The 72,089-nt window shown below is 41.8% G+C and overlaps 2 protein-coding genes across 2 annotated transcripts in view; both read left to right on the top strand.

Moving 5' to 3' along the window:
• The window catches only part of LOC142656531 (NXPE family member 4-like), an 18,728-nt gene extending 8,294 nt beyond the window's left edge, over positions 1-10,434 (top strand). The window contains exons 4-5 of the mRNA XM_075831460.1: positions 8,667-8,885; positions 9,890-10,434. Of these exons, the coding sequence (XP_075687575.1) occupies positions 8,667-8,885; positions 9,890-10,434 (764 nt within the window). The remainder of the gene's footprint in view (positions 1-8,666; positions 8,886-9,889) is intronic.
• A 17,807-nt stretch (positions 10,435-28,241) lies between these two features.
• Positions 28,242-59,391, top strand: LOC142656668 (NXPE family member 4-like). Its single transcript, XM_075831594.1, has 6 exons — positions 28,242-28,283; positions 28,464-28,544; positions 37,621-38,339; positions 38,881-38,942; positions 39,489-39,704; positions 58,575-59,391. Exons 1-6 carry the CDS (start codon positions 28,242-28,244, stop codon positions 59,117-59,119), a joined length of 1,665 nt encoding a protein of 554 aa, XP_075687709.1. The 3' UTR covers positions 59,120-59,391.
• Positions 59,392-72,089: the final 12,698 nt, after the last annotated feature.

Here is a 72,089-nt window from a genome sequence, read left to right on the forward strand (position 1 = left end):
AGGTGGGGTGATGTGTAGGTTTCCTCAGGTGGGGTGATGTGTAGTTCTCCTCAGGTGGAGTGATGTGTAGTTCTCCTCAGGTGGCGTGATGTGTAGTTCTCCTCAGGTGGAGTGATGTGTAGTTCTCCTCAGGTGGAGTGATGTGTAGTTCTCCTCAGGTGGGGTGATGTGTAGGTCTCCTCAGGTGGAGTGATGTGTAGTTCTCCTCAGGTGGAGTGATGTGTAGTTCTCCTCAGGTGGAGTGATGTGTAGTTCTCCTCAGGTGGGGTGATGTGTAGTTCTCCTCAGGTGGAGTGATGTGTAGTTCTCCTCAGGTGGGGGTGATGTGTAGTTCTCCTCAGGTGAGGTGATGTGTAGTTCTCCTCAGGTGAGGGTGATGTGTAGTTCTCCTCAGGTGGAGTGATGTGTAGTTCTCCTCAGGTGGGGTGATGTGTAGTTCTCCTCAGGTGGGGTGATGTGTAGTTCTCCTCAGGTGGGGTGATGTGTAGTTCTCCTCAGGTGGGGGTGATGTGTAGGTCTCCTCAGGTGGAGTGATGTGTAGTTCTCTTCAGGTGGGGTGATGTGTAGTTCTCCTCAGGTGGAGGGATGTGTAGTTCTCTTCAGGTGGGGTGATGTGTAGTTCTCCTCAGGTGGAGTGATGTGTAGTTCTCCTCAGGTGGGTGATGTGTAGTTCTCTTCAGGTGGAGTGATGTGTAGTTCTCCTCAGGTGGGTGATGTGTAGTTCTCCTCAGGTGGGGTGATGTGTAGTTCTCCTCAGGTGGAGTGATGTGTAGTTCTCCTCAGGTGGGGTGATGTGTAGTTCTCCTCAGGTGGGGGTGATGTGTAGTTCTCCTCAGGTGGAGTGATGTGTAGTTCTCCTCAGGTGGAGTGATGTGTAGTTCTCCTCAGGTGGGGAGATGTGTAGTTCTCCTCAGGTGGAGTGATGTGTAGTTCTCCTCAGGTGGGGAGATGTGTAGTTCTCCTCAGGTGGAGTGATGTGTAGTTCTCCTCAGGTGGGGAGATGTGTAGTTCTCCTCAGGTGGAGTGATGTGTAGTTCTCCTCAGGTGGGGTGATGTGTAGTTCTCCTCAGGTGGAGTGATGTGTAGTTCTCCTCAGGTGGGGTGATGTGTAGTTCTCCTCAGGTGGAGTGATGTGTAGTTCTCCTCAGGTGGGGTGATGTGTAGTTCTCCTCAGGTGGAGTGATGTGTAGTTCTCCTCAGGTGGAGTGATGTGTAGTTCTCCTCAGGTGGAGTGATGTGTAGTTCTCCTCAGGTGGAGTGATGTGTAGTTCTCCTCAGGTGGGGTGATGTGTAGTTCTCCTCAGGTGGGGGTGATGTGTAGTTCTCCTCAGGTGGAGTGATGTGTAGTTCTCCTCAGGTGGAGTGATGTGTAGTTCTCCTCAGGTGGGGAGATGTGTAGTTCTCCTCAGGTGGAGTGATGTGTAGTTCTCCTCAGGTGGGGAGATGTGTAGTTCTCCTCAGGTGGAGTGATGTGTAGTTCTCCTCAGGTGGGGTGATGTGTAGTTCTCCTCAGGTGGAGTGATGTGTAGTTCTCCTCAGGTGGGGTGATGTGTAGTTCTCCTCAGGTGGAGTGATGTGTAGTTCTCCTCAGGTGGGGTGATGTGTAGTTCTCCTCAGGTGGAGTGATGTGTAGTTCTCCTCAGGTGGAGTGATGTGTAGTTCTCCTCAGGTGGAGTGATGTGTAGTTCTCCTCAGGTGGAGTGATGTGTAGGTCTCCTCAGGTGGGGGTGATTTATAGATCTCCTCCTTCCCTCCATCGTCTCTACCACGGCAGCTTAGCCCCGCTGAGTAGGAGATGATGTCTCGGTACCAGGAACCTTATTGTGGGGAGAAGCATCGCCTACTATTTCCCTGACATTCAATCCATCATTTTATGAACATATCAGTTCTGAGGTTAAGGCGGCAATTACCTACAAGGGAGTGTGTGCCTTACCTGTCACTCAGGACTCCTACACACTTCCCAATCACACATACAAAAATATCCCCCCCCAAGCCATAGGTATATGTACATATAGAGATTCACGCTTAAACGGCATCTCTCTATTCATCAATAGACACATGCGAGGTACACATGTAAATGGGGGGACTACAGGCTGTAAATATATACCGCCTACACGTCCTCACTCATGACCCGGGACTGTGGAGTCCGTTCAGTTTTAGGGAAAAAGATTATGTCATTATTAATGCTACCCTCTTAGTGGCCCAATCTCCCAGTTAACCCCCCATCCCTGTAAAAAACACTGACACCTTGGGTTGGATAAATCTTGGCCACAGCAGCCATTTCATTGACGAACTAACATAATAAACAACACATAATATATAAAATAACGATGTAAGGGGAGTCCTTGGAGCTACACGTCTGGCACCACCAGCCCCTCTACATAGTATTTTACCCCCAGCCGCCTCCCCACAGGCTCAGGGGCACCGTCATACCAGCAGTTGGCTGACCTAAAGTGCGACCACTCCCCGGGACACCACCCAGAAGGAGCCCAAATTGATCAAACCACTAATCAATAATAAATTCGGCAGGGACCCCCCGATAGATCCCCCCCACACCAATTTACCACAAACTCCCAAAAAAAACAATCCACCAAGATACTGCTGCGATTCTGCAACATCAGCTCTGCAAATGTCCCCGCACCTGTGAAAAAAGGAGAAAAACAACGAGCAAAACCGTGAAAAAACAACCAACGTCAAGAGAACGGAAAGAAAAGACAAAAGGAGGAGGGCGAGCGTTACAAGACAAATGCTGTCTGCTCCTGTAATGGTGCCAACTGACCTAACCCCCCCCCCCCTTATATAACCTATGGCCTTGCCCTATAATCCCCCACCCTCAGCCCCTAGCTCTTACACCTCCCCTTAGGATTCTTTAACCTCTTCCCTACCTACACCCCTGGTCAGGGACGTAGCTAGGGGGGGGGGGCAGGCGGGGCATGTGCCCCGGGCGCAACTTATACAGAAGATAGGGAGGGCGCCAGGCCGGGTGCACAGAGCCGCACCTACCATGAGGCAGGATGAGCTACTGGTCTCTCTACCCCTACTCCACCTCACTACTGAACTCCAGGCAACTATCACTGCTGACCTATCACTGCTGACCTATCACTGCTGACCTATCACAGCTGACCTATCACAGCTGACCTATCACTGCTGACCTATCACTGCTGACCTATCACAGCTGACCTATCACTGCTGACCTATCACAGCTGACCTATCACAGCTGACCTATCGCTGCTGACCTATCGCTGCTGACCTATCACTGCTGACCTATCACTGCTGACCTATCACAGCTGACCTATCACAGCTGACCTATCGCTGCTGACCTATCGCTGCTGACCTATCGCTGCTGACCTATCGCTGCTGACCTATCGCTTCTGACCTATCGCTGCTGACCTATCGCTGCTGACCTATCGCTGCTGACCTATCACTGCTGACCTATGAAGAGGCTCCAAGTTCTTGATGAGACTGTTGTGAAAAGTCCAGCTACCTACCAATGGAAGGTAAGGCCCCATGCACACTTCAATCTTTTCCTTCAGGGTGATAGCCGTTTTTCTGAAGGCTAGCACCCTGACCCATTCATTTCAATGGGGCCATGCACACTTCAGTTTTTTTGACGGTCCCGTTGCTCCGTTCCGACAAATGTAGAGCATGTCCTACTTCGGTCCGAGATTCCGTGACTGTGAGGCCCATGCAAGTCAATGGGGCCGTCAAAAAAACTGAAGGCACACGGAAGGCATCCGTGTGCCGTCCATGTGTGACGGAGCCGTTGCCTAGCAACAGCCGGGCGGGCAGAAGTACATTACAGAAATATTACACTAATCGGCAGCCACTTGTCTCTATCAATCACTGATAGAGAGAAGAGGCTGCTGATAAAAATAAAATAAAAGCAGTTCATACGTACCTGGGTCGTTGTCTTGGTGACGAGTCCCTCTTTTTCCTCCAGTCCGACCTTCCTGTATGACGCGGCAGCCTGTGATTGGCTGCAGAGGCCGCTGCAGCCTGTGATTGGCTGCAGAGGCGGTCACGTGGGATGAAGCGTCATCCCTGGAGGCCGGCCTTCTAACTTCATCCAGTCCAGCGTGACCACCACTACAGCCTGTGGTTGGCTGCAGCGGTGACATGGGATGAAACGTCATCCCAGGAGGTCGGACAGGAGGAAAATGCATGGAGTTCTGGGTAAGTATGAACTGATTTTTTTATTTCATTAAAATTTTATTTTGCGAGCGCCGAGCATGGTCATTCTTCAGCGCTAGTCACTGTCCAGGGTGCTGAAAGCGTTACTGCCGATCAGTGCAGCCCATTAACTCTTTCAGCACCCTGGACAGTACCATGCTCGGCGCTCGGAAACGGAAACACGGAGTGCAGACGGAAACCACATGGAAACCACACGGCCGCTAAACCGGGCACACGGATCCATCAAAAACGGACGCTAGCGGTGAAGGAAGTGTGCACGAGGCCTAAGTGTGTGTGTGTGTGTCTGTATCCTATCTATTTATCTATCTATCTATCTATCTATCTATCTCATATCTATCTATCTATCTATCTCATATCTATCTATCTATCTATCTATCTATCTATCTATCTATCTATCTATCTATTTATCTATCTATCTATCTATCTCATATCTATCTCATATCTATCTATCTATCTATCTATCTATCTATCTATCTATCTATCTATCTCATATCTATCTCATATCTATCTATCTATCTATCTATCTATCTATCTATCTATCTATCTATCTATCTATCTATCTATCTATCTATCTATCTCATATCTATCTCATATCTATCTATCTATCTATCTATCTCATATCTATCTATCTATCTATCTATCTATCTATCTATCTATCTATCTATCTATCTATCTATCTATCTATCTATCTATCTATCTATCTATCTATCTATCTCATATCTTTCTTTCTATCTATCTCATATCTATCTATCTATCTATCTATCTCATATCTATCTATCTATCTATCTATCTATCTATCTATCTATCTATCTATCTATCTATCTATCTATCTATCTCATATCTATCTATCTATCTATCTATCTATCTATCTATCTATCTATCTATCTATCTATCTCTCTCATATCTATCCATCTATCTATCTCTCTCATATCTATCCATCTATCTATCTATCTCATATCTATCTATCTATCTATCTATCTATCTATCTATCTATCTATCTATCTATCCATCTATCTATCTCATATCTATCTATCTATCTATCTATCTATCTATCTATCTATCTATCTATCTATCTATCTATCTATCTCATATCTATCTATCTATCTATCTATCTATCTATCTATCTATCTATCTATCTATCTATCTATCTCATATCTATCTCATATCTATCTATCTATCTATCTATCTATCTATCTATCTATCTATCTATCTATCTATCTATCTATCTATCTATCTCATATCTATCTATCTATCTATCTATCGATCTCATATCTATCTATCTATCTATCTATCTATCTATCTATCTATCTATCTATCTATCTATCTATCTATCGATCTCATATCTATCTATCTATCTATCTATCTATCTATCTATCTATCTATCTATCTATCTATCTATCTATCTATCTATCTATCTATCTATCTCATATCTATCTATCTATCTATCTATCTATCTATCTATCTATCTATCTATCTATCTATCTATCTATCTATCTATCTATCTATCTATCTATCTCATATCTATCTATCTATCTATCTATCTATCTATCTCATATCTATCTATCTATCTATCTATCTAATATCTATCTATCTATCTATCTATCTATCTATCTATCTATCTATCTATCTATCTATCTATCTATCTATCTATCTATCTATCTATCTATCTATCTCATATCTATCTATCTATCTATCTATCTATCTATCTATCTATCTATCTCATATCTATCTATCTATCTATCTCATATCTATCTATCTATCTATCTATCTATCTATCTATCTATCTATCTATCTATCTATCTATCTCATATCTATCTATCTATCTGTCTAAATCTGCAACAAATGTCAAGTCCACAAAAAATATCCCAGCAGCTATGGCGGCATTATACCATATGGAGGCAGCTATAGGGCATTATACTGTATGGGGGCAGCCTTGGGCGCATTAAGCTGTATGGGGCAGCTATGGGGTATTATACTGTATGGGGCAGCTATGCGGTATTATACCGTATGGGAGCAGCTATATGGGCATTATGCTGTATGGGATGGGGGAATTTGATTCGGCATTATACTTCATGGGAGAATTTGTGTGGCCATTATACTGTATAGGTGCATCTTTGGGGGCATTATGCTGTATGGTGACAGATATGGAGGCTTTGTACTTTATGGGGGCTTTATACTGTGTGGAGGCAGCTAGAGGGCATTATACTGTGTTGCTATGCGCGCCTCATCGGTTCTCCCTCTTTGTGATACTTGAAAGTTGGGAGGTATAGATGAATTCCCTGGCCAAAGTCTTGCCGACGCTCTTCCCGGGGATTCCACTCTTGGAGAAGCCCCTGAGGTCACTATCCATATATGGACAGTGACGTCTGGGGCACCTCTAGGAAGCCCCAATGGAGCTATGTACAGGGAGGGGGGGAGTAGTGCTATCTATAGGAGGGTGTGTGTGGCACTATCTACAGTGCTGTGCGTATGTGGCACTATCTACAAGGGGGGGAGGGTGGCAATATCTACAAGGGGGACTGCGTGGCACTATCTACAAGGGGGCTGGCAGTACCTACAAGGGGGCGTGTGTGCCACTACTTACAAGGGGGCGTGTGTGGCACTATCTACAGGGGGACTGTGTGGCGCTGTCTAGAAGCGGAGGTGTGTGGCACTGTCTACAGGGGGACTGTGTGGCACTATCTACAGGGGGACTGTGTGGCGCTGTCTAGAAGCGGAGGTGTGTGGCACTGTCTACAGGGGGACTGTGTGGCACTATCTACAGGGGGACTGTGTGGCACTATCTACAAGGGGAGGTGTGGCGCTGTCTACAAGCGGAGGTGTGTGGCACTGTCTACAGGGGGACTGTGTGGCACTGTCTACAGGGGGACTGTGTGGCACTATCTACATGGGGCTGTTCATTATGTCACCATATAGTCTCATTAGCCTCAGATATGCAATCTGTTTAGTCCGGCACTGACCGCTTTATTTCTTTTCTTTTTATTTATTGTTATGTTACCTACTTTATATAACTGTATCGCTTGTAAAATGTACAAATGGTTTTATGCTCGAGTTACATTAAAAAAAGTGGATTTTTTTTTACATCTCATTGATTGGTAGAGAAAGCAAACATGGCGAGGGAGAAGAAAATGTTGGGAATGTGGTTTGGAGGGGAGGGGGGGAAACTAAATCTTTGCCCCGGGTGCTGGAGAACCCAGCTACACCTCTGCCCCTGGTCATGCTGGAATACCCTTATAGCCTTTACCTTTGTCTGGCCTGCACTGTATGTCTATGTCGCGGAAACACACCCTCACCTAGAATGTCTGTATGTACGCCAGATTTTTGTAAGACACATCGATTAATAGTACACTGCACATATATACAGTATATACAGTACATATATATGTATGTAGGTAAATAAAACAGAGCAGCAGCACTCATAACAGGATAATAAATGTCAGGGTGCCCAGCGAGTAGTCCTGATCCTTGGACTATATAAAGTATTCAAAAGAAGATCTTGCAGCACCCCAATAAGTGATAAAAATCCCCATGAGAATGCGTGAGAAAGGTCCCACTGCGGGACTGAAACGCTGCACTGTCTGATGCTGCCTGAACAAACGACAATGTGTTATCACCTATTGGAGCGCTGATAGATTGAGAGATAGATAGATAGATAGATAGATAGATAGATAGATAGATAGATAGATAGATAGATAGATAGATAGATAGATAGATAGATAGATAGATAGATAGATAGATAGATAGATAGATAGATAGATAGATAGATAGATAGATAGATATGAGATAGATAGAGAGAGAGAGATAGATAGATAGATAGATAGATAGATAGATAGATAGATAGATAGATAGATAGATAGATAGATAGATAGATAGATAGATAGATAGATAGATAGATAGATAGATAGATATGAGATAGATAGATAGATAGAGAGAGAGAGAGAGAGAGAGAGAGATAGATAGATAGATAGATAGATAGATAGATAGATAGATAGATAGATAGATAGATAGATAGATATGAGATAGATAGATAGATAGATAGATAGATAGATAGATAGATAGATAGATAGATAGATAGATAGATAGATAGATAGATAGATAGATAGATAGATAGATAGATAGATAGATATTAGAGAGATAGATAGATAGATAGATAGATAGATAGATAGATAGATAGATAGATAGATAGATAGATAGATAGATAGATAGATAGATAGATAGATAGATAGATATTAGAGAGATAGATAGATAGATAGATAGATAGATAGATAGATAGATAGATAGATAGATAGATAGATAGATAGATAGATAGATAGATAGATAGATAGATAGATAGATAGATAGATATGAGATAGATAGATAGATAGATAGATAGATAGATAGATAGATAGATAGATAGATAGATAGATAGATAGATAGATAGATAGATAGATAGATAGATAGATAGATATAACAATTCTTTATATTTTTCTCTTAAGATCCTCCACAAACACCAAAACCAAAATGTCAGACCGGGATGAATTCTTCCTTCCCTAGTGGATACTTCTATAATTACACCTGGAACCCCGTGAATTGTGGTATGACAGTCTATAAAACGGGGGACGACTTTACGAAGTGTCTGCAGGGGAAGAACCTCTTCCTCATCGGAGATTCCACGTTACGTCAGTACATGATGCACTTCACCGAGACCATTCAGAGTAAGTGTCACCCATGTCCCACGCATGGAAGGGTTAATAGCGCCGGTTGTCAGTCTGCTGTATGTCACATAGAACTCATAGAACCTGCGCAATACACCAAGGGGCTGGTATTATTACCCCTTCACTGCCCTAGACCACCAGGGAAGTCATTATTGACCCCTTCACTGCCCTAAACCACCTGGGTTATTATTATTAACTCCTTCACTGCCCTAGACCACCAGGGAGGTTATTTTTAACCCCTTCACGGCACTAGACCACCAGAGAGTTTATTATTATTAACCCCTTCACTGCCCTAGACCACCAGGGAGGTCATTATTGACCCCTTCACTGCCCTATACCACCAGGGAGATCATTATTAACCCCTTCGCTGCCCTATACCACCAGGGAGATCATTATTAACCCCTTCGCTGCCCTATACCACCAGGGAGATCATTATTAACCCCTTCACTGCCCTAGACTAGAAGGTATGTTGTTATTATTAACCCCTTCACGGCACTTGACCACCAGGGAGGTTATTATTAACCCCTTCACTGCCCTATACCACCAGCGCTGTTATTATTATTAACTCCTTCACTGCCCTAGACCACCAGGAATGTTATTATTAACCCCTTCACAGCACTAGACCACCAGGGATGTTATTATTAACCCCTTCACGGCACTAGACCACCAGGGAGGTTATTATTAAACCCTTCACTGCCCTAGCCCACCAAGGATATTAGTATTAACCCCTTCACTGCCCTAGACCAGCAGGAATGTTATTATTAACCCCTTCACTGCCCTAGCCCACCAGAGATGTTGTTATTACCACTTTACTGCTGTTGACAGCCAGAGATGTCATAATTAACCCTTCTCTGGCCTACCTCACCAGGGATTTCTGCCCTAGCCCACCTGAACATCAGCTATGACTCATGGCTGATGTTTAAAAGCTCCATCAAAAGCAAAAAACTCTTTACTATCATGAAGTCTAATCCATTTCCATCACTCTTTTGTCTTTTTTGCATCAGTTGTGAAATATTTCCGTCATCATGAGAGCGGATGGAGTTCATGGGAGAAGACACTTGAGGCCATAAACATGGATAAGGACATTTACGTCTCCTACAAAAGGCACGGCTTCCCTCTAGAGAGCTTCATGTTCTATTACTTCAAGGAGGACATGTACACGAGTCGTCAGATTGACCAACGCGGCGGGGGGCAGGACACCATCTTTGTTATTACTATGGGACAACATTTCAGACAGTTTCCAATAAAGCTTTACATCAGACGAGCAATCAACATCCGCAGAGCCGTGGAACGACTGTTAATAAGGAGTCCAGAAACCAAGGTCATCATCAAGACGGAAAACACCAGAGAAGGCGTCGCTCCTCAAGAGAGAATCGGGGACTTCCATGGCTACAGCCAGTACCTGGTGCTTAGAGAAGTCTTCCAAGGGATCAACGTGGGCTTTGTGGATGCGTGGGACATGACGGTGGCTGCCTCCACAGAGTCCGTTCATCCCCCAGGATTCACATTTGACAGTATATTGAGCCTGACATTCACCTTCGCCTGTTAATAAACAACTTTTTTTACTGACTTGTAAAAGTTATGAGACGTCAATATAACACCTCATGCACTCGACCGAGTGCGCCATCCGAGACCAATCAGTGATCAGAGGAAAGATAGGACATGTTCTATCTTTCCTCGGATCAGAGACTCAGACCATTTCGTGGACCCGATTCAGAACAAAGGATCCCAATCATAGTAACAAACAACATTGACAACGTAACATCTGCAAGTAAATGTGTCAACATAAGCAAAGAAATAATCCAACAATATCAGTGCGAGTACAGAACATATCGGAGGCAGGGGAGACATTGAGAGACGTGCTGGAGTGAGATACCAACGCAAGATAAGCGACATCTCCCAGTGTACCAAACGCCATAGCTTTAACCCGTTAGTGACCGCCCCATAGTGTTTTTACAGCGGCCACTAACGGGCCTTATTCCGGTGCATTGGCCTTTTCACGCCGCTGCATCAGAATAAATAAACAGAGCAGGGAGCTGTTAAATCTCCCTGCTCTCAGCTGCCAGACGTAGCTGAGGGCTGGGGGCGTCCCTGCTCGACCGGGTGAGATCGATATTAGTATCAATCTCACCCGTTTAACTCCTCAGATGCGGCGCTCAATAGCGAGCGACGCATCTCAGTGGTTTTGGAGAGAGGGAGCTCCCCGTCACCCCACTGGCACCCGGGGATAATATGGCCAGGTGACGGTGTCTTCTATGGCAGCCGGGGGCCTAATACAGGCCCCCAGGTCTGCCTGTTGTGAATGCCTGCTAGGCTATGCCAGAGGCCATAGCAGAAGTATTGCAGTGTATTATAAATGCGATCGGAGGATCGCATACTGAAGTCCCCTAGTGGGACTAGTAAAAAAGTAAAAGAAAAGTTTAATAAAAAGTAAAAAAGAAATAAAAAATGAAAAACCCACTTTTTCCGCTTACAAAATGCTTTACTATTAAAAAACTAAATAAAGTAGAAAAGTTACACATATTTGGTATCGCCGCGTCCGTAACGACCCCGACTATAAACTTATTACATAATTTAACCCGCACGGTGAACGCCGTAAAATATATAATAAAAAACAATGGAAAAATTGCTGTTTTCTTTGAATCCTGCCTTAAACAAAATGTTATAAAAAGTGATCAAAAAGTCGCATCTACTCCAAAATGATACCAATAAAAACTAAAAGTCGTCCCGCAAAGAAAAAGCTCGCATAAAACCGCATCGGCGGGACAATATGGAGAAACAAAAACAAATAATTTTGAAAAATAAGTGTGTAAAAGTAGTAAAACCTACAAAATCTATATAAATGTGGTATCGTTGCAATCGCAACAACCCGCTGAATAAAGTTATTGCGTTATTTATACCGCACGGTAAACGGCGTAAATGTAGGGAAACCAGGTTCAACTCAAGTTCCCATTTAAGCAGATAAGAAGGTTTCACCTGCGGGAAGTGAGGAGTAAATATGTTATAAAACGAAGATAAACCAGCGCATTTCTTAGGCTTCGTTCAATGGTGACGGATCCGGCGCCAATGGTTTCCGTTTGTCTCAGTTGTGCGGGGGTTCCGTCGGGTTCCGTCCTTTTGACGGAATTAATATCGTAGTCGACTGCGCTATTGATTCCGTCAAAATGACGGAACCCGTGCCCAACTGAGACAAACGGAAACCATTGGCGCCAGATCCGTCACCATTGAAACCTCTGGTTTCCGTTTGTGTCAGTCGGGGCCCCGTTCCGATGGAAAGCTCTGACGGAACGTAGGAACGGCGCCCTAGCACAGATGTGAACGAAGCCTAAGAGCGGCCGCCATTGCAGATCTTTCCAGATCTTCCCATTATTTCTGGCAGGACAATCTCAGTGAAACGATGTTTTATGTTTATTATGTAACGTCGACATTTTACACAAATCGTAAGTTGATGACATGGAGATGTTTGGAGTGCTGCGCTCAATAAACAACCCCCATCGTGTGTCACATATCCCCCCCCTCCGCTGGCCGGACCCTCCAAGCTCACGCTGGACACTTCCCTGCACGGCTTCTGTTTCTAGGGTCGTTTTCTGCCCCCTCCTTTGGTTCTCCGAGGGGCCGTATAGTGGGTGCAACTGCGTCCAATAGTTCAGCTTAGATTGAGAAATTCAGATTCCCAGCTGCTTCCCTCTCTGCAGATTGCAGCCTGTATTCTGCGGATTGTAGGGAATCAAATTATTGGAACGCTGCTGCTAGTAAAGGAAAGAGTTATAGTATTATTTTTATGAGACAACTCCTGAAAGCACTGAGGTCTGTCCTGTTGTGGAGGCACTAAGACTTTCACTATTATTGAAGCCCTGAGCAAAAGTTCTGGAGACACTTGTTATGGAAACACTGATGATGATACTGTAATGGGGGCACTATTATTGTCACTGCTGTGGAAGGACTGAGGCTTTTACTGTTATGGGAGCACTGTGACTGTCATTGTTATGGAAGCACTGTGGCCAGTACAGTTATGGGGTACTGTGATAGTGCATCAATAACAGTGACAATAACAGTACCCCATAACAGTGCCAGCCTCAGTGCTTCCATAACAATGACAGTCACAGTCCCCCCATAACAGTACCAGCCGCAGTGCTTCCATAACAGTGACAGAGGATGGTGCTGTTATGGGGGCACTGTGCCTGACACTGTTATAAAAGCACTGAGATTGATATTGTTATGGGGACACTGTAAATGTCACTGTTATGGAAGCACTGAGATTTGTACTATTATGGGGGCACTGTGACTGTCACTGTTATTAAACCACGGAGGCTGGTACTGTTATGGGGTAGTGTGACTGTCACTCTTATGGAAGCACTGAGGATGGTACTATTATGGGGGCACTGTGACTGTCACTGTTATGGAAGGACTGAGCGTTCTATTCTTATGGGGGCACTTTTGTCACTTCATCATAGACAAACATATACACTTATATTTTGAGCACAAAAATCTTGCACACCTTTAAAAAAAATTGCAGCGTTTCAAGACTCATCTCACCCACGCTTAGTTTTCTAGACAGTTTTTAAAAGAAAGAATGTAGAATAGTCTGGTACATGTGGCCCCCTCAGTGCCCCCTCCGCTGCCGCTGTCCCCTCCACGCTTGAACGTGGTTCTTCTATCTTAAGCCGGCGATAGAAGCAGGCATTGGATTATATGAAGTACGAGAACTTGTTATGGGCGAAGCACAATCTGAAATCTTTCTGAGCTGCAAACAATATTATTTTGAAGTCAATGAATCAAGTAAATTTTTGGCCCCTATTGTAAGTAACCAACGGCCTTCTAAGTCTATCACCTCCATTAGGAACATAAAGGGGCAACTTGTACATGATGCGGGGAAATCGTAGAAGAATTCAGGGGATTTTATCAAGATCTTTATTGCTCCAGGTTAAGACTCTGAGGATCCGGATAGATAGTGATCCGGATGGAAGTGAATTCCCCCAAATAAACAAAGATGAAAGACTAAATAACAGCACAATGTCAATCAGCTGCTTCTAAAGCCAGCAGGATATTGTCGTGTATTATAAGAGGCATGGACTCGCGGGACAGGGAGGTAATACTACCACTTTACAAAGCATTAGTGAGGCCTCATCTAGAATATGCAGTTCAGTTCTGGGCTCCAGTTCATAGAAAGGATGCCCTGGAGTTGGAAAAAATACAAAGAAGAGCAACGAAGCTAATAAGGGGCGCGGAGAATCTAAGTTATGAGGAAAGATTAATAGAATTAAACCTATTTAGCCTTGAGAAAAGACGACTAAGGGGGGACATGATTAACTTATATAAATATATGAATGGCCCGTACAAAAAATATGGTGAAATCCTGTTCCATGTAAAACCCCCTCAAAAAAAAAGGGGGCACTCCCTCCGTCTGGAGAAAAAAAGGTTCAACCTGCAGAGGTGACGAGTCTTCTTTACTGTGAGAACTGTGAATCTATGGAATAGTCACCGCAGGAGCCGTCACAGCAGGGACAGGAGACACCGCAGGAGCCGTCACAGCAGGGACAGGAGACACCGCAGGAGCCGTCACAGCAGGGACAGGAGATTCTGCAAAAAAGGCAAAGATCATTTCCTAGAACAAACAAATATACGGGCGTCACCGTGAACAGAGAATAACACAGAAGAAATACAAAGAATCATAAGTGCTATACAGAAGCAGCAGAGCTGAGTTTGTCATAGAACAACGTGCACACAGGTAAAAAGACTCATTCAGCTCTGCTACATCTGTATGACCCGCTATGTGTTCGGAGATGTAATGAGGTCAGTTGTTAGAATTATGTGGCGTCATCTCTCAGAGGAATGTAAAACATGATAAAGATCATAAATGATACAGTAATTTTGGGTTATTAAAATATCCTGAGTAAGCCCTCTCCTATATATCTGTTACCCCGCCTCGTCATCTAAGAGCACTACCTAATTACTGGGAAGGACTATGACTCATAGGTGTCGTCCTCAAAAGAATACAACCGTGTCAAGTGGACGGGGCCGGATTCTGCAACATTTAAGGAATAGAAAATTCCAATAATCCAAAAACTGATGATCCAAAAATTCTAATTATGGGGCGAAAATAGTCCCAATTCCAGGTCACTGGGGAATAGATGGTCCAGAACTGATAAGGGGAAGGGAAGACCTTTAAGAATACCTGGTCGGCGGCCGTCTTACCCCCATCGCTAGCACTCAGGTCTGATTCCCTGGAGTTTTGGACAAGGAGGGCGAGTATTTTTTTGATTCTTCCCCTTTAAATATTTTACCCGTTTCTCTCTGGTTATTAAGAAATTGTGTTATTAGCAATTGTATCATACAGAAAGTAAGCGCAAGGGAAAATTCCGTATTCCAGATTACAGCCGGCCGCCATACATGGGTCAATCTGCCCCCAATCAGCCCAGTGATCCTTTACTTTTTGCTATCAGGATGCGGGTTGTTAAAGGCACATACCCCGCATAGACTATATCAGGCATGGGGCCATCACATGACGTCAGCTGCTGCCAGTTTATTCATTTCTCCGTCAGTCTCCTTGAAGTCAACCAGGAGCCTCATAGGTAAAAGTTTCCTCTCCCTCCCAAACCCTTTATTTCATTGATTTTCATTTCGCTTCAAGAGGTGGCAAAATGGGCAATTGCTCAGGGTCTACCGTTATCTTGGGGGCCTCCAAGAGAGTGGAGAATGTAAACATTCACTGCCCTGGACCACCAGGGACTTTACAATTAACCAATCCTCTACTACTAAAGATTTTATCATGTCTAGCCCTGAAGGGCATTTGGCCCCGGGGCCTTCCAATCGGGGAATCAGTTTATATTTCAGTTCTCAGACCCCCAGAGAAGGCTCCATCCAACATGTCACTCTGATACAGGTGGTGCCATGACAAAATACTGACGACCTGAAGGTAGGGAAAGAAAACCCCTATTGAGGCAGATATGTCAGCCTAGGAGAGCCCTTCACAGGTTAATACTTGAGCAGCGGAATATGGCAAAAAGGAGAGTGGCATTTTTGGGGGTGTGGTTTATATAAAGGGCGTGACTAAATATATTCACACTCCGTATACTAATATCAGACCACAAACTGGAGCCTTATATTAATATCAGACCCCAGAGCAGACCCCCTAACTATATTCACACCGCCTATAGTAATATCAGACCACGGACCAGACAATGCCCTATATGTATTCACACCCCCTATAGTAATATCAGACCATGGACCAGACCCCCTATATGTATTCACACCCCCTATAGTAATATCAGACCTCAAACTGGACCCCTAAAGTAATATCAGACCAGAAACCAGACCCCCTAAATATATTCACACCCCCTATAGTAATATCAGACCACAAACCAGACCCCCTAAATATATTCACACCCCCTATATTAATATCAGACCACAGACCAGACACCCTAAATATATTCACACACCCTATACAGATATCAGATCCCAAACTAGACCCGTATATTAATATTAGACCCCAGAGCAGACACCTAAATATATTCACACCCCCTACTAATATCGCAGCCCAAACGGGACCCCTATATTAATATCAGATCCCAGAGAAGACGCCCTAAGTATATTCACACTCCCTATACTAATATCAGACCATAAACTGGACCCCTAGATTAATATCAGACCCCAGAGCAGACCCCCTAAATATATTCACACCCCCTATAATAATATCAGACCAGACCCCCAAATATATTCAGACCCCCTATAATAATATCAGACCAGACCCCCAAATATATTCAGACCCCAGACCAGACTGGAGCATGGAGAGTAGGTATACATGATGTTATGTTTTTTGGGGTGTTTTCTGCTCCTACGCCCTGTATTTATCCTGCCTCCCAGGTAACCCCCCGGTAAAACCCAAAGAGTTGACGAGTCTATTGAGGTGAAATGCTCGACCTCATAGAAGGTGTGTTCAGTGCTTCCCCTTTAAAACTTTCCTCTGCTACTAAATAGCATCTTGTCAGTAATGATCGGCCAGTCCCGGTGATCGGGTCACATAATGATCCCTGCTGACTGAACAGGTTGGGCTTGACTAAGACAGTGGAATAAATACAGTGACAAGGTACAACCCTCCTATATCCAGGCACAGAGCAGAGACAGGGCACACGGTGGACATGGCAGCAATCATGGAAAACTGAGCTGAAGAGCGCGACAAAGGTAAGAAATACCCACGATTATTATTATTAGTAGTAGTAAAAGTAGTACTCGTCGTAGTAGTATTATTGTTATTAGTAGTAGTCATAGAAGTATTAGCAGTAGTATTATTAGTAGTAGTAGTAGAAGTATTATTATTATTATTAGCAGTAGTAGTTGATACATAGTGTGGTGATCAATATAAGACTGGAGTAGTTACTAGTGTTTTGCTACATCTACAGTATCTCTATCTATCTATCTATCTATCTATCTATCTATCTATCTATCTATCTATCTATCTATCTATCTATCTATCTATCTCATATCTATCTATCTATCTATCTATCTATCTATCTATCTATCTATCTATCTATCTATCTATCTATCTATCTATCTATCTATCTATCTATCTCATATCTATCTATCTATCTATCTATCTATCTATCTATCTATCTATCTATCTATCTATCTATCTATCTATCATCTATCTCATATCTATCTATCTATCTATCTATCTCATATCTATCTATCTATCTATCTATCTATCTATCTATCTATCTATCTATCTATCTATCTATCTATCTCATATCTATCTATCTATCTATCTATCTATCTATCTATCTATCTATCTATCTATCTATCTATCTATCTCATATCTATCTATCTATCTATCTATCTATCTCATATCTATCTATCTATCTATCTATCTATCTATCTATCTATCTATCTCATATCTATCTATCTATCTATCTATCTATCTATCTATCTATCTATCTATCTATCTATCTATCTATCTCATATCTATCTATCTATCTCTCTCATATCTATCTATCTATCTATCTATCTATCTATCTATCTATCTATCTATCTATCTATCTATCTATCTCATATCTATCTATCTATCTATCTATCTATCTATCTATCTATCTATCTATCTATCTCATATCTATCTATCTCATATCTATCTATCTATCTATCTATCTATCTATCTATCTATCTATCTATCTATCTATCTATCTCATATCTATCTATCTATCTATCTATCTATCTATCTATCTATCTATCTATCTATCTATCTATCTATCTATCTATCTCATATCTATCTCATATCTATCTATCTATCTATCTATCTATCTATCTATCTATCTATCTATCTATCTATCTATCTATCTATCTATCTATCTCATATCTATCTATCTCATATCTATCTATCTATCTATCTATCTATCTATCTATCTATCTATCTATCTATCTCATATCTATCTATCTATCTATCTATCTATCTATCTATCTATCTATCTATCTATCTATCTATCTATCTATCTATCTCATATCTATCTATCTATCTATCTATCTATCTATCTATCTATCTATCTATCTATCTATCTATCTATCTATCTATCTCATATCTATCTATCTATCTATCTATCTATCTATCTATCTATCTATCTATCTATCTATCTATCTATCTATCTATCTATCTATCACCAATATCTACCTCTTTCTTTCTTTCTTTCTTTCTTTCTTTCTTTCTTTCTTTCTTTCTTTCTTTCTTTCTTTCTTTCTTTCTTTCTTTCTTTCTTTCTTTCTTTCCAAATAGATATCTTAATAAGTGACCCATTTTATAAATGGTTGGTGTAAAACCTATTAAGGAAGAACACAACCTTTTTGTATGACATTTTAAAAGTAAATGAGGGTAAAATGGAGCGTGCAAACGTCACAACCTTCACGACAAGAGGAAGAAAGAAGAGACACGGTAGGTGGAATGACTATAGAGACTGGGTCAAGGTCCTACATATGAGGCTTAACATAATATAATAAGTTCATATATCAATGTATCCCAAGGGTCCACCAGGGCCAACATAGGTCCACCAGGGCCAACGTAGGTCCACCAGGGCCAACGTAGGTCCACCAGGGCCAACGTAGGTCCACCAGGGCCAACGTAGGTCCACCAGGGCCAACATAGGTCCACCAGGGTAACACAGGCAGCAACAATGGTAGACAGAAATGCTTCATAAGTGAAAATACACAATGTAATAAAGCAGCACATATAGTTACCCCTGAAGGAGAGATACAGACATATTGCGAAAATGGAACAAATACCGGCGTCAGAGAAGGACCGGACCCAAACGACCCCCCCTGACGAAGGTTGCGCGCTCCATTTTACCCTCATGTACGCTGCTATACTTTTATTTATGCTGTGTAATAAAATTTTATTTTAAAATTTCATGCAAATAAGTGGCGTTGTTCCTTAATAGGTTTTTTTCTTTCTATCACGAATCGTTGCCCTGAATACTGCGACATTTTATACCTGAGGAAGAGACGACTTTTCTACGTCTAGTTTGCACTAATGACGCTGTCTATCAGGTTCTGACCAGGCTGCTATGAATACTATGACAGTTACTATGGGAGCGTTACCTTTGTCTTTATACTGGGGCTTACATGGGAGAGGTCCGGCTTTCACGCTGCCTCCCATTATTGCGTGCTGTGACCTTTTGCAAAGTAAAATGTATGAATGTGATAAGTTCAGCTAAAAATAATAAAATTAAAAGGCCGAGGCGTAGCTAGGTTCTCCAGCACCCGGGGCAAAGATTCAGTTTGGCGCCCCCCCCCCCCCAACCTCTTTCCCGACATCCCCTTCTCCCTCGCCATGTTTGTTTTCTCTACCAATCGACGTGTCATTTATTTTCCACATTTCTTTTAATGTAACTCGAGCATAAAAACATTTGTACATTTTACAAGCAATATAGTTCTATACACAACACCAGAACCAAGCTCAGTACATAAATACAGCCCCAGAACCAAGCTCAATACATATATACAGCACCAGAACCAAGCTCATTACATATATACAGCACCAGAACCAAGCTCAGTACATATATACAGCACCAGAACAAAGCTCAGTACATATATACAGCCCCAGAACCAAGCTCAATACATATATACAGCACCAGAACCAAGCTCATTACATATATACAGCACCAGAACCAAGCTCAGTACATATATACAGCACCAGAACGAAGCTCATTACATATATACAGCACCAGAACCAAGCTCAATACATAAATACAGCCCCAGAACCAAACTCAGTACATACATACATACAGCACCAGAACCAAGCTCAATACATAAATACAGCCCCAGAACCAAACTCAGTACATACATACATACAGCACCAGAACCAAGCTCAGTACATACATACAGCACCAGAACAAAGCTCATTACATATATACAGCCCCAGAACGAAGCTCAGTACATACATACAGCACCAGAACCAAGCTCAGTACATACATACAGCACCAGAACCAAGCTCAGTACATACATATAGCACCAGAACCAAGCTCAATACATAAATACAGCCCCAGAACCAAATTCAGTACATACAGTGAAGGAAATAAGTATTTGATCCCTTGCTGATTTTGTAAGTTTGCCCCCTGTCAAAGTCATGAACAGTCTAGAATTTTTAGGCTAGGTTCATTTTACCAGTGAGAGATAGATTATATAAAAAAAAAACTGAAAATCACATTGTCAAAATGATATCTATTTATTTGCATTGTGCACAGAGAAATAAGTATGTGACCCCCGACCAACCATTAAGAGTTCAGCCTCCTCCAGACCAGTTACTGCTCCAAATCACCTTGGTGCCTGCATTAAAGACAGTGGTCTTACATGGTCACCTGTATAAAAGACTCCTGTCCACAGACTCAATTAATCAGTCTGACTCTAACCTCTACAACATGGGCAAGACCAAAGAGCTTTCTAAGGATGTCAGGGACAAGATCATAGATCTGCACAAGGCTGGAATGGGCTACAAAACCATAAGTAAGACACTGGGTGAGAAGGAGACAACTGTTGGTGCAATAGTAAGAAAATGGAAGACATACAAAATGACTGTCAATCCACATCGATCTGGGGCTCCATGCAAAATCTCACCTCAGACTTTCGTGGTCTGTCTGCAGCTCCATATGACTTGTGCACCGGTCGCGCTTGTGCGCATGCGTGACCAGCGCTCCTTTCATTTTTATTGAGCTGCGCAGACGCCGGAAGTCCGACGTTTGTCATGGAGAACTTCGGGGGACTTTCGGTCCCCCGTTCTCCTTATCGCTGGGTGTCCCAGCGATCACACATGTATCTCTTTTGTAGGACAAACTATAGGCCATTTTTTTTGGGGGGGCGGGGGGGGGGGCTGTCTGGTGTTACCTACAGGGGGGGTCTGAATGGCGTTATCTACAGGGGGGATTTGAAGCTGTATGGCGTTATCTACAGGAGGGTCTATACGGCGTTATCTACAGGGGGGTCTGTATGGCGTTATCTACAGGGGGGTCTGTATGGCGTTATCTACAGGGGGGTCTGTATGGTGTTATCTACAGGGGGGTCTGTATGGTGTTATCTACAGGGGGGTGTCTGTATGGCGTTATCTACAGGGGGGCTGTATGGCGTTATCTACAGGGGGGGCTGTATGGTGTTATCTACAGGGGGGTGTCTGTATGGCGTTATCTACAGGGGGGTCTGTATGGCGTTATCTACAGGGGGGCTGTATGGCGTTATCTACAGGGGGGGCTGTATGGCATTATCTACAGGGGGGGCTGTATGGCGTTATCTACAGAGGGGGCTGCATGGCGTTATCTACAGGGGGGCTGTATGGTGTTATCTACAGGGGGGTCTGTATGGCGTTATCTACAGGGGGGTCTGTATGGCGTTATCTACAGGGGGGGCTGTATGGCGTTATCTACAGGGGGGGCTGTATGGTGTTATCTACAGGGGGGGTTCTGTATGGTGTTATCTACAGGGGGGGCTGTATGGCATTATCTACAGGGGGGCTGTATGGTGTTATCTACAGGGGGGTCTGTATGGCGTTATCTACAGGGGGGCTGTATGGTGTTATCTACAGGGGGGTCTGTATGGCGTTATCTACAGGGGGGTCTGTATGGCGTTATCTACAGGGGGGTCTGTATGGCGTTATCTACAGGGGGGGCTGTATGGCGTTATCTACAGGGGGGGGCTGTATGGCATTATCTACAGGGGGGGCTGTATGGCGTTATCTACAGGGGGGTCTGTATGGCGTTATCTACAGGGGGGGTCTGTATGGCGTTATCTACAGGGGGGGTCTGTATGGCGTTATCTACAGGGGGGGTCTGTATGGCGTTATCTACAGGGGGGGCTGTATGGCATTATCTACAGGGGGGCTGTGTATGGTGCTATCTATAGGGGGGCACTGTATGGTGGAATCTATAGGGAGGCAATATCTACAAGGGGGGGTTGTGTGATACCCAGCGGAGGGGGGGCCCCAGTCAAAAGTTTGCTATGGGGCCCAGACTTTCCTAGATCGTAGAATACATACAGACCCCAGACCAGACCCCCCGTAAACAAATACAGACCACAGAACAAGCCCCCTAAATAAATACAGATCTCAGACCGGACCCCTAAATACAGACCCAAGACCTGACCTCATACACTAATAATGACCGCAGACCTGACCCCCTACACTAATAATGACCGCAGACCTGACCCCCTACACTAATAATGACCGCAGACCTGACCCCCTACACTAATAATGACCGCAGACCTGACCCCCTACACTAATAATGACCCCAGACCTGACCCCCTACACTAATAATGACCCCAGACCTGAATCCCTTAATGCAGACCTCAGACCAGACCCCCTAAACTAATACAGACCCCCTAAACTAATAGACCCTATAACAGGCCCCCTAAATAGACCCTATAAACTAATACAGACCCCAGACCATACCCCCTAAATACAGACCCCAGACCTCAAACTAAAACAGACCCCTAAATACCGACCCCAGACCACTTAAACTAACACAGACCCCTAAATATACAGACCCTAAACCCCTTAAACTGATACAGACCCCAGACCAGACCCCCTAAATACAGACCCATTAAACAAATCAATCCCCTTATACTTACAGTCAGACTTCTCTGTGGAGTCGCTGCTCCTGCTGCTCAAGGTCCTGCGGTCATGTGACCAGCAGGTCTCTAATCAATAGTAAGAACTTCAGAGATGAGGTCATGTGACCAGCAGGTCTCTAATCAATAGTAAGAACTTCAGAGATTAGGTCATGTGACCAGCAGGTCTCTAATCAATAGTAAGAACTTCAGAGATTAGGTCATGTGATCTTATGTCTAAAGGTCCTTTTGCAGGACATGCACATTGCAGTTTCGATTCGTGGCAAAACTACAATGTACAACGTACCTCGCCATTCATTGGTTCTAATTGTTCCTGTGTCCTATAGCATACCTCCCAACCATCCCGGATCCGGCGGGACACTACCGGTTTCTCACCTCTGTCCCGCCGTCCCTGGCGGTCTGCAAAATGTCCCGCTGGGTGCTGCAGCTGTATCAAAACAGCTGATCGCTGCTGTCAGGCGCCCTGCACGCCAGACGTCTGCAGCAGCGATCGGAAGAAGGCAGGAGTCTTGCTGCGGTGTTCTGACTGGGAGCGATGCCTGCCCGGGAGGGACCAGTAGATAGATAGATAGATAGATAGATAGATAGATAGATAGATAGATAGATAGATAGATAGATAGATAGATAGATAGATAGATAGGTAGGTAGGTAGGTAGGTAGGTAGGTAGATAGATAGATAGATAGATAGATAGATAGATAGATAGATAGATAGATAGATAGATAGATAGATAGATAGATAGATAGATAGATAGATAGATAGATACATAGATAGATATGAGATAGATAGATAGATAGATAGATAGATAGATATGAGATAGATAGATAGATAGATAGATAGATAGATAGATAGATAGATAGATAGATAGATAGATAGATAGATATGAGATAGATAGATAGATAGATAGATAGATAGATAGATAGATAGATAGATAGATAGATAGATAGATAGATAGATATGAGATATAGATAGATAGATAGATAGATAGATAGATAGATAGATAGATAGATAGATAGATAGATAGATAGATAGATAGATAGATAGATAGATAGATAGATAGATAGATAGATAGATACATAGATACATAGATAGATATGAGATAGATAGATAGATAGATAGATAGATAGATAGATAGATAGATAGATAGATAGATAGATAGATAGATAGATAGATAGATAGATAGATATGAGATAGATACATAGATACATAGATAGATATGAGATAGATAGATAGATAGATAGATAGATAGATAGATAGATAGATAGATAGATAGATAGATAGATAGATAGATAGATAGATAGATAGATAGATAGATAGATACATAGATAGATATGAGATAGATAGATAGATATGAGATAGATAGATAGATAGATAGATAGATAGATAGATAGATAGATAGATAGATAGATAGATAGATAGATAGATAGATAGATAGATAGATAGATAGATAGATAGATAGATAGATATGAGATAGATAGATAGATATGAGATAGATAGATAGATAGATATGAGATAGATAGATAGATAGATAGATAGATAGATAGATAGATAGATAGATAGATAGATAGATAGATAGATAGATAGATAGATAGATAGATATTAGATAGATAGATAGATAGATAGATAGATAGATAGATAGATAGATAGATAGATAGATAGATAGATAGATAGATAGATTGATAGATAGATTGATAGATAGATAATAGATAGATAGATAGATAGATAGATAGATAGATAGATAGATAGATAGATAGATAGATAGATAGATAGATAGATAGATAGATAGATAGATAGATAGATAGATAGATAGATAGATAGATAGATAGATAGATAGATAGATAGATAGATAGATAGATAGATAGATAGATAGATAGATAGATAGATAGATAGATAGATAGATAGATAGATAGATAGATAGATAGATAGATAGCTTATCATGGACTGGGCTCCTTACAGTAATACCCTCCGTACTATCCTGATTCCAAATTACCAGGATTTCTGAGCCATTCAGATCTGTAGTAAAGGGTAAATTTACATGGAAACCGCAACGTGAGGTAAAGTCTTGAAGGTGTTAATCTTGACGGGTGGCCGCCGGCCAACGCTTTACCCATAAATATTATTTGTAGAAACCACAACCTCAGGTCAACAAATTATTTATCCTCGGAGAACAATAATTTGATGTACTGGAGAAGTTAATGTCGGAGTGACTGCAGTTTATCATTTCCATGTCACACTCCAGGATCAGGAAGCTGAGATATGGGGTGCTGTATGTCCGGCTCCTCACAGCTGCCCCAGCTTCTCTTGGCCAGTGTGGGACATGGAGAGAGCGCCTATTAAACATTGATGGCTTATCCTAAGTATATGGTGGAAAACCCAAACAGGTTGAGCAGTCCCGAGTTCTCCACCCTTGTCGCGCTCCACCTTATTTTATTGTATTTTTTTTTTCTGTGCAGAAATGTCACCAGTTACGCAGGATATTGTTTACTGTCCGTTCATATAGGAAGAATGTACCTGCGTAGCTTATGTTTCTTAGTATAGCATTTAATGACACCCAACCCATGTCCATACATTTTTCCAATTAACATTTAGTAATCACATGTTTTTTTTAAGGTGTCGATCCCCCGGCACTATTAATCAGATTTTTTAAGGTGGCGATCCCCCGGGACTATTAATCAGATTTTTTAAGGTGGCGATCCCCCGGGACTATTAATCAGATTTTTTAAGGTGGCGATCCCCCGGCACTATTAATCAGATTTTTTAAGGTGGCGATCCCCCGGCACTATTAATCAGATTTTTTTAAGGTGGCGATCCCCCGGCACTATTAATCAGATTTTTTAAGGTGGCGATCCCCCGGCACTATTAATCAGATTTTTTAAAGTGGCGATCCCCCGGCACTATTAATCAGATTTTTTAAAGTGGCGATCCCCCGGCACTATTAATCAGATTTTTTAAGGTGGCGATCCCCCGGCATTATTAATATGATTTTTTAAGGTGGCGATCCCCCGGCACTATTAATCAGATTTTTTAAGGTGGCGATCCCCCAGCACTATTAATCAGATTTTTTAAGGTGGCGATCCCCCGGCACTATTAATCAGATTTTTTTAAGGTGGCGATCCCCCGGCACTATTAATCAGATTTTTTAAGGTGGCGATCCCCCGGCACTATTAATCAGATTTTTTAAAGTGGCGATCCCCCGGCACTATTAATCAGATTTTTTAAAGTGGCGATCCCCCGGCACTATTAATCAGATTTTTTAAGGTGGCGATCCCCCGGCATTATTAATATGATTTTTTAAGGTGGCGATCCCCCGGCACTATTAATCAGATTTTTTAAAGTGGCGATCCCCCGGCACTATTAATCAGATTTTTTAAGGTGGCGATCCCCCGGCATTATTAATATGATTTTTTAAGGTGGCGATCCCCCGGCACTATTAATCAGATTTTTTAAGGTGGCGATCCCCCGGCACTATTAATCAGATTTTTTAAAGTGGCGATCCCCCGGCACTATTAATCAGATTTTTTACGGTAGCGATCCCTCGGCACTATTAATCATTTTTTTAAAGTGGCGATCCCCCGGCACTATTAATCAGATTTTTTAAAGTGGCGATCCCCCGGCATTATTAATCCGATTTTTTAAGGTGGCGATCCCCCGGCACTATTAATCAGATTTTTTAAGGTGGCGATCCCCCGGCATTATTAATCAGATTTTTTTAAGGTAGCGATCCCCCGGCACTATTAATCCGATTTTTTTTAAAGAGACATTACCATTTAACTCCTTGACAGTTTAGCCCGTGTGACTACAGAGTGAGCTGCTGGTCTAAAGGCTCGATCTCCGGTTAGATCTCCAATCTTTGTTTTAAAACACTGAATATTAACCCTTAGATGTGATGGGTTATATTCAGTGTTAAAGGCACGCAGAACCGGCTGTCAGCCGAGCCGTCGCTCCAGCCGACTATAGTGGATACATAAAAGCTGCAGCGCAAAAACGAAATAACATTTTTAATAAATGTCAACTGGAAAAATTTATATAAACATAAAATAAATACAAATAATAATAATAAAAGACGGCAAAGATTTACAGTCTTACAGAGCAGTAAAATATTTTCCCCTCCTTGCTCCAGCGCTCGTAACTTTTTTATTTTTTCGCCGCTGTAGTTGTCAGAGACTTTGGATTTGGATGGACAAATTGTAATATTTATGGGAATCATTTTGGAGTAGGTCTAATTTATTAAATAACTTTTATCATTTTTTTAGGGGAAAATGAAAAAAAAAACACAGCAATTATATCCTTGTTTTTTAGAACTATTTTTACGTGTTCACCGTGTGGTATGAGGGACATATTAACGTTATTTTAAGGGTCATTACGATTATGGCGATACCAAATTGATCTAGTTTTGTTACGTTTTATTACTTTTGCACATTAAAAACCCTTTTTCTTTTACAAAATGATTTGTTTTTGTGTCGCTTTTTTTATTCTTTTTATTTTTTAATAAATAATAAAACATTGTGTTAATTCTGTAAAACCACTTAGGCGCCGCGGGCGGTATTCACTGCAGCATCTGAGGGGTTAAGCGGCCGGATTGTGGAGTTAATAAACAGCCTAATCGAGCACAGAAGAGTGATTAGGTAAGAAAGCGCCCCCTATATGTGACAATCAGAGAGAAAGAATAGGGTTAAATGGGACGTCTCTAAATAAAGTCTGATTATTAGTGCAGATGTGACTGCCGCCAAGTTGCTTTACTTCAATGAAGCTGAGCTGCAGTACCAAACACAACCCGTGGACAGGTGTGGCGCTGTTTCTAGAGGGAAGCAGCCATGTTTTTCTAAACCTGAATAACCTCTGACTGGCACTATAGGAGCATCTGTTGGGACATCTGTAGTGGCACTATGGTGAACATCTGGGACAGGCAGTAAGGAGCACATCTGGGATGGGCAGGGGCATCTGTAGCAAGCACCAGGGGGCATCTGAGACTGTCATTATAGGGGCACCTGTTGCAGGCACTTTGGTGAACATCTGGGGCAGGCACTTTGGTGAACATCTGGGACAGGCACTAAGGAGAACATCTGGGACAGGCACTAAGGAGGACATCTGGGACAGGCACTAAGGAGGACATCTGGGACAGGCACTAAGGAGGACATCTGGGACAGGCACTAAGGAGGACATCTGGGACAGGCACTAAGGAGGACATCTGGGACAGGCACTAAGGAGGACATCTCGGGTATCTGTTCCAGGTACAATGGGGGCATCTGCTGCAGGTACTGAGTTGCATTATGTCTGGTGAACCTTGGGGTCTACAGGAAACCTGTGGACACGTAAGATTTGGGTTTGGGTAAATGTAATATCCCAAAGATGTCCTCCAATTATAATGAACAATAGAACACAAAAAAAACCCCGAAGTTCAGACCTCCAGGTTCTAAAAATGATCCAAAAATATTTTGTTGGTTTCTTTTAACTTTAAATTAATCTTCTCTTCTCTCTTTTTTTCCTGGAAGTTCATCCCCAAAGTCAGCGACTACGGTCGTCGTGGAGTAAAGATGATTCCGTCCTATGTAAAGCCCCAAAAAATTCTACAGGTAATAAAAGTCAAATTCTACACATCTCAATATGGATTTGTTCGGAATCGGGTGGATACGAGGCCCATGGTCACCCGGCCTGATAATAGCGACGCAAAGGAATGTGTCAGCCGGACAACTGGTTCACCGTCAAAAGTTTCACTTGGGATCCACCATTGGGCCCTGTCATGAGGGGGAAGTGAGGGCTGTGGGCCTCCTTGTCTGCCAGACCAATGGGTTTTGCCCGTTTACCCCCAATGTTCAGTCCGGCTCTGTTGGAGTTAGCTCCAGCCTAGAGCCACTATATTACAGAATTGCATAAATACTAGTACCCCTATATAATGTCGTTTTTTTTTTTTATGTACCCTTTACATGATGGTATGGTCCAAATTAAAGTCCCCTGGGACTCCCATGCAGCGTGCATGACACTCTATAGTCTAGAGATTGACCAAGGGTACAAACTGGCACCGGTGAGGAGCAAGGGTCGAGATCGGCTATTCTTATTTTGCTTCAGGTCTCCTCTATGGACATCCTTCATCAACGGGTGGAGAACAAATTAAAAAGTGATCATACCGGTCAAGAGATTTGATTAGTAAGCACGTCCGATATACATCTAAAACTTGGTCACGTCTTGTTTTACCAACACAAAAAGATTACATTTTCTTTTTTTTTCCAGGAATATTCGGGGCAGTGGAAAATGAAGATTTCTCTGAGGTCGGTGCTGGCTGTGGCGGTCGTGACATCTGTTTTTTTGCTGTTTCTTAACCACAATAAAGCTCAGGTACCTACAATCCCTGATAAAACCATTTGCCGGTAGTTTTTAATGTGACGTCCATAAAAGGACATGATGATGACATCACATGACATGTTTCCACTGGGACTCCCGTGACACCACATGACATGTTTCCACTGGGACTCCCATGACACCACATGACATGTTTCCACTGGGACTCCTGTGACATCACATGACATGTTTCCACTGGGACTCCCGTGACATCACATGACATGTTTCCACTGGGACTCCTGTGACATCACATGGCATGACATGTTTCCGACCGATCTAAACAGGTCACCAGCATGAGGACCATTTCGATTAGGGCATTTTTGTTATGTCCTATCAGAGCACCAACTAAATGGCCCCTTATATGAATCTCCAACTTTTTACACTATATCATTTTTAGCTCCAAAATTTAGTACTGATTAATTTCCTAATATTTCTTTATAGCGGTCCGACCTCAGGTTTTCTAATACAAAGCTCCAAATACCCTGCAAAGCCATAGTGTCAAATTATAAAATTTTGTCTACCTACTGCCACCACTAGGGGGAGCTCACATCATACTGTTAAAGGGGCTGTCTCATCATAACAACTTATCACCTATCCACAGGAGTGTTTGATCACTGGGGGCCCACCTATAACCAGAATGAGGGTCCCAATTCCTCTGCTTATTTAGAGCGGCGGTCAAGCATGCGCACTGACGCTCCATTCATTCTCTATAAGACTGACGGAGTGCAGAGTTTGGTTATCACCGTCAGTCCCATAGTGTACTGGAAAGCTCTAAAGTCACAAAAGCGACTTTTGTGCGAAAAAATATGTACAGTCTTTTGCCGCAGGCTCCAGTAGAGATGAGGCAATCTTTAATTGATGTCCCGGGTGTTTTGGGGCGCAGGGACCCCGTTTTAAAGCTACAGCGTTGTTTTTATGAGAATTCACTAAAAGAAATTGATTCATATCCTTTGAAGTTCTGTCTTTTATGTACTGGAGCCTGCGCCAAACGATTGTCCACTTTTTCTCTGTACAGGGGCCGCTTTTGTGACTTTATAGTTTTCCAGTATCCGGTGAACCCACGCCTTGGGGAGCCGCCAAGTTTTGGTGTTAGGAAATGGGCAACACCTTCAACCTGTGCCCAAAAATTATAATTGTGTTTACATATTGGCACAACCTAACCAGACGAGCCTGTATTAGTAGACCGGGCCCCCTTCTGGGCATTTTTCCCATATGAGGCTGCTCCTCATTTCCTTTTTCTTTTATCCGGCTTTTTGCACCACATCAGTCCCATAGAAAATGAATGGAGCGCCAGCGCGCATGCGGGACCGCCGCTCCAATTAAACAGGGGACTTGGGACTCCTGTTCTTGTGTTTGGTGGAGTTCTCAGTGGTGTGACCGCAGCAATTAAACACTTTCCTGTGGATAGGCCATAAATGTTCTTAGTGGGACAACCCCTTAAGGAAATTATCCCGATAAGGGCCCTCAGGGGTCTTAGGTGTCTGAGCTCAGGGCTGCCATCAGGAATTTCTGGGCCCCATACTGCCAATGAGTCTGGGCACATTAAAAAGAAAACTCTTTGGAGGAGCAGGGCAGAGACAGGAGGTGGGTGTCGGAGGGCAAAGGGGAGAGACTAAGTGCCAGGGCTGGGAGAACTGAAGGTAGCAGTGGTAGCCAGGGGCGAAACGCAACCTCACAGGGGCTCTGTGGAGTGACAGGGAAGAGACAAGAGTGTGTGTGTGTGTGTGTGTGTGTGTGTGTGTGTGTGTATAGAATCTGTCAGGGTGTAGGAGGGCAATATAAACAAAAATCATTGCACTGAAGCCTTATACACAGGAGAGTCACTCACCAAAATGTAGTCCCTAAGATCTCCCACCGCCACGGGCATGTCTGGATGATGCTTTTGCATTCTCTTCACATACTGCACACACGTTATCTGTGTAAAAACCACACAACAAAATTAATTCAGACACCAAACCAGAAAAAAATTCAGATCCTAGACCAGACCTGTTAGGTAATTCAGACAACTTTCCACCAGACCCCTACCTGTGGCCAGAGTTTAGCATTTAGACTTTTATCTACAGGGGGGCTGTGTCTGGAGCTATCTACAGGGGGCAGTGTGTGGCACTATCTACAGGGGGGGGGTGTGTGGCATTATCTGCAGGGGGGTGTGTGTGGCACTATCTACAGGGGGGTGTGTGTGGCACTATCTACTGGGGTGTGTGTGTGGCACTATCTACAGGGGGGTGTGGGGCACTATCTACAGGGGGGGTGTGTGGCACTATCTACAGGGGGGTGTGTGTGGCGCTATCTACAGAAGGTGTGGAGCTCTATTTACAGGGGTTGTGTGTGGCGCTATCTACAGGGGAGGTGTGTGGCACTATCTACAGGGGGGTGTGTGGCACTATCTACAGGGGTGTGTGTGGTGCTATGTACAGGCGGGTGTGTGTGGCGCTATCTACAGGGGGTGTGGAGCGCTATTTACAGGGGTTGTGTGTGGCGCTATCTACAGGGGGCTGTGTGTGGCGCTATCTACAGGGGAGGAGTGTGGCACTATGTACAGGGGTGTGTGTGGCGCTATGTACAGGCGGGTGTGTGTGGCGCTATCTACAGGGGGCTGTGTGTGGCGCTATCTACAGGGGGCTGTGTGTAGCGCTATCTACAGGGGAGGTGTGTGGCACTATCTACAGGGGAGGTGTGTGGCACTATCTACAGGGGGGTGTGTGGCACTATCTACAGGGGTGTGTGTGGCACTATGTACTGGGGTGTGTGTGGCGCTATGTACAGGGGGCTGTGTGTGGCGCTATCTACAGGGGGCTGTGTGTAGCGCTATCTAAAGGGGGCTGTGTGTGGCGCTATCTGCAGGGGTGGGTGTGGCGCTATCTACAGGGGGTGTGTGTGGCGCTATCTACAGGGTGGGTGTAGCGCTATCTACATGGGATTGTGTGGCGCTATCTACATGGGATTGTGTGGTGCTATCTACAGGGGGCATTGTGTGGCACTATCTACAGGGGAGTGTGTGTGTGGCGCTATCTACAGGGGGTATGTTCGGCGCTAACTACAGGGGAGTGTGTGGCACTCTCTACAGGGGATTCCAGTCCAGGACGAGACCCTGACCTCACTGTCTATATATGGACAGTGACATCAGGGGCTACCTCTAGGAGAGGAATCCCCGGCCAGAGTGTCGGCAACTCTCTGGCCGGGGATTCCGCTCCTGGATGGGTGAATGGCAGAGCAGGAAGCTGATACTTTCCTGCTCTGCCATAGTATTCAATTGTATCTGCATCCTGTGGACGCAGATACAATTGAATATGGCAGTGGCTGAGACACGTCTGGGACAGTAATTTGCCGGGACTGCCTCTGTAGATTCAGGACAGTCCCTGCAAATTCAGGACTGTTGCTAACTATGCCTCCGGTATAAGCTTTCTCCCCCTGCCCAGGTATACTCTCTCCTTCCTCTACCCTTCCCCATGTATAATTTCTCCTCTCCCTTCAGATATCATCACTTTTCACCCAATTATTACCCCCCCCCATTGTATAATGCCTCCTCCAGTGGAGGGATGTCACGATACCAGAATTTGGACTTCGGTACCGATGCTTTGTGTAGTATTGAGATTTCAATAACAAAGCGATACTTTGCCAACAGTAATAAAAAAACAAAACAGTTCTTCCATTTCTTATGTGAGGCGCGAGGTGTGATGGTAAATTTAACCTCCATGTGCCTCACATTAATAGTAATTAACCCCATCATGTTCCTCAATTATAATGGGTTAATGTGTAAGGTACATGATGGGGTTAATTACTATTAATGTGAGGCATATGGAGGTTAAATTCATCACACCTCGTGCCCCACATTATTAAGTGAAACAAGTTTTTATTTTATTTTTTACAGCGTACACATCATAAATGACGCAAAAAAATTGTTGTGCAGGTTATTACGGCCGCGCCAATACTGAATGTGTGTATATTTTATGTATTGAGACTTTTTTTAATGCGTTTTGTAAAAAAGGTGTATGTGTATATTTTTTTTATTTAACATTACTTTATGTTTTTACTTTATTTTTTAAACTTTAATGTACTGGTATATATCTATATACGGATAGTACACAGGCAGTTGTTAGGACAGACCTGAGTACGCCCTAACAGGAAATATGGTAGGACAGCCCTGGGGTCCTTCATTGGACCTTGGGCTGTCTGCCCATATATGGTATGTCCCTCAATCGCGTCACAGGGATTCCTGTGACGCGATCCAAGGGGCATCCCCCCTTCTTATTTTCCCCTGAATGCTGCAGTCAGCTTTGATCGCAGCATTCAGGGGAATAGCGGCGGAGATGAGAGGTTTCTTTGATCTCTGCCTTTATAGAGTGGGACTGCGGCTGTGTAATACAACCATTGCCCCGCCCCGCACGCGGTCAGCACGAGGTGATGCGGGCGGCGCTGCACTAATGAGCGGCGGTTCAGGCACTGAAGACAGAACATGTGGGGGTGTTTTGTAGTGCGCCCGCCATGTTCTGTTTTTAGTGCCGCCGCTCATTAGTGCAGCGCTGGCTGCATCACATAATCCTGGCGGCGCGCACATGTCAGGACTCCGGAGCGGGGCCGTAACTGTATTACACAGCCGCAGCTCCGCTCTCATACATTCATGTATTACAATATTGAGCTGTGCGGTCGCACAGCTTAGTATCGAAATACATGAAATAACGGTATCGAACCGTTTGGGGGTGCACGGTATCGAAAGCGTATCGAAGTTTTGATGCATCGTGCATCCCTAATCAAGTGCCATCCTCCCTCCATTATTATCTCCTTCCCACTCTAGCATCATTTCCCTCCCTACCCAATGCCATCTCCCTGCCCCCATTATCATCTCCCTGCCCCCATTATCATCTCCCTGCCCCATTATCATCTCCCTGCCCCCATTATCATCTCCCTGCCCCCATTATCATCTCACTGCCCCATTATCATCTCCCTGCCCCCATTATCATCTCCCTGCCCCATTATCATCTCCCTGCCCCCATTATCATCTCCCTGCCCCATTATCATCTCCCTGCCCCATTATCATCTCCCTGCCCCATTATCATCTCCCTGCCCCCATTATCATCTCCCTGCCCCATTATCATCTCCCTGCCCCCATTATCATCTCCCTGCCCCATTATCATCTCCCTGCCCCATTATCATCTCCCTGCCCCCATTATCATCTCCCTGCCCCATTATCATCTCCCTGCCCCATTATCATCTCCCTGCCCCCATTATCATCTAACTCTACCCCCTCCCCATAGAAAGCACGTCTGTATTAGTTTACACTGCAGCATAGGATTGTATCACTCAGCTCCACGACGGCTCTTTTCTCCTGTCCTGTGTAAACAGAGGGAGAAGACAGGTTTATTGGCACATGTTACACAGGACGGGAGATAAGAGCCGCAGAGCTGATACAATCCTATGCTGCAGTGTTAACATAATACAGACGTGGGGAAGATATTTACTTTCTATGGGGGCAGGAGGAGATTTTTTCAGGAGGCTCCGGGCAGCAGCAGCCGGACACAGACATAACCAGTGGCGTAACTACCGCCGTAGCAGCAGTAGCGGCTGCTACGGGGCCCGCGGCATGAGGGGGCCCGTGTCGTCCGCCGGCACGGGCCCCCACCATGGCCGGAGGCTCCGCTAGCAGCCGCTATGGCTGCTACAGCGGGACGCCACTGAACACTACGGCAGAGCAGGGAGGTATTTCCCCGCTCTGCCATTTACTGGTTCCCGACCGCTGGCTGTATTTTTATGGCCAGCGGTCAGGGTCCTTAAAACCCGAGCCATAGACTTTCTACGGCTCGGGTTTTAACTTGCTGCCCGCGCGATCGGGCAGCTGAATGTCGGGTCTCCGGCTGTCAGTGACTGCCGGGGACCCTGAGGAGAGGATAGAAGCAGCTTTCGCTGCTTCTGTCTTCTCTGATCACTTGTACACAGCGCTGAATGCGCGCTGTGTACAGGAATAGAGACAGCAGCAGCGTCGCTGTCTCTATTCCTCCCGGTGATCATGTGACTGGTCACATGATCGCCGGGTGCCGTTAGTGGCAGGCTGCTGCTGGGTCTTACTAGACCCAGCACAGCCCTATTAGTGACAATCGTCACTATGAGAGGGCTGATTTCCCCTGTAACTGGGGCTGCTGTGCAGCTCCAGTTACAGTGGAAAAACATGGTGTAAAAGAGAGAAAAAAAATATATAAAGTTCCCCAAAGGTCTTCTTTGACCTTTGAGGAACAGACCATAGTAATGAAAAAATAGTAAAGTGCAAAAAAAATGTAAATAATAAATATACATAAAATACCCACCCCAAAAAAAAAACGTTCCCCCCCCGCCAATCATTGTTGTAACGCTAGCGCTGACCCAATTACCCTAATATAGACATGTAATATATTACAATTTACGGTAGACAATGACGGTCACAAATAAAACGTCTATTTTAGGGTAAAACTATGTTATTACCCAAAAAAAAATAGCTGAAATGTAAAAAAGCTTATTTTTTTACTATTATTTTCAAACTTTATGAATAAAAATTCTAAAATAGCAAAAAAGGTGTGTATAAAAACGATAAAAAATGAAACCTGCATGGTTACATAGTTACATAGTTACATAGTTAGTACGGCTGAAAAAAGACACATGTCCATCAAGATCTACGGAAAAAACGTCGTAAAAATCACGTCGTTAGCCCAACAAATAAAAAAGTTATAGCCATTTAACAAACACGTGCTAAAAATGGCTAAACGGTGTCTGGTCCTGAAGGCGCAAAACAGAGCAAAAGACATGTATCCCCCCCCCCCCTCTCCACAGGATCTCCACAGGACAGGGGATACATGTGTGATCGGTAGCAGCGATAGGGAGAACGGGGGACTGAAAGTCCCCTGAAGTTCTCCATCACAAACCTCGGACTTCCGGGGTCTGTGTCGGCAGCTCCGTAGAAATGAATGGAGCGCCGGTCGTGCTTGTGCCCATGCGTGACCAGCGCTCCTTTCATTGTTATTGAGCTGCGCAGACGCCGGAAGTCCGAGGTTTGTCATGGAGAAGTTCAGGGGACTTTCAGTCCCCCGTTCTCCCTATCGCTGCCAGCGATCACACATGTATCCCCTCTCCTGTGGAGATCCTGTGGAGAGGGGATACATGTATTTTGTAGGACATACTGTAGGTCGCATTTTTGTTGGGAGGGGGGACGCTGTATGGCGTTCCCTACAGGGGGAGGGACGCTGTATGGCGTTCCCTATAGGGGGGTGGCTGTATGGCGTTCCCTACAGGGGGGGAGCTGTATGGCGTTCCCTACGGGGGGGGGGAGCTGTATGGAGTTCTCTACAGGGGTGGGGTCTGTATGGCGTTCCCTACAGGGGGGGCTGTATGGCGTTCCCTACAGGGGGGGCTGTATGGCGTTATTTACAGGGGGGCTGTATGGCGCTATCTACAGAGGGGGGGGGGGCTGTATGGCGTTAGCTACAGGGGGGGCTGTAAAAAAGGCACTATCTACAAGGGGGGGGGGGGGTTGTGTGACACCCAGGGGAGGGGGGGCCCCAGTCAAAAGTTTGCTATGGGGCCCAGTCTTTCCTAGTTACGCCCCTGGACATAACTTAGTACTCACTGTGTCAGAAGAAGAAGACGACGACTGCTGCTGCTGCTGCTGCTGGACGTATCCTCCGAGGCTGAGCTCATAACTCCCGCTGCTGTGATGTCTCCACCCCTTGTCTCCTCCCCACACGCTGTCACGCTGTTGTGGAGGAGGAGGGGCGGGCACATCACTCTCCAGCGGGCCCTTACGGTTTTATTCTGATGTAATGAACGGGCCCCTGCTTCGTGATGGGACCTGTTCCTTTCACCGAAATGAAATCGTAAGAGCCACACTGCCGTGAGTATATTAATTCCAGCGGCAGAGTGCGGGCCCCTTTTTTTAACATTTATGCCCGGGCCCCTCACTGCAGTACCCACAGTACCCCCCTGATGGCGGCCCTGTCTGAGCTGCATGGTCATGTGACCCCTCTCAGCTTTGCTGAATGGCTGAGAGGACTCAAAAAGGGGAGGGGCATATGGGACAAGCTATTTAATAGACTCCTGATTGGCTCCCCTAATTACACCCACTGTTTTAGCGTTAATGGGGCTTCTTAGAGATGTGAAAATATGAAGGGGTCCCTTTAAGAAGCAATTGCCCTAAAAAAAAAAAGTCCTTGAGCCGTCCATTTCTTCGTGGGAAAGCTGGGTGTCAACTAATACAGGTACTGCAGGGTGGTCACTCAGCTCTGCCCAGTTATACAGAGATATTTTTGGGGCGTGGTGATTTTTGGATTTTAAGGAACATTTTCGTTTCAGATCCCCAAAATAAACATGCTTCAGTTGTGTAACTGCCAATCGCAACAGGAGTCGTGCAACACCGTCCCGGATTCGCCCGGCCCGCTAGAAACGGATGATGAAATCGAAAAACTATTCGACAAGATTGACAAGCAGATCCCTCAGTTGACAATCAATGATCTGGATGAGGCGACCAGCCCGGAAGAGAGCACGGCCGTCATTATCAACCCCAAAACTACGTACTGCGTGGGGGACCAGCTGCAGGTCAAAGTGGAGGCCTTCGATTATTCCGGGAACAGAAAATCTTCCGGTGGCGACTATTTAAGGGCAAGAATTTACTCACCCAGGACAAACAGTAGCGCGAGTGGGAGCGTTGTAGATAATAAAGATGGGACGTACCTGGTGACATTCGCCTTATTTTGGGAGGGGTCCGTAGACATATCTATATTACTAATGCACCCCAGCGAGGCCGTCTCTGCCTTATGGAGGGCGAGGAACCAAGGTTTCGCCAATATCAAGTACACCGGAAATTTCACAGGTGCCGCAGAGTTTGAGAACAGTGAATGTGGCTTCGAGTTGGACACGGAAAAAGACATCTGCCGCTATATGGACAAGCGGGATCGGGAGGCCTTCTACTGCATCAAGCCAAAGATGTATCCGTGTGAGGCCCTGACCCACATGAACTCCGTCAATCGGGACCATTCATATCTGAACGAGGTGGAGCGGCTTCTTATTAACAGGTGACTATTACTTTCAGCTTATAAAAAGTTTACACGCCCCTATTGGCGTACACATGTGGGATTTTTGGGCAAAAACAACAAAAAGACTCATATGGAGATACCCCTGAGTCCATAAAAAGATTTCTTCTGGAATGGGCCAGGTCTAATGCATAGCAATAGTCCAGGCTCATGTTGGGCGACCACAGCAGGTATTCATCATCCTACGTGATCTGCTGTTGTCACCAGGAAACCCACCCGGCCACTTACTGCCCCCTGTAGATGAGGTGCAGCTGTTACCGTATAATCATGAATATTCTTTAAGAAATAAAGCCGGGAAATCCCAATCTATGAACGATTTGGTTGTATATGAGACCTTAAATAGGCATTTCGAGGCAGTTGCAAAAGTCTACACGCCCGATGTTATAAATGCAATTAATCTCTATCTGAAATTTAATCATCGATGTTGCTTCCTAAAATGAAATCTAAAGGTTGTGGAACCTCTTTTCATATATTAGATAAATTTTTTTACTATTGATTGATATTTTTTTTCTTCATTTTTTAGGTCAAATATTGGATTAGAAATTTCCAAGGCTTTAAAACCAGTGACTGTCCTCAACTGCGGCCGTAAGTACTTCAGATATAGACCAGGGCTACAGGGTTTTAATGGCATAAGGCTGGCTGCATGGAGGTCACGGGTAGTCCTGATGCAGAGGCACAAATAGGGGGTGAATGATGGGCATCTATCTCTTATATCTATCTATCTCATAACTCTCTCTCTCGTAACACATGGCACAAACCATGGAACGACTGGTCGTCTACTATATAGGTCAGTGAAGCACCTCTTATTCCTAGTGCGTATCATAGACTGTGCCATAGATGCCCATCAAAACCAGTTTTGCAAGTAGCGTGCCCGCAAGTGACATTGATGTTCCTGCCAGCATGTGGACCTTGTAATTGAAGGAAAGTATCACGTTGCCCTTTTCAGAAGACTCATCCAAAAGTGCCGCTGCCCCTAGAGTTGTAGCCAACACGATGCATTTCTACGGGCGTTCTATTGCCTGTGTATCTAAATAGGGGTGTGAATACAAATGCAACGGACCCAAAGCACCATTGTAGTATCACTGCAAGCTGCGTATTATGGCAAAACAATGTTTATTTGACTTTTCATAGAAAAATTGACGCCGACGGAGAAATGCAGCCTGGGATCCTATTACCCAATCCCAAGCGGATATTTCCATCACAATATATGGAATCCCACACACTGCCGGATGACTCAATTCACCAAAAACGACACGTTGAAAGAGTTCCTTAAGGGTAAAAAGCTTTTCCTCATGGGGGACTCCACAGTTCGACAGTATATAAGGCACTTTACGGAGAACCTGAAGAGTGAGTATTCTTATTTCTTCTTCCAGCTATAGAATAGCGTTATGCTCCAGTCACATCCAAAGCTGCGTTATCCAGGCATTGTCTAGTAGACTTATCTAACAGGAAGATTACACAAAGAACCAGAGAAGAAAGCTACTACTATATGTTCAACCATCACTGCAACCCTAGATCAGGGGTGGGGTACATTTATTCTGCCAAGGGCCTTTTGGATATTTATAACATCATTCGCGGGCCATACAAAATTATCAACTTAAGAATTCCCGTGCTATATATGGTCAAACAATTAATTACCACCCCCCCCCTGATGTGATGGCGGGAGCTGCTTCTCTTTGGTGAGGCGCGTGATGATCGCCGGTAGTGACGATGGTGCGTCCGTCAGTCTGGAGCGCAGTCGTCTCTTTGGTAAGTTTTGAATAGAACTCGAATCAGAAAGTTGTTCCGACTCAAAGGGGTTTCCCATCAGGGACATTTCTGACATATCCACAGGAGATCTCATAAATATCAGATAGATGCGGGTCCCACCTCTGGGACCCGCACCTATGGGGCCCCCTAAACCCCATTCTACCTCTCTGTGTTCCGGCTGATTTACGACTGTGAGTAAGAAAACAGCTTAGCTCGTGGAGCTGTGCTGTTTCCGTAACTACTGTTCAGATCTATGGGAGTTAGGGAAACAGCGAAGCTCAGCGAGCTACGTTGTTTTCTTCTTCATGGTCATAAATCACAAGCTTCAGCCACAACACAAAGAGGTAGAACAGGGTTGAGGGGCTCCGTTCTAGAGGCAGGTGCAGGTCCCAGAGGTGGGACCCACATCCATCGGACATTTATGACATATTACCTGTGGATATATCATAAATGTAGAGAGCGCGGACGGAGCCAAGGAGATAATGACACTGCGGTAGAGGCAGTAAGAGTGCGGTCGGGGCGTGCTGTGACGGGAGTGGACCAGTCCGGTCACCTGACCTCACGTAACTGACTGGTCCACCATTGGGCAGGCACGCACTGACCTCACTCAAACCACCGCTGCCGCCGCCATACTTGGCTCTGGCCGCCCTTCTTCTGCTCCTAAATGGCCGCCAAGTAGCGAATGACACTGCGACAGTGCGGTCTGAGTGAGGCCGGGCCGGACCAAATGATCCCGCGGGCCGGACGTTCCCCACCCCTGCCCAAGATGCTGGGGGCGTGGACATATCTACATAGGGTCCAAGGTTTTGTTATGGGAATCAGTGAGGTTGTCTCAATATCTATCTATCTATCTATCTCATATCTATCTATCTATCTATCTCATATCTATCTATCTATCTATCTATCTATCTATCTATCTATCTATCTCATATCTATCTATCTATCTATCTATCTATCTATCTATCTATCTATCTATCTATCTATCTATCTATCTATCTATCTATCTATCTATCTCATATCTATCTATCTATCTATCTATCTATCTATCTCCTATCTATCCATCTATCTCATGTCTATCTATCTATCTATCTATCTATCTATCTATCTATCTATCTATCTATCTATCTATCTATCTATCTATCTCATATCTATCCATCTATCTATCTATCTATCTATCTCATATCTATCTATCTATCTATCTATCTATCTATCTATCTATCTATCTATCTATCTCCTATCTATCTATCTATCTATCTCATATCTATCTATCTATCTATCTATCTATCTCATATCTATCTATCTATCTATCTATCTATCTATCTATCTATCTATCTATCTATCTATCTATCTATCTATCTATCTATCTATCTATCTATCTATCTATCTCATATCTATCTATCTATCTATCTATCTATCTATCTATCTATCTATCTATCTCCTATCTATCTATCTATCTATCTATCTATCTATCTATCTATCTATCTATCTATCTATCTATCTATCTATCTATCTATCTATCTCATATCTATCTATCTATCTATCTATCTATCTATCTATCTATCTATCTATCTATCTATCTATCTATCTATCTCATATCTATCTATCTATCTATCTATCTATCTATCTATCTATCTATCTATCTATCTATCTATCTATCTATCTATCTATCTCATATCTATCTATCTATCTATCTATCTATCTATCTATCTATCTATCTATCTATCTATCTATCTATCTATCTATCTATCTATCTATCTATAATAATGTCCAGCCAGTGGCGTAACTACCGCTATAGCAGCCGTCGGCACCCGCCGGCACAGCCCCTCTCCCATGGCCGAAGGCTCCGCGAGCAGCTGCTATGGCTTCTACAGCGCGACGCCACTGGAGGGATTGTTCCTACAAAAGACATGCATCCCCTATCCACAGGATAGGGGATACATGTGTGATCGCTGGGGACCGAAACTCCCCTGAAGTTCTCCATGAGAAACCTCGGATAGGGGATTCATGTCTTTTGTAGGACAAACTATAGGACTTTTTTTGTTGGGGGAGGGGCTATATGGCGTTATCTACAGGGGGGTCTGTATGGCGTTATCTACAGGGGGGGTCTGTATGGTGTTATCTACAGGGGGGCTGTATGGCGTTATCTACAGGGGGGGTCTGTATGGTGTTATCTACAGGGGGGCTGTATGGTATTATCTACAGGGGGGGTTCTGTATGGTGTTATCTACAGGGGGGTTCTGTATGGTGTTATCTACAGGGGGGGTTCTGTATGGTGTTATCTACAGGGGGGTCTGTACGGCGTTATCTACAGGGGGGTCTGTATGGCGTTATCTACAGGGGGGGTCTGTATGGTATTATCTACAGGGGGGGTCTGTATGGTGTTATCTACAGGGGGGTCTGTATGGCGTTATCTACAGGGGGGGTTCTGTATGGTGTTATCTACAGGGGGGTCTGTATGGCGTTATCTACAGGGGGGTCTGTATGGCGTTATCTACAGGGGGGGTTCTGTATGGTGTTATCTACAGGGGGGTCTGTATGGTGTTATCTACAGGGGGGTCTGTATGGTGTTATCTACAGAGGGGGACTGTATGGCGTTATCTACAGGGGGGGTTCTGTATGGTGTTATCTACAGGGGGGGTTCTGTATGGTGTTATCTACAGGGGGGTCTGTATGGCGTTATCTACAGGGGGGTCTGTATGGCGTTATCTACAGGGGGGTCTGTATGGCGTTATCTACAGGGGGGGTTCTGTATGGCGTTATCTACAGGGGGGTCTGTATGGCGTTATCTACAGGGGGGTCTGTATGGCGTTATCTACAGGGGGGTCTGTATGGTGTTATCTACAGGGGGGTGTCTGTATGGTGTTATCTACAGGGGGGTCTGTATGGCGTTATCTACAGGGGGGGTTCTGTATGGCGTTATCTACAGGGGGGTCTGTATGGCGTTATCTACAGGGGGGTCTGTATGGTGTTATCTACAGGGGGGCTGTATGGTATTATCTACAGGGGGGGTCTGTATGGTGTTATCTACAGGGGGGTCTGTATGGCGTTATCTACAGGGGGGGTTCTGTATGGTGTTATCTACAGGGGGGTCTGTATGGCGTTATCTACAGGGGGGTCTGTATGGTGTTATCTACAGAGGGGTCTGTATGGCGTTATCTACAGGGGGGTCTGTATGGCGTTATCTACAGGGGGGTCTGTATGGTGTTATCTACAGGGGGGTCTGTATGGCGTTATCTACAGGGGGGTCTGTATGGCGTTATCTACAGGGGGTTCTGTATGGTGTTATCTACAGGGGGGGGCTGTATGGTGTTATCTACAGGGGGGTCTGTATGGCGTTATCTACAGGGGGGGTCTGTATGGTGTTATCTACAGGGGGGTCTGTATGGCGTTATCTACAGGGGGGTGTCTGTATGGTGTTATCTACAGAGGGGTCTGTATGGCGTTATCTACAGGGGGGTGTCTGTATGGTGTTATCTACAGGGGGGTGTCTGTATGGTGTTATCTACAGGGGGGTTCTGTATGGCGTTATCTACAGGGGGGTCTGTATGGTGTTATCTACAGGGGGGTCTGTATGGCGTTATCTACAGGGGGGTCTGTATGGCGTTATCTACAGGGGGGTCTGTATGGCGTTATCTACAGGGGGGGTTCTGTATGGTGTTATCTACAGGGGGGTCTGTATGGCGTTATCTACAGGGGGGTCTGTATGGTGTTATCTACAGGGATGGTTCTGTATGGCGTTATCTACAGGGGGGGTCTGTATGGTGTTATCTACAGGGGGGTCTGTATGGCGTTATCTACAGGGGGGGTTCTGTATGGTGTTATCTACAGGGGGGTCTGTATGGCGTTATCTACAGGGGGGTCTGTATGGTGTTATCTACAGAGGGGGACTGTATGGCGTTATCTACAGGGGGGTGTCTGTATGGTGTTATCTACAGGGGGTGTCTGTATGGTGTTATCTACAGGGGGGTGTCTGTATGGTGTTATCTACAGGGGGGTCTGTATGGCGTTATCTACAGGGGGGTCTGTATGGCGTTATCTACAGGGGGGGTCTGTATGGCGTTATCTACAGGGGGGTCTGTATGGCGTTATCTACAGGGGGGGTCTGTATGGCGTTATCTACAGGGGGGTCTGTATGGCGTTATCTACAGGGGGGTCTGTATGCCGTTATCTACAGGGGGATCTGTATGGTTTTATCTACAGGGGGGTCTGTACGGCGTTATCTACAGGGGGGTCTGTATGGCGTTATCTACAGGGGGGGGCTGTATGGCGTTATCTACAGGGGGGGTTCTGTATGGCGTTATCTACAGGGGGGTCTGTATGGTGTTATCTACAGAGGGGGACTGTATGGCGTTATCTACAGGGGGGGTTCTGTATGGTGTTATCTACAGGGGGGTGTCTGTATGGCGTTATCTACAGGGGGGTTCTGTATGGCGTTATCTACAGGGGGGTGTCTGTATGGCGTTATCTACAGGGGGGGTTCTGTATGGTGTTATCTACAGGGGGGTCTGTACGGCGTTATCTACAGAGGGGGTTCTGTATGGCGTTATCTACAGGGGGGGTCTGTATGGTGTTATCTACAGGGGGGTCTGTATGGCGTTATCTACAGGGGGGGTTCTGTATGGTGTTATCTACAGGGGGGTCTGTATGGCGTTATCTACAGGGGGGTCTGTATGGCGTTATCTACAGGGGGGGTTCTGTATGGTGTTATCTACAGGGGGGGTCTGTATGGAGTTATCTACAGGGGGCTGTATGGTGTTATCTACAGAGGGGGACTGTATGGCGTTATCTACAGGGGGGTGTCTGTATGGCGTTATCTACAGGGGGGGGTCTGTATGGTGTTATCTACAAGGGGTGTCTGTATGGTGTTATCTACAGGGGGGTGTCTGTATGGTGTTATCTACAGGGGGGTCTGTATGGCGTTATCTACAGGGGGGTCTGTATGGCGTTATCTACAGGGGGACTGTATGGCGTTATCTACAGGGGGGTCTGTATGGCGTTATCTACAGGGGGGTCTGTATGGCGTTATCTACAGGGGGGTCTGTATGGTGTTATCTACAGGGGGGTCTGTATGGCGTTATCTACAGGGGGGTCTGTATGGTGTTATCTACAGGGGGGCTGTATGGTATTATCTACAGGGGGGTTCTGTATGGTGTTATCTACAGGGGGGTCTGTATGGCGTTATCTACAGGGGGGTCTGTATGGTGTTATCTACAGGGGGGGGTCTGTATGGTGTTATCTACAGGGGGGTCTGTATGGCGTTATCTACAGGGGGGTCTGTATGGTGTTATCTACAGGGGGGTCTGTATGGCGTTATCTACAGGGGGGTCTGTATGGCGTTATCTACAGGGGGACTGTATGGCGTTATCTACAGGGGGGTCTGTATGGCGTTATCTACAGGGGGGTCTGTATGGCGTTATCTACAGGGGGGATTGGGGCTGTAAGACGTTATCTGCAGGGGGCTGTGTATGGTGCTATCTATAGGGGGCGCTGTGTGGTGGAATCTATAGGGAGGCACTATCTACAAGGGGGGGGGGTTGTGTGATACCCAGCGGAGGGAGGGCCCCAGTCAGAAGTTTGCTATGGGGCCCAGACTTTCCTAGTTACGCCCCTGTGTCCAGCTGTTTTTTATTATTGGAGAACGGGGTCACCACCTGAAACCTCCCAACCCCTAATGAGGATTATCTAGGTATACGAGTACCTGTCAGTATTTCACATCTGCGGATGGTTCATGGACATTGATACATTGTAACGCAGGGCAGGTTGCTTTGTTAGTAAAGCTGAAGATCTTGTATATTATTATTTATATACTGAATATGTAACTAATTATATAGATTACACTGATGAGCGCTTCATATACCGCTCACGTGTTACATCGCTTGTGAGAGTCCACATCCAGCCGAGACATTGCAGAGGAGAATAAAGTCCACTTGCTTTTTCAATAACCAAACCGGAGTGCTGCCATTCTGCAGAAAGGAAAGTCCAAAGCAGCACAGAGGGAAAAAAAAATATATATAAAAGTAACAAATTCTAGGGTGCACGACACAGGAGTCAGGCCAGGGCCCTCAATATGTCCAGAAAATGAAAAAAACTCTAGTGGGTTTATTCCAAGCACATGCTTCTTTTTTTGGACGCTATCTATCTATCTATCTATCTATCTATCTATCTATCTATCTATCTATCTATCTATCTATCTATCTATCTATCTATCTATCATCTATCTATCTATCTATCTATCTATCTATCTATCTATCTATCTATCTATCTATCTATCTATCTATCTATCTCATATCTATCTATCTATCTATCTATCTATCTATCTATCTATCTATCTATCTATCTATCTATCTATCTCATATCTATCTATCTATCTATCTATCTATCTATCTATCTATCTATCTATCTATCTATCTATCTATCTATCTATCTCATATCTATCTATCTATCTATCTATCTATCTATCTATCTATCTATCTATCTATCTATCTCATATCTATCTATCTATCTATCTATCTATCTATAATAATGTCCAGCCAGTGGCGTAACTACCGCTATAGCAGCCGTCGGCACCCGCCGGCACAGCCCCTCTCCCATGGCCGAAGGCTCCGCGAGCAGCTGCTATGGCTTCTACAGCGCGACGCCACTGGAGGGATTGTTCCTACAAAAGACATGCATCCCCTATCCACAGGATAGGGGATACATGTGTGATCGCTGGGGACCGAAACTCCCCTGAAGTTCTCCATGAGAAACCTCGGATAGGGGATTCATGTCTTTTGTAGGACAAACTATAGGACTTTTTTTGTTGGGGGAGGGGCTATATGGCGTTATCTACAGGGGGGTCTGTATGGCGTTATCTACAGGGGGGGTCTGTATGGTGTTATCTACAGGGGGGCTGTATGGTGTTATCTACAGGGGGGTCTGTATGGTGTTATCTACAGGGGGGTCTGTACGGCGTTATCTACAGGGGGGTCTGTATGGCGTTATCTACAGGGGGGGTCTGTATGGTGTTATCTACAGGGGGGGGCTGTATGGTATTATCTACAGGGGGGGTCTGTATGGTGTTATCTACAGGGGGGGGCTGTATGGTATTATCTACAGGGGGGGTTCTGTATGGTGTTATCTACAGGGGGGTCTGTATGGTGTTATCTACAGGGGGGGTTCTGTATGGTGTTATCTACAGGGGGGTCTGTACGGCGTTATCTACAGGGGGGTCTGTATGGCGTTATCTACAGGGGGGGTCTGTATGGTGTTATCTACAGGGGGGTCTGTATGGCGTTATCTACAGGGGGGGTTCTGTATGGTGTTATCTACAGAGGGGGACTGTATGGCGTTATCTACAGAGGGGGTTCTGTATGGTGTTATCTACAGGGGGGTCTGTATGGTGTTATCTACAGGGGGGGTTCTGTATGGTGTTATCTACAGGGGGGTCTGTATGGTGTTATCTACAGGGGGGGTTCTGTATGGTGTTATCTACAGGGGGGTCTGTACGGCGTTATCTACAGGGGGGTCTGTATGGCGTTATCTACAGGGGGGGTCTGTATGGTGTTATCTACAGGGGGGTCTGTATGGCGTTATCTACAGGGGGGTCTGTATGGCGTTATCTACAGGGGGGGTTCTGTATGGTGTTATCTACAGGGGGGTCTGTATGGCGTTATCTACAGGGGGGCTGTATGGTGTTATCTACAGGGGGGTCTGTATGGTGTTATCTACAGGGGTGTCTGTATGGCGTTATCTACAGGGGGGTCTGTATGGTGTTATCTACAGAGGGGGACTGTATGGCGTTATCTACAGGGGGGTCTGTATGGTGTTATCTACAGAGGGGGACTGTATGGCGTTATCTACAGGGGGGTGTCTGTATGGTGTTATCTACAGGGGGTGTCTGTATGGTGTTATCTACAGGGGGGTGTCTGTATGGTGTTATCTACAGGGGGGTCTGTATGGCGTTATCTACAGGGGGGTCTGTATGGCGTTATCTACAGGGGGGTCTGTATGGCGTTATCTACAGGGGGACTGTATGGCGTTATCTACAGGGGGGTCTGTATGGCGTTATCTACAGGGGGGTCTGTATGGCGTTATCTACAGGGGGGATTGGGGCTGTAAGACGTTATCTGCAGGGGGCTGTGTATGGTGCTATCTATAGGGGGCGCTGTGTGGTGGAATCTATAGGGAGGCACTATCTACAAGGGGGGGGGTTGTGTGATACCCAGCGGAGGGAGGGCCCCAGTCAGAAGTTTGCTATGGGGCCCAGACTTTCCTAGTTACGCCCCTGTGTCCAGCTGTTTTTTATTATTGGAGAACGGGGTCACCACCTGAAACCTCCCAACTCCTAATGAGGATTATCTAGGTATACGAGTACCTGTCAGTATTTCACATCTGCGGATGGTTCATGGACATTGATACATTGTAACGCAGGGCAGGTTGCTTTGTTAGTAAAGCTGAAGATCTTGTATATTATTATTTATATACTGAATATGTAACTAATTATATAGATTACACTGATGAGCGCTTCATATACCGCTCACGTGTTACATCGCTTGTGAGAGTCCACATCCAGCCGAGACATTGCAGAGGAGAATAAAGTCCACTTGCTTTTTCAATAACCAAACCGGAGTGCTGCCATTCTGCAGAAAGGAAAGTCCAAAGCAGCACAGAGGAAAAAATATATATAAAAGTAACAAATTCTAGGGTGCACGACACAGGAGTCAGGCCAGGGCCCTCAATATGTCCAGAAAATGAAAAAAACTCTAGTGGGTTTATTCCAAGCACATGCTTCTTTTTTTGGACGCTATCTATCTATCTATCTATCTATCTATCTATCTATCTATCTATCTAATATCTATCTATCTATCTATCTATCTATCTATCTATCTATCTATCTATCTCATATCTATCTATCTATCTCATATCTATCTATCTATCTATCTAATATCTATCTATCTATCTATCTATCTATCTATCTATCTATCTATCTATCTATCTATCTATCTATCTAATATCTATCTATCTATCTATCTATCTATCTATCTATCTATCTATCTATCTATCATCTATCTATCTATCTATCTATCTATCTATCTATCTAATATCTATCTATCTATCTATCTATCTATCTATCTATCTATCTATCTATCTATCTATCTATCTATCTATCTCATATCTATCTATCTATATATCTATCTATCTATCTATCTATCTATCTCATATCTATCTATCTATCTATATATCTATCTATCTATCTATCTATCTATCTCATATCTATCTATCTATCTATCTATCTATCTATCTATCTATCTATCTATCTATCTATCTATCTATCTATCTATCTATCTATCTCATATCTATCTATCTATCTCATATCTATCTATCTATCTATCTAATATCTATCTATCTATCTATCTATCTATCTATCTATCTATCTATCTATCTATCTATCTAATATCTATCTATCTATCTATCTATCTATCTATCTATCTATCTATCTATCTATCTATCTATCTATCTATCTATCTATCTATCTATCTATCTATCATCTATCTATCTATCTATCTATCTATCTAATATCTATCTATCTATCTATCTATCTATCTATCTATCTATCTATCTATCTCATATCTATCTATCTATATATCTATCTATCTATCTATCTATCTATCTATCTATCTATCTATCTATCTATCTATCTATCTATCTATCTATCTATCTATCTATCTATCTATATATCTATCTATCTATCTATCTATCTATCTATCTATCTATCTATCTCATATCTATCTATCTATCTATCTATCTATATATCTATCTATCTATCTATCTATCTATCTATCTATCTATCTATCTATCTATCTATCTATCTATCTATCTATCTCATATCTATCTATCTATCTATCTATCTATCTATCTATCTATCTATCTATCTATCTATCTATCTATCATCTATCTATCTATCTATCTATCTATCTATCTATCTATCTATCTATCTCATATCTATCTATCTATCTATCTATCTATCTATCTATCTATCTATCTATCTATCTATCTATCTATCTATCTATCTATCTATCATCTATCAATTCAATTTCAATTAAATTCAAAGAAGCTTTATTGGCAGGACCAAATACATATTAGCATTGCCAAAGCAAGTAAGAAGTAAGGGAATGAGGGATAGGGACTGAGGGCTTGGGGATAGGGACACATCTAGGGTCGGGGTTATACAAGTCCATGGCATATCATGTCTCTCTCAGTTTATGGCATGCAGTGACATATTGTGCCGCTGTGCCCACTGTGGTTTCCTCTTCACCCAGCAGGATGTAGAGTTTCTCTTCCTCTTCCATGGAGCTGAAGTCCGGTAAGAGATCGGAGAGTCTCCTGAAGTGAGTGTCCCTCACTGCTGAGTATTTGGAGCAGTGTAGCAGGAAGTGGGTCTCATCCTCCACGGCCTCCTGGTCGCACTGTTGGCACAGTCGGCTCTCCCTGGGCTTGTAGGTCTGTCTGTGGCGCCCGGATTCGATGAGCAGGTTGTGGGCGCTCAGTCTGTAGCGGCTCAGGATCTGTCTGTCTCTGGGGTTTGGCAGTTTCTCCAGATATGGCGCCAGTTTATATTCCCGCTGTAGACTCCGGTATATTGTCAGTTTCTGGGATGTCTTTATGTCGTTCCTCCAGTCACTGATATATTCCTCTTGGCCTTTGTTTATTGTCTTCTTGATTTCGGCTTTTGTGAGGCCGCGCTGAGTGACATTTTCTTCAGGCCGGGTCAGGGTGAGATGTTCTGCGGGGCCTGGTTTACCTGGGACCCCTTGGTGTAACAGGGCTTTATGGTGATAGGAACTTTGCCTGCTGCTGTGTAGATGGGCCCAGAATGATAGCGCCCTCTTCTGGATTGTGAGGTGTAGTGGGAATCTGCCCAGTTCTGCCCGACAGGCACTATTTGAGGTGCTCCGATGGACTTGGAGAAGGTGTTTGCAGAATTCTAGGTGGAAGATTTCTGTTGGGCTGGAATCCCACCTTGACCAGTCTGGGTATGTGTCCGGACCCCAGACTTCACTGGCATACAGGAGGATTGGGGAGATGATGGAGTCAAAGATTTTCAGCCAGACCGTCACTGGTGGTTTGAGATGATAGAGTTTTCGTCTGATGGCATAGAAGGTTTTGCACGCCTTGTCTTTCAGAATCTCTATGGCTTGTTTAAAGCTTCCTGATTGGTTGATTTCTAGGCCCAGGTAAGTGTACCTGTCGGTCGCTGTGATTGTGGCGTTATTTAGTGTGAAGGTCGGGTGCCTGGGGGATTTTGAGTTTCTCTTCTGGAACACCATGATGTTGGTTTTCTTGGCATTGATGGGTAGTGCCCACGTGGAGCTGAATTTTTCTAGGATTTGCAGGTTGTCTTGGAGACCTTTCTCGGTTGGTGATAGTAACAGAAGGTCATCTGCATACAACAGGAATTTCACCTGGGTGTCATGGAGGGCGAGACCTGGTGCTGAGGAGGATTCCAGAGCTGTGGCCAGTTCATTGATGTAGATGTTGAAGAGCGTTGGACTGAGGCTGCAGCCTTGTCTGACTCCTCGGCTCTGCTGGAAATCAGCCGTTCTTCTCCCGTTCACCTTCACGCTGCATCTGTTCTCTGTGTAGGAGCTTCTGATGACGTCATAGGTTTTACCTCCTATTCCGCTCTCCAGCAGTTTCAGGAATAGGCCCGGGTGCCACACTGAGTCAAAGGCCTTCTTAAAGTCCACAAAACAGGCGTAAATCTTCCCATGCTTTGTATTGTGGACGTGGCTCTTGATGAGGCTGCGCAGGGTGTAGATGTGGTCAGTGGTGCGGTGGTTTGGCATGAACCCAGCTTGGCTTTGGTGGAGGACATTGTGCTGGGTGAGGAAGCTGAGGATTCTCTTATTCAGGATGCTGCTGAACAGTTTCCCCAGGTTGCTGCTGACACATATCCCTCGGTAGTTGGCCGGGTCGTACCTGTCCCCACTCTTGTGGATTGGTGTTATAAGGCCTTGGTTCCAGATTTGCGGGAAGTAGCCGGCACTCAGCACTATATTAAATAGTTTGACTATTGCGGCCTGTATTTCTGGCGGGCTGTGTTTTATCATTTCTGGTGAGATTCTGTCTAGGCCGCTGGATTTTTTACACCTTATGTCTGAGGTTCTCTCTGTTACTTCTTGAAGTGTTATTGGTGTATCCAGGGGGTTTTGAGAATCTTTAAGTGTTTCCTCCATCGCCTTCAATTTTGATATTATTTGTTTTTGTTCTTGGCTTTGTTCTTCTTTCGGGATATCTTTGTAGAGGTCCCTGAAATATTGGAGCCAGATGTTGCCATTTTGAATATGAAGGTTGTTTTTCTTGCAATTTTTGCCCATGTGTTTCCATAATTCCCAGAACGAGTTGTCATGGAGGGCGTCTTGGAGTTGGGTAAGTTTGGTGGAGATGTGCCTTTGTTTTTTCTTTCGGAGGATGGTCTTGTATTGCCTCTGTATGTTGCTGTAGGCCTCCTTCAGACCGCTGTTGTTTGGGTCTCGGTGCTTCTTATTTGAGGCATTTCTTAGGGTCTTCCGTACTTCTTTGCACTCACGGTCAAACCAACCGTTAGGATGTATTTCTTGTGGCCTCTTGTAGTCACATCTTTTCAGGTCAGACTTCTCTGCCATGGTATAGAATATATTATTGAGGTCATTTACGGCCTGATTTACCCCTCCTGGGCTTGTCTCATACACCTTGTTGTAGAGGTTGTGAAGCATCTCCTGCACTTCTGGTCTGTTCATTGTCTCTTTATATTTTATAGTTGACGTTTTGGACCATTTATAAGATGGGGGCAGGTTGAAGAGGCCGCTTTGATGTGGTTTTTGTGCAGATGGTTTGGTTGTGGATTTGATGTATAGAAGTAATTGGTTGTGATCTGACAGGTGCGTTTGTGGAGTGACTATGAGTGCGCCAATGTTTGCGGGGTCCATGTCCGTGATGGCATAGTCTACTACACTGCTGCCTACATGGGAGTTTAGTGTATACCTTCCTAAAGAGTCTCCCTTGGTGCGGCCATTCAGTATGTGGAGTCCTAAGCTTCGACATAGATTCAGTAGTTTTTTCCCGCTTTTGTTGACGGTGCTGTCATAGCTGTTTCTCTCTTTCTGTAGGGAGTTATGACAGTCGGCCTCTGCTCCAAAGATGAAGATATTTCCATCATTGGTCAGGTAGTCTTTATCTCTCCCCGTTCTTGCATTGAGGTCTCCGTAGATGAGAACGCTGCCCAGGGTCTGGAAATGGGCGGCTTCCCTTTGTATAATCTCAAAGCTGTCTGGGTTGGAGTACGGGGACTCTGGCGGTGCGATGTACGTTGCGCAGAGATACATGTCAGACTGAGAGGTGAGGATGGAGCTGCCTATTCTTATCCAGATGTGGCTGTCTCCTCGCTTCACGGCTTTGATCTGCTCATGGAGCTCCTCCTTGTACCAGACTAATATTCCTCCTGAACACCGACCCTGCTTGATGTGTTTATTTTTCAGGGCGGGGACAGAGATTTCCCTGTATCCAGTGGGCACCAGGGACTCATTCTCTGTCCTAGTCCATGTTTCCAGGAGGATTTGTATATCGCTATTTTTCAGTCTTTGGATGAAGTCTGGATCGTTAATTTTGCATCCAAAGGCTGAGGCGTTGAGGCCTTGAATATTCCAGCTGCTGATTATAAAGGACGTCATTGTGTGTCCATATACCTTGTAATGAGCGGCGCTGTGTAGGACGGGCTGGAGATGTGACTGTTGGATGTGTTGTAGATGTTCTCGTGTTGTACAGTCACATTAGTTTTTTACATAGAGTGCTGAGCAGGGTCTTTATCATCTCCATGTCTCTGCTCTGCGTGTCTCTGTGTGAGGCAGGGGGTTTCCTCCATGTCTCTGCTCTGCGTGTCTCTGTGTGAGGCAGGGTGTTTCCTCCATGTCTCTGCTCTGCGTGTCTCTGTGTGAGGCAGGGGGTTTCCTCCATGTCTCTGCTCTGCGTGTCTCTGTGTGAGGCAGGGGGTTTCCTCCATGTCTCTGCTCTGTGTGTCTCTGTGTGAGGCAGGGGGTTTCCTCCATGTCTCTGCTCTGCGTGTCTCTGTGTGAGGCAGGGGGTTTTCTCCATGGCTTTTGCCTCTGTTGGTCTGACCTTGGGTAAAGGGGTTTTTCTCCTGGGTGTAGTGAGGTGTGTGGAGTTTGAGGTCTTTTCATTGTTAGTGATGTCTCCATGTTTTGGCTTTGGCTGGTGTGGGGTCCAGGTCTGGGGGGTCTGTTCAGCACAATGTCTTTCAGTTCTTTGGCCAGAAGGCTGACCCCTCGTTTGTTGAGGTGTTTGTCATCATACAGGTGGTGCTGCTCTATGGAGGGGTGTTGTGCCAGGCTGATGTTTGACATTGAGCTGATGTTCGCTGCCAGCTCTGTGTTGATGGCCTGGGTGATCTCGTTGGGTACATCTTTTCTTGGGAGCACGGATGATATAATTATTTTACTGTCAGGGAACTTTTGTTGTGCCGTCTTTGCTAGTTGGGTCAGTTGTTCTGCAATCTGCTGTTGCTGGTCTTGGAGGTTGTTTGTACCCGTGTGTATAATGAGATGGTTTGGATTGGTAAAATGTGGGTTATTGATGACTGATGTGACTTGTTGGATAGTTGCACAGTGAATTTTACTGACCCTTTTTCCTGGGAAGAGTCGCCGTAAATTAAGGTATTTGCCATTTGAGTCAATTATTAGGACAGTATCAGGACATTGTGACTTGCGGGTGGCTTGTCTGATGCTTGTGTCCTGGGTCCTGCTTGGTGGTGTTATGTGGTGCTGCTGTGGTTCTGTGCTGGAGGTTTGGTTGGCGGTCGGCTTTGTACCCACTTGTATCGCTCTGTTTTCTCCTAGTTTGTTTTCATTAATTTCAGGAATATTTATTGGGTTTGGGTGATTTGATGTACTAGCGCCCTGGTCATTGGCAGTCCTTATGTCAGCGCTCTCCCTTGCTCCTAGACTTTGTGTTTGTGGTTTTAGATTTTCTATCTCTAATCTGAGCTTTGTATTTTCTTGTTGCAGCTCTCGGAGTGTACATTGTATTTCCTGCAGAGCTGATGCATGTTCACACTTCAGTTTGTTTATCTCTTTAATTACTTGGTCATTTGTGTTTTTGTCACCGAGATTTCTTTGAAGTTCTTCTTTGAATTGTACAAAGTCTCTTTCTAATTGAGATAAACAGTCTCTGAGGGTGTCGGGTGAGGGGTGTGGGACATTGGGACATGGGGCAGCGGGGGTGTCGCTGGAGATTGTCTCTGTATGTCCATCTCTGGTCTGGGTTGCTGGAGTTTGTTGTTCTTTGTAAGTTTGGGCCTGGTCTTTAATATGATGAAAGATTTCTTGGAATTCCTCTAGCTTGTCCTCATTGCCTTGTATGAGAACGTTGCCGTTATTGTATAGACTTATGGTAAGTGTAATACTCCCATCATTTCCTGGGTCTTTTATTCTGATCTGTCGGCCCTTATTGATGCCACACTTTGATATGTCCTTATAGTGCTGGCACAGGGCTGTGTGCCAGGCGGAGCGGTGCTCAGTGTAGAATAATACATTTGTTTTCCTCTTGACTTCTTCTTTAGAGGTAAAGTCAGCAAAAAGTGTCTCTGGATTGTGTCTGATTGTGGCATGTTTTACTGCTTTCCTCGCTTGAATGCTCCTCTGCTCTTCGGAGTATGTGATCTCCAAGGTGCCGGACCCCCTGTTGTCTGAATCTTCTATCCCAAACTCCGTCTTATGGACATTTACTTTATTCTGCATTTCTTGTTCTAAGTTGTGATTTTCCATTTTTAGATAAATCCTTATATCTCTGGTGTTTTCTCTCTAGTCGGATTGTGTTGGTGTTGCAGGAAGTTCTTACCTTTTGGATGCTCAGTTCTCTGGACTCGGTCAGACTTGATGTTCTCTGCTGCAGTCTGTCCTCTAAGCAAAATTCTTGTTTTTTCTTTCAAATCTTTACATTTCTTATTTTTCATGAAGAACTTTTAGTCCTGTCTTCCATGGAGTCTGTATTATCCAGGTTATGCCTTACAGTTTGCTCATTACAAGGTATATATTGATGTAGACTCAGGAGCTCATGTTCAGTGCTGCTTACTCCTTGGGAACCTGGGCGGTTTCATCTATCATCTATCTATCTATCTATCTATCTATCTATCTATCTATCTATCTATCTATCTATCTATCTATCTATCTATCTATCTATCTATCTATCTATCTATCTATCTATCTATCTATCTATCTATCTCATATCTATCATCTATCTATCTATCTAATATCTATCTATCTATCTATCTATCTATCTATCTATCTATCTATCTATCTATCTATCTATCTATCTATCTATCTATCTATCTATCTATCTCATATCTATCATCTATCTATCTATCTATCTATCTAATATCTATCTATCTATCGATCGATCGATCGATCGATCTATCGATCTATCTATCTATCTATCTATCTATCTATCTATCTATCTATCTATCTATCTATCTATCTATCTATCTCATATCTATCTATCTATCTATCTATCTATCTATCTATCTATCTATCTATCTATCTATCTATCTATCTATCTATCTATCTCATATCTATCTATCTATCTATCTATCTATCTATCTATCTAATATCTATCTATCTATCTATCTATCTATCTATCTATCTATCTATCTATCTCATATCTATCTATCTATCTATCTATCTATCTATCTATCTATCTATCTATCTATCTATCTCATATCTATCTATCTATCTATCTATCTATCTATCTATCTATCTATCTATCTATCTATCTATCTATCATCTATCTATCTATCTATCTATCTATCTATCTATCTATCTATCTATCTATCTATCTATCTATCTATCTATCTCATATCTATCTATCTATCTATCTATCTATCTATCTATCTATCTATCTATCTATCTATCTATCATCTATCTATCTATCTATCTATCTATCTATCTATCTATCTATCTATCTATCTATCTCATATCTATCATCTATCTATCTATCTATCTAATATCTATCTATCTATCTATCTATCTATCTATCTATCTATCTATCTATCGATCGATCTATCGATCTATCTATCTATCTATCTATCTATCTATCTATCTATCTATCTATCTATCTATCTATCTATCTATCTATCTATCTATCTATCTCATATCTATCTATCTATCTCATATCTATCTATCTATCTATCTATCTATCTATCTATCTATCTATCATCTATCTATCTATCTATCTATCTATCTCATATCTATCATCTATCTATCTATCTATCTATCTATCTATCTATCTATCTATCTATCTAATATCTATCTATCTATCTCATATCTATCTATCTATCTATCTATCTATCTATCTATCTATCTATCTATCTATCTATCTATCTATCTATCTATCTATCTATCTATCTCATATCTATCTATCTATCTCATATCTATCTATCTATCTAATATCTATCTATCTATCTATCTATCTATCTATCTATCTATCTATCGATCGATCGATCGATCGATCGATCGATCTATCTATCTATCTATCTATCTATCTATCTATCTATCTATCTATCTATCTATCTATCTATCTATCTATCTATCTATCTCATATCTATCTATCTATCATCTATCTCATATCTTTCTATCTATCTATCTATCATCTATCTATCTATTTATCTATCTATCTATCATCTATCTCATATCTATCTATCTATCTATCTATCTATCTATCTATCTATCTATCTATCTATCTATCTATCTATCTATCATCTATCTATCTATCTATCTATCTATCTATCTATCTATCTATCTATCTATCTATCTATCTATCTATCTATCTCATATCTATCTATCTATCTATCTATCTATCTATCATCTATCTATCTATCTATCTATCTATCTATCTATCTATCTATCTATCTATCTATCTATCTATCTATCTATCTATCTATCTATCTCATATCTATCTATCTATCTATCTATCATCTATCTATCTATCTATCTATCTATCTATCTATCTATCTATCTATCTATCTATCTATCTCATATCTATCTATCTATCTATCTCATATCTATCTATCTCATATCTATCTATCTATCTATCTCATATCTATCTCTCATATCTATCTATCTATCTATCTATCTATCTATCTATCTATCTATCTATCTATCTATCTATCTATCTATCTATCTATCTATCTATCTCATATCTATCTATCTATCTCATATCTATCTATCTATCTATCTATCTATCTATCTATCTATCTATCTATCTCAGACTTTGTGTGCCAGGGCATGATGTGGCAGTCTGAGGGTATCTGGGTCGTGCCCCCTTTCCGGGACCAGTCCCACCCCCTGCGACCCTCATCGTTACCCCACTGTATCTGTCTCTCTATCTTCTATTTATTATTTATCTATCAATAAAAAAACATCTTACGTATTTTGTTTTCAGTTGTAGATTATTTTAACCACACAGAAGATGAGATGCAATCTTGGCAAAAGACTCTTCTAGCGATAAACCAGGAAAAGTTTATCTACATCCAGTGGAAGAAACATACTTTTCCATTCGTCAGCAAAACCTTCTACTCTATCAAGGAGGACGCCTACATGGCCCGGCAGATCGATCAGGTTGGGGGAGGAGAAAACACAATCATTGTTCTCACTTTAGGACAACACTTTAGACCTTTCCCATTCCGAGTTTTCATCAGGTCCGCCATCAACGTCCGCAAGGCTGTAGAGAGGCTCCTCATCCGTAGCCCCAGGACCAAGGTGATCATCAAGGAAGAGAATGCCCGGGACATGGACATAGACATGGAAAGGTTCAGCGACTTCCATGGATATGTCCAGTATCTGGTGCTCAGGGACATTTTTCATGGGTTAAATGTTGGGTTCGTTGATGGTTTGGACATGACCATAGCTTACGCTTGTGAAGTCATTCATCCCCCGAGCGAAGTTCTGGAGAACATCATCAGCATGTCCTTCACTCAAGCTTCTTAATTATGCTGGGAACATATACGATAGACTACATAGCGAACGCCTACAATGCATTTTGCAAAATACTGGTGCACCTTAAAGACTAATTGATATTGTCTCGGTAAATTCTTGTGAATGAAGTAAATATGGACGGCATTGACATTTCAAATACACATTGTCTGAAGAAACTGCAAAAAACAATAACGTTATTCTTATTTATTTGTAATGGTTACCGAGAAATGTATGAAATTATACCCAACACAAAACATCTATGTTCATGCAGTACTACATCGCCATCCGGTGGCAGGTTTGTATTACTACATGTTTTGAAATTCAATGGACTTTGAATGTAGAGGGGTAAAAACTTACAGCTACAGCCCAGTGGCAGAGCAAGCTCCTAGGATTTTGTTTGTCATGGCCACACTATGTTATGTATCATGTATAAATGACTTTTTACGCATATACATTATTTTCTGCAGATTTTTTTTGGATGCCAATCTAACAGTGAGACATAGTTGATAAGGTTGAAAAAAAGACATGCCCATCTAGTTCACCCTATTCTAATGCAATTAGTCCAGAGAAAGGCAACACCCCCCCCCCCCCCCCCCATGTGGCAGAAGTAAATAATCCTCATCATATGGAAAAAAATATATAGTTACAGTCCTGGGTATAAATAAATCATTAGACAGATCTTTGTTTTGATCTTTGATATATTTATAAATGCCCAGAACTGTTCATAATATTCCATGTGCGTTCTGATTTGTGATTTATGAGATAGGTCTTTCCATATCTTAGCTGGTAGAGTGGACAGCTGTAGATGGTACACTAGACAGATTCACTTTTCAGCTGCCCTATATTCCTGAAATATGGGAGAGAGTTATATTTCTTTAATAAATCCCCATTTGAGAGGTTTTCTGACTACCAGGTTTGTGGTACCGCAATGGGTACGATCATCAACCCACTGTTATGAGAAACACTGGTAAAATCTATGAATCTTATATTACTTTTACAACATTTAACTTTCAAGTCTTTTATTTAGGAATTAACATAAATTCACCTTAGCTGGAAGCACTTATTGCTTGGCAAACTAAAGAGGGTCTCTGAATTATTTATTTGTGATGATCGCAACAAAGCAGTGATTTGTGCCAAGTATTGTGACAACTATCCCTACAGGTATTACATGTCTATGAGAGGTTTTGTGATATGGGGTGTTCTCTTCACCAGGTTTATGGTACCGCAATGGGTACTATCCTCAACCCATGGTTCTGAGCAACAAAGACCAATGAGTATTATATTACATTTACAACAGTTCACACAAAGGTCTTATTTAGAAACCACATCCTTTCCTATATTCAATGTTGTTTTTTGTATAAAGTGGAAAAAGCTTTACCCAGAAGTGAGATGCATTTCCTTACCTGGAACGACAAACTGTTTCATAAACCGAAGAGGGTCCTGGTAATTTTCTGAATAGTGTGACCCTGTTTATTATGTTGGCTGTAAAAATATTTGACATATTAGCTGTATAACATCAACAAATCACTAATTGGTTTTAATTAGAAGCTTTGTGTAAAACATTGGGACAAGGGGAAGAGCAATTGGGGCCATAGAATTAGCACTTTACCACATATGAAGATGCCAGTATTATAAACAGCACATAGTAGGTAGGGTGCCCCGTTACAGATGTTACATTGGGGCTGGAGCATCAAGTTACGCCTTCGATCGCGACCACCAACCCAACTGAGAATGAAAGCGTCCTGAATTAGTTGGGAATACTGAGTTAGAGACCTTCACCAATCTGCGGGGACACAGATTTTTTTTTAGCGAGGACAGTGAACATCACTGAGCTTTCTTTTCCAACTAGGCAGAGAATTGAGGACATGTGAAAAGCAGAAAACAATCCGACTTCCTGGAACAATTATGTAAGCAGTCGGTGCATTTGGATAAAAGGAAAACCAAATAAGAAGACAATGACATATTCGCTTTAATAACCTAAATAAACTGAGGCACAAAGCATATAAACGAGACAAACAAATATATTCTCTCTAGTAACAGCATCATCCCACTATGTACAAACAGAACGGCCTTTAAATTCATCAATACAAAAATGAAAAAAAAAGAAATAATAAATAAAAGTCTTAAATAAAAGTAAGGTGCAAATTTACACGGGCCAATGAGCGTTCATATGTAAACATCGATCATCCGATAAACGAGTAAACGCATGCCTCAAACACTTGATAGGTGTAATGACAACACAAAATGGTTCATTAAATTAAGTAAAGCTTTAAGGGGAGGGAAAAGGTAGATATAGGGGTGGTAAGTACAATAGGTCAAATAGGCAAAATTAGGGGCTTGGAGCAGCAGTGGGCCAAAAGGAGAAACTACTGTAAATGCAAAAACGGAGGCTGCTATGGTGGCCGGTAACCGAGGTGGTCTCCTTTCTGCCCCCTTGTAGACACTACCTCCTCATTTGGGCCCTCTAATGGGAATAAGTAGGTCTGAGGACCCAAGTTATTTGGTCAACCCCTTCACAGAAGGTTTTTCTACTGTAAAACGTACCAATAATGGAGCAAGGTCCGAGCACAGTTGAATGCTTGGAGTTACTGGCCAAAGCCTGAGGCTGCACTACTGAGAGATCCCACTAATTTCTTGTGCAGCGTCACATAAAAAACATTGTGTGGATCCAAATCACCATCTACATCGAGTGGAGTCCTTTACTCTGGTAGCTCAGATTTCCGTGTATTTTATCTCTTCCGTCTCCATTCTTTGCCTTTTCCGCGTTCATCGTTGATTCAGACTGAAGGCCTGGGCGATCGTATATTTATAGTAATTGTAGTTGTGTCCATTATGGGGTACGATAATCCTTCCAGTACATTCTGTGACCCTGAAATACAAGAATACGAAAACCTCTGTTACTTATAGTATCTGTTGGTTTTTTTTAGTCGTCTCCGGGGGACATCGGGAGCATGTAGTTGCATTGCATGAGGTCACTTTGCAGGTGTTTGGGTCATAAATGTTACTATAAAGATGTCTATCATAAGGATAGAGAGGCCCAAAGTACGAAAAAGTGGTGTCCAACCAAACATTTATTACCCAAACTCTCTGAAGGGTCATGGTCAAGTCTGTATTAAACAAACCAATGCCCCTCGTCCGCAAGCCCATGAACCTCATTTAAAGACACAACAAACGCTTCATCTATTGGTTGTCACCTGGAGCTCACACACTGATGGGTAAACACATTGTCTACAGCGGACCCCCAACGATCTCTCCAAGGTGTCTTGTGACATCCGAAACAAAAATAAAAACTTGTCCGTGTTTTGGAGCCCCCCATAGGCGACTCTGTTTGTCTGTTGCCCCTATAACTGCGCCCCATATAGAAACTTAATTGTTGTGTGACCTCCTGACATTTTATCACATGCAGAGAAAAGAAGGGGCCACAAAGTCTTTACCTTGTGATGTGATTGGTGGACGGTGCAGCAGAGGACGATCCACTCGCCATACCCTACTGTCCGGACTTGTTTCTTGCACAAAATACGGCAGATCCAGTAACACCTGATCATGTCCTAGAAACATAAAATAACCGTATATCACTCACATATAATATCTGTATATGACTCACATATAATAACCATATATCACTCACATATAATAACCGTATATCACTCACATATAATAACCATATATCACTCACATATAATAACCATATATCACTCACATATAATAACCATATATCACTCACATATAATAACCATATATCACTCACATATAATAACCGTATATCACTCACATATAATAACCGTATATCACTCACATATAATAACCATATATCACTCACATATAATAACCGTATATCACTCACATATAATATCCGTATATCACTCACATATAATAACCGTATATCACTGACATATAATATCCGTATATCACTCACATATAATAACCGTATATCACTCACATATAATAACCATATATCACTCACATATAATAACTGTATATCACTCATATATAATATCCGTATATCACTCACATATAATAACTGTATATCACTCACATATAATAACCGTATATCACTCACATATAATAACCGTATATCACTCACATATAATAACTGTATATCACTCACATATAATAACCGTATATAACACACATATAATAGCCGTATATCACTCACATATAATAACTGTATATCACTCACATATTATGACCGTATATCACTCACATATAATAGCCGTATATCACACACATATAATAACCGTATATCACTCACACATAATAACTGTATACACTCACATATAATAACCGTATATCACTCACATATAATAACCATATATCACTCACATATAATAACCGTATATCACTCACATATAATAACCGTATATTACTCACATATAATAACCGTATATCACTCACATATAATAACCGTATATCACTCACATATAATAACCATATATCACTCACATATAATAACCGTATATCACTCACATATAATAACCGTATATCACTCACATATAATAACCGTATATCACTCACATATAATAACTGTATATCACTCACATATAATAACCGTATATCACTCACATATAATAACCGTATATCACTCACATATAATAACTGTATATCACTCACATATAATAACCGTATATAACACACATATAATAGCCGTATATCACTCACATATAATAACTGTATATCACTCACATATTATGACCGTATATCACTCACATATAATAACTGTATATCACTCACATATAATAACCGTATATAACACACATATAATAGCCGTATATCACTCACATATAATAACCGTATATCACTCACATATAATAACCGTATATCACTCACATATAATAACTGTATATCACTCACATATAATAACCGTATATAACACACATATAATAGCCGTATATCACTCACATATAATAACTGTATATCACTCACATATAATAGCCGTATATCACACACATATAATAACCGTATATCACTCACACATAATAACTGTATACACTCACATATAATAACCGTATATCACTCACATATAATAACCATATATCACTCACATATAATAACCGTATATCACTCACATATAATAACCGTATATTACTCACATATAATAACCGTATATCACTCACATATAATAACTGTATATCACTCACATATAATATCCGTATATCACTCACATATAGTAACCTAATATCACTCACATATAATATCCGTATATCACTCAAATATAATAACCGTATATCACTCACACATAATAACTGTATATCACTCACATATAATATCCGTATATCACTCACATATAATATCCGTATATCACTCACATATAATAACTGTATATCACTCATATATAATAACCCTATATCACTCACATATAATAAACGTATATCACTCACACATAATAACCGTATATCACTCACATATAATATCTGTATATCACTCACATATAATAACCGTATATCACTCACATATAATAACTGTATATCACTCACATATAATAACTGTATATCACTCACATATAATATCTGAATATGACTCACATATAATAACCATATATCACTCACATATAATAACCGTATATGACTCACATATAATAACCATATATCACTCACATATAATAACCGTATATCACTCACATATAATAGCCGTATATCACTCACATATAATAACCATATATCACTCACATATAATAACCGTATATCACTCACATATAATAACCGTATATCCCTCACATATAATAACCGTATATCACTCACATATAATAACTGTATATCACTCACATATAATAACCGTATATCACTCACATATAATAACTGTATATCACTCACATATAATAACCATATATCACTCACATAAAATAACCGTATATCACTCACATATAATAACCGTATATCACTCACATATAATAACTGTATATCACTCACATATAATAACCGTATATTACTCACATATAATATCCGTATATCACTCACATATAATAACTGTATATCACTCACATATAATAACCGTATATCACTCACATATAATAACCATATATCACTCACACATAATAGCCGCATATCACTCACATATAATGTCCGTATATCACTCACATATAATAACTGTATATCACTCACATATAATAACCGTATATCACTCACATATAATAACCGTATATCACTCACATATAATAACAGTATATCACTCACATATAATAACCGTATATCATTCACATATAATAACCGTATATCACTCACATATAATATCCGTATATCACTCACATATAATATCCGTATATCACTCACATATAATAACCGTATATCATTCACATATAATATCCGTATATCACTCACATATAATAACTGTATATCACTCACATATAATAACCGTATATCACTCACATATAATAACCGTATATCACTCACACATAATAACCATATATTACTCACATATAATAACCGTATATCACACACATATAATAACTGTATATCACTCACATACAATAGCCGTATATCACTCACATATAATAACCGTATATCACTCACATATTATGACCGTATATCACTCACATATAATAACTGTATATCACTCACATATAATAACCGTATATAACACACATATAATAGCCGTATATCACTCACATATAATAACCGTATATCACTCACATATAATAACCGTATATCACTCACATATAATAACTGTATATCACTCACATATAATAACCGTATATAACACACATATAATAGCCGTATATCACTCACATATAATAACTGTATATCACTCACATATAATAGCCGTATATCACACACATATAATAGCCGTATATCACTCACACATAATAACTGTATACACTCACATATAATAACCGTATATCACTCACATATAATAACCATATATCACTCACATATAATAACCGTATATCACTCACATATAATAACCGTATATTACTCACATATAATAACCGTATATCACTCACATATAATAACTGTATATCACTCACATATAATATCCGTATATCACTCACATATAATAACCGTATATCACTCACATATAATAACCGTATATCACTCACATATAATATCTGTATATCACTCAAATATAATAACCGTATATCACTCACACATAATAACTGTATATCACTCACATATAATATCCGTATATCACTCACATATAATATCCGTATATCACTCACATATAATAACTGTATATCACTCATATATAATAACCCTATATCACTCACATATAATAAACGTATATCACTCACACATAATAACCGTATATCACTCACATATAATATCTGTATATCACTCACATATAATAACCGTATATCACTCACATATAATAACTGTATATCACTCACATATAATAACTGTATATCACTCACATATAATATCTGAATATGACTCACATATAATAACCATATATCACTCACATATAATAACCGTATATGACTCACATATAATAACCATATATCACTCACATATAATAACCGTATATCACTCACATATAATAGCCGTATATCACTCACATATAATAACCATATATCACTCACATATAATAACCGTATATCACTCACATATAATAACCGTATATCCCTCACATATAATAACCGTATATCACTCACATATAATAACTGTATATCACTCACATATAATAACCGTATATCACTCACATATAATAACTGTATATCACTCACATATAATAACCATATATCACTCACATAAAATAACCGTATATCACTCACATATAATAACCGTATATCACTCACATATAATAACTGTATATCACTCACATATAATAACCGTATATTACTCACATATAATATCCGTATATCACTCACATATAATAACTGTATATCACTCACATATAATAACCGTATATCACTCACATATAATAACCATATATCACTCACACATAATAGCCGCATATCACTCACATATAATGTCCGTATATCACTCACATATAATAACTGTATATCACTCACATATAATAACCGTATATCACTCACATATAATAACCGTATATCACTCACATATAATAACAGTATATCACTCACATATAATAACCGTATATCATTCACATATAATAACCGTATATCACTCACATATAATATCCGTATATCACTCACATATAATATCCGTATATCACTCACATATAATAACCGTATATCATTCACATATAATATCCGTATATCACTCACATATAATAACTGTATATCACTCACATATAATAACCGTATATCACTCACATATAATAACCGTATATCACTCACACATAATAACCATATATTACTCACATATAATAACCGTATATCACACACATATAATAACTGTATATCACTCACATACAATAGCCGTATATCACTCACATATAATAACCGTATATCACACACATATAATAACCGTATATCACACACATAAAATAACTGTATATCACTCACATATAATAACCGTGTATCACTCACATATAATAACCGTATATCACTCCCATATAATAGCCGTATATCACTCACATATAATAGCCGTATATCACTCACATATAATAACCGTATATCACTTACATATAATAACCGTATATAACTCACATATAATAACCGTATATCACCCGTGTTTTGGAGCCCCCCATAGATGACTCTGTTTGTCTGTTGCCCCTATAACTGCGCCCCATATAGAAACTTGAATGTTGTGTGACCTCCTGACATTTTATCAGACGCAGAGAAGAGAAGGGGCCACAAAGTCTTTACCTTGTGATGTGATTGGTGGACGGTGCAGCAGAGGACGATCCACTCGCCATACCCTACTGTCCGGACTTGTTTCTTGCACAGAGAATGGCAGATCCAGTAACACCTGATCATGTCCTAGAAACATAAAATAACCGTATATCACTCACATATAATAATCGTATATCACTCACATATAATATCCGTATATCACTCACATATAATATCCGTATATCACTCACATATAATAACCGTATATCACACACATATAATAACCATATATCACTCACATATAATATCCATATATCACTCACATATAATATCCGTATATCACTCACACATAATAGCCGTATATCACTCACATATAATATCCGTATGTCACTCACACATAATAGCCGTACATCATTCACATATAATAACCGTATATCACTCAATATAATAACCGTATATCACTCACATATAATGACCGTATATCACTCACATATAATATCTGTATATCACTCACATATAATATCTGTATATCACTCACATATAATAACCGTATATCACTCACATATAATAACCGTATATCATTCACATATAATAACCGTATATCACTGACATATAATAACCATATATCACTCAAATATAATAACTATATATCACTCACATATAATAACTGTATATTACTTACATATAATAGCCGTACATCATTCACATCTAGTAACTGTATATCACTCACATATAATAACCATATATCACTCACATATAATAACCGTATATCACTCAATATAATAACCGTATATCACTCACATATAATAACCATATATCACTCACATATAATAACTGTATATCACTCACATATAATGACCGTATATCACTCACATATAATATCCGTATATCATTCACATATAATATCTGTATATCACTCACATATAATAACCGTATATCACTGACATATAATAACCGTATATCACTCACATATAATAACCGTATATCACTGACATATAATAACCATATATCACTCACATATAATATCCGTATATCACTCATATATAATATCCGTATATCACTCACATATAATATCTGTATATCACTCACATATAATAACTGTATATCACTCACATATAATAACTGTATATCACTCACATATAATAACTGTATATCACTCACATATAATAGCCGTATATCACTCACATATAATAATCGTATATCACTCATATATAATATCCGTATATCACTCACATATAATATCTGTATATCACTCACATATAATAACCGTATATCACTCACATATAATATCCGTATATCACTCACATATAATGACCGTATATCACTCACATATAATAACAGTATATCACTCACATATAATAACCGTATATCACTGACATATAATAACCATATATCACTCACATATAATGACCGTATATCACTCACATATAATAACCGTATATCACTCACATATAATAACCGTATATCACTGACATATAATAACCATATATCACTCACATATAATATCCGTATATCATTCACATATAATATTTGTATATCACTCACATATAATAACCGTAGATCACTCACATATAATAACCGTAGATCACTCACATATAATAACCGTATATCACTCACATATAATAACCGTATATCACTCACATATAATAACCATATATCACTCGCATATAATAACCGTATATCACTCACATATAATAGCCGTATATCACTCACATATAATAACTGTATATCACTCACATATAATAGCCGTATATCACTCACATATAATAGCCGTATATCCCTCACATATAATATGTGTATATCACTCACATATAATAACCGTATATGACTCACATATAATATCTGTATATCACTCACATATAATAACCATATATCACGCACATATAATAACCGTATATCACTCACATATAATAGCCGTATATCACTCACATATAATAACTGTATATCACTCACATATAACAGCCGTATATCCCTCGCATATAATAACCGTATATCACTCACATATAATAACCGTATATCACTGACATATAATAACCGTATATCACTCACATATAATAACCGTATATCACTCACATATAATAACCGTATATTACTCACATATAATAACCGTATATAACACACATATAATAACTGTAAATCACTCACATATAATATCCGTATATCACTCACATATAATAACTGTATATCACTCACATATAATAACCGTATATCACTCACATATAATAACCGTATATCACTCACATATAATAACCGTATATCACTCACATATAATAACCGTATATCACTCCCATATAATAGCCGTATATCACTCATATATAATAACCGTATATCACGCACATATAATAACCATATATCACTCACATATAATAACCATATATCACTCACATATAATAACCGCATATCACTCACATATAATAACCGTATATCACTCCCATATAATAGCCGTATATCACTCACATATAATAGCCGTATATCACTCACATATACTAACCGTATATCACTCCCATATAATAGCCGTATATCACTCACATATAATAACCGTATATCACTCACATATAACCGTATATCCCTCACATATAATAACCGTATATCACGCACATATAATAACTGTATACACTCACATATAATAACCGTATATCACTCACATATAATAACCGTATATCACTCACATATAATAACTGTTTATCACTCACATATAATAACCGTATATTACTCACATATAATAACCGTATATCACACACATATAATAACTGTATATCACTCACATATAATAGCCGTATATCACTCACATATAATAACCGTATATCACACACATATAATAACTGTATATCACTCACATATAATAACCGTGTATCACTCACATATAATAACCGTATATCACTCCCATATAATAGCCGTATATCACTCACATATAATAGCCGTATATCACTCACATATAATAACCGTATATCACTTACATATAATAACCGTATATAACTCACATATAATAACCGTATATCACCCGTGTTTTGGAGCCCCCCATAGATGACTCTGTTTGTCTGTTGCCCCTATAACTGCGCCCCATATAGAAACTTGATTGTTGTGTGACCTCCTGACATTTTATCAGACGCAGAGAAGAGAAGGGGCCACAAAGTCTTTACCTTGTGATGTGATTGGTGGACGGTGCAGCAGAGGACGATCCACTCGCCATACCCTACTGTCCGGACTTGTTTCTTGCACAGAGAACGGCAGATCCAGTAACACCTGATCATGTCCTAGAAACATAAAATAACCGTATATCACTCACATATAATAACCGTATATCACTCACATATAATATCCGTATATCACTCACATATAATATCCGTATATCACTCACACATAATAGCCGTATATCACTCACATATAACAGTCGTATATGACTCACATATAATATCCGTATATCACTCACACATAATAGCCGTACATCATTCACATATAATAACCGTATATCACTCAATATAATAACCGTATATCACTCACATATAATGACCGTATATCACTCACATATAATATCTGTATATCACTCACATATAATATTTGTATATCACTCACATATAATAACCGTATATCACTCACATATAATAACCGTATATCATTCACATATAATAACCGTATATCACTGACATATAATAACCATATATCACTCACATATAATAACTGTATATCACTCACATATAATAGCCGTACATCATTCACATCTAGTAACTGTATATCACTCACATATAATAACCATATATCACTCACATATAATAACCGTATATCACTCACATATAATATCTGTATATCACTCACATATAATATTTGTATATCACTCACATATAATAACCGTATATCACTCACATATAATAACCGTATATCATTCACATATAATAACCGTATATCACTGACATATAATAACCATATATCACTCACATATAATAACTGTATATCACTCACATATAATAGCCGTACATCATTCACATCTAGTAACTGTATATCACTCACATATAATAACCATATATCACTCAATATAATAACCGTATATCACTCACATATAATAACCATATATCACTCACATAAAATAACTGTATATCACTCACATATAATGACCGTATATCACTCACATATAATATCCGTATATCATTCACATATAATAACCGTATATCACACACATATAATATCCGTATATCACTCACATATAATATCCGTATATCATTCACATATAATATCCGTATATCACTCACATATAATAACCGTATATCACTCACATATAATAACCGTATATCACTGACATATAATAACCATATATCA

The sequence above is a fragment of the Rhinoderma darwinii genome, chromosome 6 (genome assembly GCF_050947455.1).
Source record: "Rhinoderma darwinii isolate aRhiDar2 chromosome 6, aRhiDar2.hap1, whole genome shotgun sequence".
Taxonomy (NCBI): domain Eukaryota; kingdom Metazoa; phylum Chordata; class Amphibia; order Anura; family Rhinodermatidae; genus Rhinoderma; species Rhinoderma darwinii.

Bases quoted from the DNA above. Each gene is read 5' to 3' on its own strand.
- LOC142656668 (XM_075831594.1), top strand. From the start codon at position 28,242: ATGTCTGGTGAACCTTGGGGTCTACAGGAAACCTGTGGACAC. The intron at 28,545-37,620 runs GTAATAAAAGTC...TTTTCGTTTCAG, and splicing joins AGCCCCAAAAAATTCTACAG to ATCCCCAAAATAAACATGCT. The intron at 38,340-38,880 runs GTGACTATTACT...TTCATTTTTTAG, and splicing joins GAGCGGCTTCTTATTAACAG to GTCAAATATTGGATTAGAAA.